This window comes from Musca domestica, unplaced genomic scaffold (genome assembly GCF_030504385.1).
Source record: "Musca domestica strain aabys unplaced genomic scaffold, Musca_domestica.polishedcontigs.V.1.1 43, whole genome shotgun sequence".
NCBI lineage: Eukaryota > Metazoa > Arthropoda > Insecta > Diptera > Muscidae > Musca > Musca domestica.
In genome coordinates this window covers 2,480,227-2,552,315 of record NW_026712332.1, presented here as the reverse complement: position 1 = coordinate 2,552,315, position 72,089 = coordinate 2,480,227, and the positions used below count along the sequence as shown (strand labels likewise).

General features: G+C 35.5%; 7 protein-coding genes and 1 long non-coding RNA gene across 9 annotated transcripts in view; 5 read left to right on the top strand and 3 right to left on the bottom strand.

Moving 5' to 3' along the window:
• LOC101899802 (dual specificity protein kinase splA) overlaps positions 1-15,507 on the bottom strand; it is a 19,595-nt gene extending 4,088 nt beyond the window's left edge. The window contains exon 1 of the mRNA XM_005182755.4: positions 15,158-15,507. The gene's annotated coding sequence lies outside the window, so the exon portion shown is untranslated. The remainder of the gene's footprint in view (positions 1-15,157) is intronic.
• Positions 15,508-36,946: 21,439 nt separating this feature from the next.
• LOC131804363 (uncharacterized) lies at positions 36,947-37,664 on the top strand. The gene is made up of 2 exons (XM_059127195.1): positions 36,947-37,226; positions 37,291-37,664. Exons 1-2 carry the CDS (start codon positions 37,100-37,102, stop codon positions 37,662-37,664), a joined length of 501 nt encoding a protein of 166 aa, XP_058983178.1. The 5' UTR covers positions 36,947-37,099.
• Positions 37,665-41,250: 3,586 nt separating this feature from the next.
• On the top strand, positions 41,251-42,142 carry LOC101895025 (apoptosis regulatory protein Siva). The gene is made up of 3 exons (XM_005180738.4): positions 41,251-41,528; positions 41,593-41,902; positions 41,968-42,142. The coding sequence occupies exons 1-3, from the start codon at positions 41,402-41,404 to the stop codon at positions 42,020-42,022; spliced, it is 492 nt and encodes a 163-aa protein (XP_005180795.1). The 5' UTR covers positions 41,251-41,401; the 3' UTR covers positions 42,023-42,142.
• Positions 42,143-43,068: 926 nt separating this feature from the next.
• Positions 43,069-47,845, bottom strand: LOC131804421 (uncharacterized). The gene is made up of 7 exons (XM_059127272.1): positions 47,697-47,845; positions 45,089-47,641; positions 44,477-45,024; positions 44,069-44,395; positions 43,878-44,015; positions 43,389-43,814; positions 43,069-43,326 (listed from the first exon to the last, which is right to left on the bottom strand). The coding sequence occupies exons 1-7, from the start codon at positions 47,710-47,712 to the stop codon at positions 43,165-43,167; spliced, it is 4,170 nt and encodes a 1,389-aa protein (XP_058983255.1). The 5' UTR covers positions 47,713-47,845; the 3' UTR covers positions 43,069-43,164.
• Positions 47,846-50,466: 2,621 nt separating this feature from the next.
• LOC131800357 (cyclin-dependent kinase 10-like) lies at positions 50,467-53,534 on the top strand. 2 transcript variants are annotated; one of them, XM_059127276.1, is made up of 7 exons: positions 50,467-50,491; positions 51,613-51,722; positions 51,784-51,856; positions 51,915-52,089; positions 52,150-52,352; positions 52,421-52,867; positions 53,287-53,534. In XM_059127276.1, the coding sequence occupies exons 1-7, from the start codon at positions 50,482-50,484 to the stop codon at positions 53,451-53,453; spliced, it is 1,185 nt and encodes a 394-aa protein (XP_058983259.1). In that variant the 5' UTR covers positions 50,467-50,481; the 3' UTR covers positions 53,454-53,534. The 2 variants fall into 2 exon arrangements, with proteins under 2 accessions (XP_058983259.1, XP_058983258.1); XM_059127275.1 differs by lacking the exon at positions 50,467-50,491 and adding an exon at positions 50,837-50,855.
• Positions 53,535-58,372: 4,838 nt separating this feature from the next.
• Positions 58,373-62,095, top strand: LOC131804380 (protein vreteno-like). The gene is made up of 7 exons (XM_059127218.1): positions 58,373-58,797; positions 59,236-59,586; positions 59,660-59,905; positions 60,042-60,762; positions 60,918-61,099; positions 61,156-61,355; positions 61,415-62,095. The coding sequence occupies exons 1-7, from the start codon at positions 58,481-58,483 to the stop codon at positions 61,579-61,581; spliced, it is 2,184 nt and encodes a 727-aa protein (XP_058983201.1). The 5' UTR covers positions 58,373-58,480; the 3' UTR covers positions 61,582-62,095.
• Positions 62,096-62,860: 765 nt separating this feature from the next.
• Positions 62,861-65,451, bottom strand: LOC131804381 (ATP-binding cassette sub-family B member 10, mitochondrial-like). The gene is given in 8 exon segments (XM_059127219.1): positions 62,861-63,143; positions 63,212-63,436; positions 63,490-64,008; positions 64,111-64,211; positions 64,214-64,391; positions 64,449-64,651; positions 64,715-64,924; positions 64,986-65,451. Coding segments are annotated over 8 exon segments (2,010 nt in total). The 5' UTR covers positions 65,290-65,451; the 3' UTR covers positions 62,861-62,873.
• Positions 65,452-68,844: 3,393 nt separating this feature from the next.
• LOC131804397 (uncharacterized) lies at positions 68,845-70,072 on the top strand. Its single transcript, XR_009343114.1, has 4 exons — positions 68,845-69,035; positions 69,111-69,220; positions 69,286-69,913; positions 70,006-70,072. It is a non-coding gene; the product is annotated as an uncharacterized LOC131804397 (long non-coding RNA).
• The last annotated feature ends 2,017 nt before the right edge of the window (positions 70,073-72,089 follow it).

Genomic DNA, 72,089 nt, shown 5'->3' with positions numbered 1-72,089 from the left:
TATTGCTCAAATATTATAATATCAGCCCAACTTGAATAGATTTTTTCATATTTAACCGAATTTTACCATTTGGTGAAACTCGGTCTGGTATATATATTGCTGCAATAAATATTCTTTTATTTTTAGTACTAAATACGTATAGTCGTGATAATGAGGTTTCTGTTGGATTTGTACGAAAAGTACTAAATAGTATTGTTGGTATCTAGGGTTTACATATGGAACCGTTGAAATAGTTTTAGATAGAAAAATTGGATGTGGGTCCATTGTGCTATGGTTTTACCAGTATCCTCCTCGGTTAACTTCAAAATGAATGATTTTAAAGACTGTTTGGAGTAAAAGGTAGCATTTTCCTATTATTCATTCCGAGAAAGATTGAATATAAAACTCTGAAATTTGATTATTTTTTTTAAATTGTGGATAAATCCGCTATACAGTAAAAAGTTAAGTTAAAGCTAGGAGCTGATTAGAAGCTGATTTTTCTGAGTGCTCCCTATTTCTTTCAATTTGGTGTTTGTATTTATTGTTTTAAAAAATGAACACAAAAGCATTTTATTATCAACGACGAGAAGAAATTTACATTGCGGGCCCTGCATTAAGGATATCAACCAGTTTTGTTATTGAATTGAAATATGAAACAATATTGATCATGAGTTTTGCCTTGTTAAGGCGAAGATCATATGTTTTATGATTTATGTGTTTGTTTTCTCTTTCGAGACGAGCTTATTATACACTAGAAACTCTCCAGGTTCGACTCAAGTTCTATTGGCAGATCTTTTTCATGTTTTGAAGAGAAAATTCAGGCATTTCTTTTACCTTTCTCGTTTTTTTAATAAACAACATTAAATAAATGAGAAAAACTTTTTGCATTTATTTTGAATATTTCTGCTTTCTGCGGGCATAGCCTCAGGGCTGTATTTATGTACTTTTTCAAATCAGTATCACCTCCTTATTGGTAAATCAAGTCGGTCCCATCTCAGAATTAACTTTTAGTATTTTACTGAAGCGAAAATGATAGTGTTTATCGTGCTATTAATATATGATCGGGATCCAAATTGGATTGATGGAGCAATCCAATTTCGGTCTCAAATATAATGAGCATTCACTCGTAAGTTATAGTAGGGCTCTATGGAAATTAAATATTTGGGATCACGGTTCATTTTTTCAGCCAATTTGTCTATAATTTGGTACTTTCGGCACATACAATTTATAGCTATCTAAGTTCCCGAATATTAATTGTTTATGTGGTTTAGACCTTTCTAAATCGAAGCCAGACAGGTGCTGGAACGGCTGGGAGGTTTTCTACCCCGAAACCCACAAATATGTCGATAATATAAATATTGACTTTGTATTGCACCCAAACTTTGCATAATTCGGTAGAATGTTGTACCCAAACATCAAACGTCATATTGAATACCTTCTCTATATATTATTACCACTGGCATTACTATTTTAGGTCCCTTAACATCAGTAGAGGTATTCTCTAACTCTACTTTGAAACCCAAAATGATGATACAAAAATAAGTTAAAATTGACAACATTAGTATCAATCGGTAGGTCTTAGCTACTACTTTGATATCGTCGCTAACTTATAGACAAATTTCGTTAAATACCAAAATTGTAAGCCATTTTATTTTACCAATTTTGTAAAAAAATAAGTTAGAGAATTCCACTGCAGTTTTTCAACAAATATTTTCGATTCATAAATAATAATGTCAGTAAAAGTTGTCTGTCCATCTTTTGTTTTTGCAGCCTTATTGTTCAGTCTAAAACTCAACAAGGTAAACTTTTAGAAATTAGAATAACACCACCAAACATGGTTAATTAAAATAAGGTAAACAACAGTCACGGTTATGCGGATGTGTGTAGATCCTCATCACACATATGCAAATTACAATACAATACTTTACACACACAGATGATGGCTGAAACATCACATCGATATATGTGTGGACATAACGTATGGGTTGTCAACGTACGTATCCCTTTCCGTTTGACAGCCTCAAAGTTGAAAAGTTTCGACCAAATAACAAACAATGCGGAATGTTACATTTTTGACAGTTGTCCAAAGTGATAAACAAGTTATGTATGTACGACTTTAACAGCGCGAACGCACACCATATTCACGCTCACACACACACAAATTATCTGCGGGAATATTCTAATAAGCCAGTATCTGAGCGCACAACAAGAACAACAATATAATTATCAGTGGAAGGAGCGGCAACAAAACTCTCTTTGTTTACATCCCAATTTGCTTTTAGTTATCCTTGCCAGTGAGCCGAGGAGTAGGAAAAATAGAACTAAATAGGTCCATGCCACCCACACTTAGTCTGCCATGGCTGGGTGTTGCAAAGCAAACAAAACAATATTGTCGCCAAGCTGCCACTTCCATTGCCACCATCATCTAAACCAAACATGCCGGGGAAAAAAAGAAAAAATGTTTTAATTTGCTGACAATCTGTTGCCACACTTTGGAATTTAGCGCTCTTTTATATTCACATTAAAAAAAGTTGATTTTCATTTGTGAAAACACCCTATGGCAATTTATGTACATCCATCCGATGCTCGATTGTTTTGCAAGTCGAATGACAACACCTCCCAATGTTTAGGTGGGGGACGGAAATTCACTTGTCATTCCGTAACGTTAATGAAATGCACCAAAGTTTTATTTTTATTGCTTTTTCATTTCGTTGGAATAACAAAGTTTTTTAAGGATTTGACAAAAATGTTGGTGCGCACTGATGGATTTCCACGTAAGTGGCATAAGCAAAAGAAAATTAAGAATCTGCCCATCAACATGATGCTTAAATTAGATTATGCTAATTTTGCCCATTCAAAGGCATTTGCGGTTTTACAGCAGTTGACGTCATTTTGAATTTTCAAGTACTTTAAGTTAATTTCAACTCTAGCACTCGTCAAATTTTTGTATTGCAAATACAAGAAATCTGAAAGTAAATGGGCTAAATTTAAAATTCCTGAAAGTTATCACTACCTGTATTTGGGATAGACTCAGCCTCCTAAGCTAACGTTAACGAAATTCCTAATATCGGGAGGTATCGTTTTATGGAGGTTATACGAAGACTTGGACCTGCATTGAAAATTTTCTGTCCTAGATTGAAGTATCCATTACGAGCTTCGAAATTTGAAACATACCGAATATTGGGAGGTATCGTTCTGCGAAAACGTGAGTAGTTATGACCCATTTACGAACTTAACCTGCCTACTGTCAAAATACACGTTTTATGTTAGCTTTCTATCTCAATTCGTTCGAAAGATAGCGTGATTACAAAAGTCGGACGGACATAGCTAAATCGACTTAGAATTTTACGCCGACGCAGAATATATACAGGATGAGATAAAAAAATGCAACAAAGTCAAACGCCATAATTTTTACATTTTTTTTTATTTTTATTGAAAGAAAGCAAAAAATGTCGGAAATAGCATCAACATTTAGAATAAGTTTAGATTTGTTCGAATTGGTCACCTTTGACACGAATTATGGCCTTCAAATGGCCAATAAAACCGTCACACGCTGCCCGAATGTTGGTGATCGACACTTTTGTATTTTTTTGTGTCAACCTTGCTTTCCAAAATACTCGAGACACAATAGTCCAACGGATTGGTATACGGAGGTTTTGATGCCATTGTGCGCTGGAAATGAATCGAGGAACCTAATTTTGTAACCATTCTTGGGTGGCGCGGGAATGTCCAAGGTCTGCGGGCAAAATGTTGGCATGCCCAAGACTGTAATACACCCTCCAGAATATTTTCGCGATAATATTCAGCATTTATTCTGATGCCACGATCGATTAATTCGAGCGGAGAGCGACCATCGGCGGTTATGGCGGTCCACACCAACACCATGGCCGGCGATTGAGTTCTGACCTCTTTCTATTATTATATTGTATTATACTAACGACAAAGTTAATATAACCTTCATAGAATGGTGGAGTGTATAAAAAAGGACTCTTTAAACAGTATTTTGAGTTATGTTACCATTACAGTAAAGGAACGACATAATATTTCCTAAGAATTTCAGATTTAAAACAACGTTGCATCCTACCGATGATGTTTAAATTCCTGTCCGCGAAGTTATGCAATTACATGCAGAAGTGACATTTTTATTTTTGTTCGCTGTTTGTTTGTCTAGCATAACTGTGTTTTTATAGCCGACAAATAATTATTTCTCTCTTGGCACTTGGATAAATATGTCTTAAGTTTTCTTGGACAAATACAAGGAAGAAAAGTTATAGAAAATAAGAAAAAAGTTTTGTTTGTTGCACTGAAAGTTAAGAATTGAATATGCGACTATGCAATAATTTTTATGATAAATGAGCTTCTGTAGATTCAATGGGTTCAATGGCAAAAAAGTAATATTTTTTTTAAATACTGACCTTCTGATTTAAATTATTTTAAAACAAATAATATCTTATATTAGTATAGCCATTTTAAACGTGACAGTTCGATCAAAGTTCTTTACATTCCGTATAACTTGGGAATGTGTCCTGAAAGTGTACGAATAATTTTGTACTGTATTCTCAACAGCAAAGTACTCGTGTTTTGCAATGTCATACTGCAATAACAGTCTACTTTTATTGCGAAAACGTCAAATAAAATCCACTGAATTTTTTTTCTACTACAAGAAAAGTTAAATACCAAATTTGAAACAATTCCGTGGAAAATGTGGCTGGGATTTAATTGTTAAGAATTGTATATGAAATGGTCCTAGAAGATTTGAAAGGAATACCTATTGAAATAGACAAGCCAGAGAATATTTTACACCCTACGACAGGTACATTGTGTGATGTCGTTGTGCATTTGGTTGTAACATAAAAATATCCTTGCTATGGTTATCGTGGTAAAATTTTATACATTCCTGCAGGTTCTAGAACATATCTCTCATTTTCTCCGAGGATTATTAGCACATCCGATTGAGTTTGGAAGGGAGAATCACGCACTAAATTCTTGCTACAAAAATACTGGTGTTTTAACCACCACTCATACAAACAATAACAAAGAAAATGGAATTTAACGTACAGATTTTGTAAGTTTCTAATATGCAACTCAACGGAATGACACATCGAGGCCCTTGTATATATGAAACGGTTTAAACCGTTTCGTTTTGTATTTTCACTAAGTATGAAACCAATACTTAGACAAATAAAAAACATTAAGTAAGGCCGGGCCGAGCTTGGTAAAGAAAACATTTTTATATAAAAGTATCTGAATTCAAGCGTGTTCTATTTTAAACTACATATACCAGTAATACCTTTCTCATAATGCAGTTAAACTTATCAAAAACCCATAAATTGAGTGGGCCGTTATATGAGTACCTATATAGACAACGATTAAATGCAAAATTTGAAAAAATGTCGTGGGTAAATGTGACTAGGATTATCAAAATACCGAATGTCGTTGGGTACCGTTATTTGTGTGTTTTGAGAAAGTATTAACCTAGATATTAAACTTTCTGCCATCGGAGCGAGGACCCATTTGAACTACAAATACCAAAATCAAAAAAAAAAAATGGTACCGTTATATGGCGACTATACCAAAACGTTAACCTATATATAATATGTTCCGTCACTGGAGCTAGAACAAATACCAATTTTTAGACAAATCCGTTAGAAAAAAATGTAGTGATATCATCAAAATACCGAATACCGGGAGGTACCGTTATATACCAAAACGTGGACCGATATATCTCATTTTCAATACCAACCATGCTAGACAAAATACAAATTGTTTTGCCATATTATGAAGCTCTGGGTAAAATAATGTGGTCTGTATCGTGATTTCAACGAACAGACGGACATCGTTAAATCGATTTAGAATTTTATGAATATATATACTTTTTGGGTCTTCGATGAATATTTTGGGATGCTACAAACGGAATGACAAAGTTAATATACCCCTCTTTTCAAGGTGGAGGGTATAATAAGGCTATTTGTTAAATTTTGTTTGGAATTGTGTTTTTTTGTATAGTTATTTTAGGAATCCATAAAAAAATGAAGTTCGGAAGTTAGTATGCTTAAAATACACAGTTATCGTAACATCATCTCAGAATTTTACCCTTTTTAAGCATAAATGTGCAAATAATTATTTGAATGAATCACAAACGAAAATTGAGCGAAGTTACAGTTCATACACAAGAAAACAGTTGGAGGACCTGTTAATTTGATTATTTCTCAGAACCAAATAAGCGATCAAGTCTGTTAAAAACTCTTTTAATCGACATTTCTAAAGCTGAAGGAGTAACTGGGGAACAACATACATTAGTGAGATATCGAAGCACTCCGTGTTGGGCTAGTGCAGCATAATTGCAAACAACTATATGATATATGAAAAACTTCAAAATTATAGCATTTTTTGATGTATTTTAATAAAAACCCAGTTTTTCAAAAAATGGACTTTAAATTTATTTATGTCTTTATTTATTTATTTGTCTTTAGACTTACAAATAAAGTAACGCCATTTATAAATCGGGATATATACATCCTATACATCACTACATGTTAAAGAAATTATAAAAACATTTAAGCATCACAAATCTTTAAATAGAAGTACCTCAACAGGGTTGTTTTCATTCAAAGATGCAATGATTGATTTGTGGCTGATACATCCCACCCTGATCCCATATTAAAAACATTATACCAACACTTAACTTGTAAACAACCCAACGACTTAATTATAACGAAGTAAAAAATTTTGAAAGCACTCCAACCCCTCACGTAGCTTTTACAAAAAGCCCTGACAAACGAGTACGTATTCTAAACTACTTGTCCGTACGCCTCGCACCACCACTTCGAGCATATTCATAGATTATCACACATGTGAAAAGGATGCCGACCATTGTTGAACGTCTATGACAGGATAACAAGGACAAAACATCGTACAACTTGTGGCTTGTTTAGAGCCGGGAGCTAACAAACAAATTTCAACCACAAAAATTTTAAAATTCAATTCCAACATCAGTTTACATGCAATTACTGACTGCCCTTCTAAAAGGTTTGTCGAACTTTAATGTCGATGTGGCCAGAAATGTACGAGTTTGGTCGAAGTTAGAAGTAAGTTCCATCTTGATTTCGTTAGTACTCGTAGCACAGTGATTGAAATAAGCAGATTTAATAGTTGTTGAATTGTATTTGTTGTAGTTCTACAAAGAATCATTTTCAATCAGTAATTTCAAAATGTAATAAATAAAATTTATTGTAAGTGGATCCCTTAAAAATTAGAATAAACCGAATAACTTATTAAGAGGCAATAAAAACAAACTGCCGTTTGTATTAACAGTACGTTAAAAATAATGGGTTATTTCTGGGTTAAAGCAAAAATCGTTTTGTCCTCATTACAAATTTATGATAAATGACGCCAAAAGCAAAGGTTGCGAATTCGACATTCAGTTCCGGTACACAAATAAAATCATAATAAGCCAGTAAAAAACAGTAAAGAAAGTCCTAAAGTCGGGCGGTCCGACTTTATGATACCGAACACCACTTTGCTAATTTAGTAGAGCTCCACATAACAATTAAAAGATTTTTTGGGAGAATTTAATCATACACGCTATGGTTATAATTATTATTTAAAGTTCAAAGGAGTAAATATGCCGAAGCATTTGTATCTCTTAAATTCGGACTTGTATATCCCATTTGGTGCAAAATTAATTTCCAAATCTGAACCGATCTCGATAAATTTTGGCAAAGGTATATCTGAGCTGCATTTGATATATTTCCACAAATATTGTTGTTACAGAGCGCATATTACGGCTGCGGAGGACAAAAATAACAAATCGGATAAACAATATATATGGGAGCTATAGCTATATCTGAACCGATTTCGATCAAATTTGTCATACATATTTGCAGGCCTAATTTGTGCAAAATTCCATACTATTCGGGCTGATATTACAGGTTTGGTGCACAATAAAAGGCAAATCGGACGAAGATATGTATGGGAGCTATATCTAATTTTTTTACCGATTACCTCCAATTTCAATAGGGTTCGTCCTTGGGCTTTGTTTGGAAAATTTCATCTCAATCGGATAATAAATGTGACCTGCATTTTGTTCACAAGAATACATGGACAGACGGACGGACTGACATAACTATGGGTCTATCTCGCTTTCTTCTCCATGTTACAAACAAATGCACAAAGACGTAATACCCTTACCACTATGTGGTGTAGGATATAAAAAGGCCAAGATATATATAAAATATAAATTCAAATCTGAAGCGATCTCAAATTTGGTAGAGGTATTTCTGAGCTCTATGAGATGTCTGGTACCAAATAATGTGAGCGACTTAAACGCTGAATTGGTTGAAACTTATATATATGGAAGGTATAGTTATATCTGAACCGATTTTCACCAAATTTGAAGTTCTTGCTTCTAGGCTGAATTCGGTCGTGCGTGAAAACTAATCCTCTCCATTTGGACTGATATTAACAATTTGGGACACAATAAATCTGAAATTGTAAAAAATATATAAATCTCTGCCGATATTGATAACATTTGAGAGAGGTATTTCTGGGCTGTATCCGATATCTGGTACCAAATATCATTGTTGTGGAGCGCACATTACGAATGTGAGGGACTTAATCGGATGAAATTTATGTATGGCAACTATAGGTAGGTACGAATATGGCGTAAAATTAAATTTAAATTGCATTTTCGTCTGTATGGGAGCTATACCCAAATCAATAATAACAACAAAATTATCAACACTATCAAAAAGATGTGTCTCGGGCTAAACAAATGATTTTCCGAAAATTTCTTCTCAATCGGACAATAGATGCGACTTGTACTTTGTTTACAAAAATACATGGTTAGACGGATAGAGGGGCGAGTGGGGATGTATAAATCATAGAATGTCATTCTATGAACATCATCAAGAGGTACTATTGGTCTATTTCGATTCTTTCTGCATGTTACAAACAAAAGGCATAATACCACAGAGTGGCATAGGGTATAAATACCATGAGTTGTTGATGGAGATGTAAGACTTGGAAGAACTCTCAGAAGATTGTTAGCTCAATTTCAGCAACTGATAAAACATAAAAGTATAGGCAATACAAAATTTTGAGCAACATTTTAAAGCTGCACATTAAATAATGTTGGCACTATCTAGATTTCAACAGACGGGCGGACGTTGGTAAACTGCCTAGAGGTGAGAATAAAGAACATAAAACCCTTTTTTGACCGGCTTCTTTGGAAAAGAACAAAGGAGCGTAGGACCAAAATCGAACTAAGTAAACTTACAATTTTCCAAAAAAAAGTTATTCGTGATGTAATTCAAACGTGATAGTGTGATTTCTGTATATTTGACTGGAAAACCACAAGTGGCTATCGTTAGAGCACTTCAACATTTAAATGTGAGTAAATCTTTTGGCTGGAAAAGTAAAGAAACGACTTGATCGAAACTCGCGTCACAGTGGCCGAAAAATGGCTCGTGAGCTGAACATATTGCAATATTCCATTCGGCAAATATTGAAAAATAAGCATGAAATTCAAAAAAGTGCAAAAACTTACATCGCAACAGAAAGAAAAATAGACTCAAAAGAGCTAAAGAGTTGCTACGCTTGGCCAAAAGTTGTGAACTGCTAAAAATTTCATTGGTATTAGAAAAATTCACGTTTGTAGAACACCTTCCAAATCACAAGCATGAAAATATTTAACGATTTCAGAGGAATTTTTATTTTTGCTGATTGAAAATGAGGTCATTTTTAGTTATTATCTTTTTGGCAACATTGGTTCAGCTCACGTACATTCCATATTTTGTTTCACTGTCAAACATCTTTAGTTTGGTCTACAATTTAGCTAGCAAATCATTTAATTTTATTTATTAAAATTCGTTCTGTGTTAAGAAAGTTCATTACTCAATGGGCACATGAATAAGCAGAATTGTCGACTTTGGAGAATATTTTGAAAGATCAGCTAGAAGCACTGCAAAAGCTACCAATACATCGCGAAAAAGTCACATTGGACGTTAGTTTTTTAACTATGCACAAAATGCAAAAGCTTGACTTGATGGTGTTATTGAGAGGTGACTTCGATGAACATTTTATTTTCCTTTCGGGCAGGGTCATCGAGTCCACTTCAATTGATTCTTTGAAAGATAACATTGAAGAATTTATTCCTGAGATACCTGCCGAAAGAGTATGCAAAAATTAGATAAGCGACCATTTTAGGTTCGTCGCAGTCAAAATTTTCATGAAGTACTCTCCAAACATTAAATTATATGGACCGTACTATCGATACGAAAAAAAATTTCATGCATGTTTCTGAATTTTATGTGTTTTATTTCGTTTTTGAAAAAGTTTTCTATAGCTCTAGATTCAATTAAAAAACTCTTTAAGTAATAAGATATAAACATATTACTGTCACTGTATAAATATTTCTTACTAGCTGGCCCAGTCCGCGTTGCCGGCCCGCAGTTTTAGTTTTTAATTCATAGTTTTTAAAGCATAATAATTCACAAATCGTGCTCACATAAGTGGCACAATTTATATATGATAACTCGATTAAATAGAAATAAATACGTATTTCAAAAAACCTGATCCTATTTTTCAGTAAGAGGTTTTAGTTTGAGAGTTAAAAACCTTAATAATATAGCATATATATTAAAAAGTATACATTAACTGTTTATTTATATAAGATGGTTCTCTACCCCCAAAGTTGCCTAACCACACATTTTAAGTGAAATCGTTCTACTACGAAACATTGACATTGAAAAATTTCCGCGAAGAGGTCTTTTCGGAAGTAAATGAAGCATGGTCCTATACTTATAATTATTTGAAAGAATTTGTTCTTCTTTTAAAAATCTCAAATTACCAACATTTGAGGATTTTGAAAGGGGCTATATCATTTGAGGGGGGCTATATCACAAAGTAGACCAACCTGATACAAATTTTCTATAAATAATTCCTCATGTAACCCCTAGGACTGTATCAAATTTAAAACTTTATCGTAATTTTTGCGGAGTATAGGGCAATTATTTGCGGTCCTTTGTGTATGGTTAAGCTATATAAAATGGACTCTAAAAAAGTTAGATTTTGGGATTTTTATTTACCAACAGAAAATTTTCCTAACCCCAAAATTATCTGCGGCGCAGTGTAACTACTGACGATAGCGCATAGTACCCGTATAACGTTACCTATGATTTAAGGTTACTTTAAAGGGTTCGGATGAATTTTCCGAGTATATGAATCCTTTTCTTACTATATTTTTAATTACAGTGCCTCTTCATATTCGGTATTTCACTGATTAAAGTCCCAATGATTTTTGCATTTTGAGTTCTTATTGGATGAGTTATTTCCATATCTAATCAAAATTGGCAACCTTATAACAGCATGTATAGAAAATGTGCAAACTTTCTCGATTTTTTCAGTTTTTTTCAATAAGAATTTCCAATTCCAAAAGGCATTCTGAAACAATTCTACACAAAATTCCATATTATAATAGAACAATTTTTTCAGTTCCGCGATTTTTCTCAAAAATTTTTTTCATGACAACGTTTCCACTGTATTTACAAATAACCAAAAGAAAATTGGGTCAAATCGGCCCAGTCGTTCTCAACTGATGTGTTACTATACTTTTTCAAAATGTTTACATATAAATTTAAAGAAGTAGGTGTGGCTAGTTCCTCAGCCCCCAAATAAATACTTAGGATTGGAGGGAAAGTCAACAGTATGTCGTGTAATAATTTTAAAACCGATATCTTCATTATTTGACAAATATAAGGATTTTAGATAAATAGAAATAGTGGGCGTAAAAGTAGTCGTGGTCAATATTTTTTTCTTTAAAAACTTAACTCGGGGTATGACGAATGTTTGTACAAAAAATTATTCAAATCGGTCCACCCGTTCTCAACTGATTCCAATACCAACGAACAACAATTGATTTTTATATATATAGATGTAAAATTTGTCAACTGAAAACACTGTACAAGAAATTGTGACATATAGGAATAGTCGAACTTTTGCGTTTACCCTTAAATCAAATTTCATGAAGTCCTTTTATGTGGCAAAACGTGAATGCGTGTTGATGAGAATGCAAGTGTGTGTGTGAGTACGTGTGTATTTCGTAGTTAACTTTCATGTGGGGGATGGCACCATTCACCGCTATTTGAGTATGAACCCTGTTAATCATTTCGTATTTAAGCCTTTGCCCTTTACATGTGTGTGCGAATGTTGTTTGACTACGTGTAAACGCACGCAGTAATTTGAGTACGTTTTCGGGGTAGATGAATGATAAAATGATAAATGAGTTCGACAATCGTTTTGCATTTTTGCTGAATAAGGTTTCATAAACAAATGGAAGTAAGTTCACATAATTAAATGCAATTGTTTATTCTGTGTTATATATTTAATTTTTTTTAAATAAAACAGGTATAAGAATTGAGCTTTAAAGTCGACTAGGGGACGTCTTGTAACACATCGACCTATTCGTTGAAGTCATATCTAAGTAGTATGTATTCTCGTCCAAATTGAAATTAGATGTCGATAACGCCGCGTCAGTCTGTCTGTCCGTTTGTTGAATCGGCCGAAGTTCCAATATTCCTTCTGGTTTGCGGTATTTTTCTTTTGTGCGGTAATGAAAACAGAAATAGCTATAATTTGTCATTTTTACATTGTCCATACACATTCCGTGTGTAATACCTCTAAATACTCGTCGGAGACTTCATTAAGTCTGTATATTCGAAAGCAGCATAAAATTCTAATTCAATTGAAGGATGTTCCGTCTGAATGTTGAAATCAACATACAGACCATAATATTTTACATAGAACTTTTGAAATTTGTCATAATAGTTTTCTTGTAGCTCCCATGTAACGGTATCTTCAAATATTCGGTATTTTGAAGATTTAATAATGATACCAAGCACAATATGATTTTTTGAGGATATCAACTGTATTTTCCTGCCGATTTCACTGGCATTTGCAGTTTAAAATAGAACCCGTTCTAATTGAATGCATGCACATTTATTTATGAATTGTAAAGGATATTTAAAGATCGCCCGGACTATCTTCACGTATTTTTTATTGTTAGTTTGTAATTTAGTAAGGTCCTCATACGATGGTCCTCATGGATTTCATGTATTTTGAATGTTACAGAGTTTCAAACCATTAGTTGTTATTAACGCTTCCTACAGTAATTGTTCAGCGTGGGTGGACAACCCGCTATATATTAAAAGTTTCAGTCCCAACTTTTAGTATACCCTTCACCATAGAGGTGTTACACACAGAATGACAAACTTAATATAACCTATGACAGAAAAATACATAATGATATAGCGCTATACCTATGTTTGGTGTTCTTGTTACTCATTTCTAAAATGACATGACTTGACTCAAATCGATTGCAGATAATTTTTGTACAACATTTCCTCCTAATAACCTAATTCCTTCATTTTCCTTCAGCCATCTTTTCTTGATGGCAAGAAATCAATATTTCCTTTAACAATATTTTTCTAAAATTTTAATTTTTAAACAGCAGGTAAACAGGTATGAGTGATACTATTCTGTAAACTGGTTTTATGTTAGCTTCATTAGAAAGTTAGCGAAATTGTAAATAACTTGAAATCAACAGAGCAAAAATACAGATTTCTTGAGTCTAAATTTGGGTTGGAAACATTCGCCATTAATCACAATTTTCTTTGGTATTGAAAATGGAACAAGCAGTTGCATGTTTCCATATAAGCTTTGTTCCTTTACATGCAGGGATCTACAACTTTTATCATTTTGCAACTTTTTGCTAGAAAATCCTCTTACCCGAAAAAATAGTTTATCTGGTTTGTGAGAACCCTTACAAATATGTCTTTCTCTTTCAATATTTACTACAAGACAATTTCGCCAATTTTGAAAGCTTTTCCAGAAAAAAAGTTATTCGTGATGGAATTCAAGCGTGATATTGTAATTTCTTAATATTTGGCTAGAAAACCACAAGTTGCTATCCTTAGAGCACTCCAGCATTTAAATGTGAATAAATCTTTGGTGTCTCGTGCCATTGTTCTTTACCGTGATAGTGGTAGCATAGCCCGACGTCAAGGAAGTGGACGGAAGAAAACAGCAACATCAGCAGAAATGATTCGAAAAGTAAAGAAGCGACTTGATCGAAACGACGCGGGTTTCGATGGCCGATCGTGAGCTGAACATATCGCAATATTCCATTCGGCAAATATTGAAAAATAAGCTCGGGGTAAAGCCATTGAACTTCGCTCAAATAGCCCAATATTATCGCGAAAATATTCTGGAGGGTGTATTAAAGCCTTGGGCACTCAAACATTTTGGCCGCAGACCTTGGACATTCCAACAGGACTCAGAACCATCGCACTCAGTACGCACCACCCAAGAATGGTTACAAAATGAGGTTCCTTCATTTCCAGCGCACAATGGCCACCAAAATCTCCGTATACCAATCCGTTAGACTATTGTGTCTGGAGTATTTTGGAAAGCAAGGTTGGCACTAAAAAATACCAAAGTGTCGATCACCTCAAGCAAGCGCTTCGTCGGGAATGGGTCAAAATACCGCAGAGAAATATTCGGGCAGCGTGTGACAGTTTCATTGGCCGTTTGAAGGCCATAATTCGTGCCAAAGTTGACCAATTTGAACAAATTTAAACTTATTCTAAAATTTGATGCTATTTCCGAAATTTTTTGCGTTCATTCAAAAAAAAATTTAAAAAAATGTAACATTTATGACGTTTGACTTTGTTGCAGTTATTTTATCTCACCCTGTAATTTGATACCACAGAGGTAAATCGAAAATAATAGATGTAGCTTATTCTGGAACTAAAAAAAAAAACATCAGTTTCGAACATTTACATGAATTTCATTGATCCATCTTAATCCGTGTAAGTGATATTTAACACACAATTATGGACATTTGTAATTTTATAAATATTTTTAAAATCAATAATTCTTTTAGTTTGAAATTTAAACTGCGGCATTTTATTAAATTTCTATTGATTTAAAATAATAAAAAAAAGACTCTTTTAATTACGGCAGTTCCATATTCAATTCGATATGATGTTGAAAACTCAAAAACTTTTGTGCTTTCAACAATGAACACAAAAAACTTGTAGTGCCGTCGGATATAGTTTCACACACGTCTTCATTTAATCCTTTGCGCTATTATCACAACCAAATATCCTGTAGAACTCACATATTATTCACTTGATGCATTCGTTTTGATGTTTTAATTCATTCACTGATGTATTAATTCCTTTGCCAGAGTATTGAGTTTAACGTGATTCAAATAAAATATTCAACGTATAAAATCAATTAATGATGCCTTATCTGATTCGCCGAGTTTTAATCGAGATTACGCGCCACAACGCACCACAATGTACGAGCCGCAAACCGTCCGAACGACAACTGATGCTGATGACAGTTAAAAATCAAATGAATCGTTGGCAAAAGTCTACGGCTATTTAAAATTATTAAAAAATATTTATTCTAACGAGCGGAAGAAGTGCGCGAAGCAAGTACCACCGGTACGAAGGCGCAAACAACAGTCGCACAGCCAAGCCATGCCAACAAGATACATGGAAGCACAGTAAAGTGTTAATCTGAAACTGAACTGATTTGCCAGCCAGCCAGGCAACCAACCACCATTACCAACACCCCAAAACGTTGGTGGGAGTGTGCGGATGCAGCAGCCACAGGCACTACCAACAAAAGAAACCAAAAGCATGGAAATAAGACCAAACAAAACTACCAGAAACCACCCCCACAACAATAAAGATCCTTTGCAGTGGTGTTTCGTTGGCAACATGAAGACCTCGCCGATGAGTATTTTGGCGCGCAACATTTCTATGTGGCAAAAGCTTAGTGCATCACCATTCCGACCACCAATAACAATCAAAGCGAATAACAGACAAAACAAAAAAAACGACCAAGGCAAAGACAAAACAATAACAAACATGTGCTAGAAATCGACAATACTCCGCACACAAAGGACAATCAACAACGTGCATCAAGTGCGAGGGATGATGTTGTGCCGTCGGAAAAATGGTTACACTTTTTATTGTTGACATGTTCGATCTTTTCTTACCTCCCCAGAGGAGTACAGAAAAGTACCTTTTGGACATCCAATGAATCCACATGCAAACTAAAATATGGATATAAAAAGGACCAAATTTGGTTGTGTCGATATTTAGGTAGTTTTTATACCCTCAGACTTAGACAGCATTTCCCTTTGGACAAAAGTGGCTTCATTTGAAGTCGATCAAATGCGTCAACAAGTTTAAAGCAAACGGAGTTCAAATTTGTATAAAACGTAAGTCAAGCACGAATATGAAAATTATCGATCCACACTTTGTGGGGGAGTAACAGCCCCCACTCTCAAAACTTGAATAAAATGAAAAAGTAATTTCCAATTTTTCCCAAATCCCAATATTTATATGGAAATAAGGCGATTTTCAATAATCTTATATACAGGGTGAGATGAAGAAACTGCAACCAAATTCAGACTGCTGTCATTTCTAACCCACTCGTCCGACAGCTGTTAAAATTATTCAAGAGACAGCTCATTACATTGTTTACAAGCGTAAAAAAGCATTTTGACCAGAATTTTCCAGAAAAAAAGCTATTCGTGATGAAATTCAAGCGTGATAGTGTAATTTCTTTACATTTTATATTTATATCCTTTAGAGCACTGCAGCATTTAAATGTGAATAAATCTTTTGTGTCTCATACCATAGCTCGTTACCGTGATACTGGTAGTGTAGCCCGACGTCAAGGAAGTGGATGGAAGAAAACAGTAACATCAGCAGAAATGGTTCGAAAAGTAAAGAAGCGACTTGATCGAAATCCGACTCGCAGTGCCCGAAAAACGGCTCATGAGCTGAACATATCGCAATATTCCATTGGCAAATATTGAAATATCAGCTCGGGGTAAAGCCATTGAAGTTCCAAAAAGTGCAAGAACTTACACCGCAACAGAAAGAAAATAGACTCAAAAGAGCTAAAGAGTTGTTTCGCTTGGCCGAAAGTGGTGAACTGCGGAATTTGGTTTTCTATGATGAGAAAACACTCGTTGTCCAACAGTTTGTAAACAAACAAAATGATCGTGTTAACTTAACTCAAGCGCCGGCCATGGTGATGGTGTGGTCGCTTTTCGCGTGTTTTAATCAACCGGGGCATCAGAATACATGCCGAATATTATCGCGAAAATATTCTGGAGGGTGTATAAAGTCTTGGCACGCAAACATTTTGGCATTCCAACAGGACTCAGTACACGCCACCCAGTAATGGTTACAAAATGAGGTTCCTCGCTTCATTTCAAACGCGCAAAGACCACCAAAATCTCCGGATACCCGTTGGACTGTGTCTGCAGTATTTTGGAAAGCAAAGTGTCGATCACCTCAAGCAAGCGCTTCACCGGGAATGGGCCAAAATACCGCAAATTTGTAAACATCTACGAGAAAAAAAAAACAAAGTAAAGCATACGAAACAAAGCACACAAGCATAGTATTAAAATTAAACAGAAGGCAAGACGTTTCAATGAACATATTTTGGCAATTTGTGATCTTTTTGATCATGCGTCTTCGTATTTTGGAATGGAGAAAAAATCGCATTTGCAGTCAAGCAGCCAGAATAGAATTAGGTGTGTCTGGTTACCCTAAAATTGTTAACTACTGTTACTTTTAACACAAAATTTCTGCAAAAGAGAGTTACTCGAGAGAGGAATTCTTTCACTGAGTGTTTGCAAATTCTTCCTGGACAAATTTCTTCTTGCAATCATTTGCTATTCTTCTCCTTCCGATGCACAATTAAAACATATTTATTTTAGTAATCAAAAGCCTAATTGTATAGTCTTACGGCTTATTTTTAAATTTGTGTGTACTTCATTTCTTTATATTCCTTCGTTTTTCATAAATCAGCTGAGAATAAAAGAGAATAAAACTCTCAGAAAGAATCTACTAGACAATTACTTCAGGAAAATAACCACACAGGCCTATTGTATAATGATAGCTTGTCATTTTTTTTCGCGAATTCCAAATATAAACAAATTTATTTTGACAGAATGGGTGAAATCAGCTGGGCTAATCGGACGACCTATTTAATGGGCCTTGAGCTTGTGCAATATGCTGTGCTGGTAATCTGCTCTCTGCTGTTGGATTGGGCCCATTACGAATTGAGACGGCTGCAAAATCCCAATTCAATTTTTCCTTATTAGATTCCCTGCGACATTGGAACCTTCTCCCTACGTCATATTGCAGAGAGCATGGGGCTATTGGTGCTATCGCGTCCGGAAATTTTGTATAAGACGTAATACTCCTCTCTTCGCCTTTTCTTCTTCTTCAGATCTTTCATCTTTACACCAACCATCCTTCTTTTCAGAATTTGAGAGCACCTCAACAGTTTTTCACCAACTACCTATTTACTTCCATTTGGGACCGCACGGCGAGGTTAAACACACTTATTTTATTATTCCCGCCAGCTCTTGCTGAAAAATGTGGTCTTATTTCCGGTATTCAAATAGCCGGTTCCTAACGAGAAGTCAGGTGGTCTATTGGCGGTGGCTATAATGGGGAGGGGATCTGAGCCTAAAGGAAAATGGTAAATTTTTAGATGATTTCAAAACATTTTACTCGGAATATCTCATTTTTGAGTCTGCAGCATCGTCTCCTGGAACAGAGTGACATTGATGTTCTTCCAAATTATAAAATTCACTATTACATTGAATATGGAGAAATAATTTGCATGACATTAAGAATGACATTTTTATTGTATGGGTGAACACGCAGACATCCCATGCGAGTTTATTCGTTGAGACTTGTCTTAAAAAGTAATTCAGACAGAAAGCGAGCATAACCTCAAAATTGTGTTTCAGTAGCTAACTTTTCAGTGATCCGCGTGACAACATATTCTTAAAATTCAAGGTGAATTTTTCAGTTTTGATTAAATAATACAATACTTCTCGCAATCAGAAAGAGGCTTATTTAAAATGTGTAGATGAAAAAATAGTACTATATTGGCATGTTTTCTGTTAGTGTCATTTCACGTATTCATGTTTTCTTCGTACAATGGTTGTATATAACTCATGTTGTGCACACAATATGTAATGAAGGAACGTCAACATTTCGTTGATTATTTTAGTCGCAAAAACTGTTTCCATTCATTCCCGTCAATCAAAACATATCACACTCATTGGCACATCAACGTCGCCGAGAATGTGTGACATAGAAGTTCCGAGTGCTGTGAAACATCTCTAGACACAACTTTAAACCAGCCAATGATGACAGTAGGTACCTTGTCAACATGTTGCAAACTATGATATGCTGCAAGCAGATATACTTTATTATTTTGTTGCGTTGTTGAAATTAAGATGTCGCAATATTTAAGGTAAATAAATAAAATTTGGTATAATATAAAACTTAACACACTCCAAATTAAGGTTTAGTACCCATATAGGAGTGGTGTCCGTTGGAATAAACTAGCAAGTGTCCGCAACCTTGTCAACGAAAATTGCAGATTCGTTCCAATAGTTCGTGATCGACCGGTCAGGGTATTATGTATTTGTGCTTTTGTACTTTGCTTGTAACAGACAGACAGACATTTCTGTTCATGTGTTTTTATAAACAAAGTACAGTCGCATTTATTTTGCCGAATCCATATGAAATTTTGTACAGGTCGTTTGCTTGACCCAAGGACGAACCCGTATTAAAATTTGTATATACGACCGAATTAAGCCTGGATATGAAAATGCTAAATTTGATCGAAATCGATTCAGATATAGCTACAACTCCCATATATATTGTTCATCCGATTTGATATTTTTGTCCTCCGCAACTGTAATATGCACTCTGTAACAACGATATTTGGGGAAATATATCAAATACAGCACAGAAGTACCTTTCTCAAATTTTAAAGAGATCGGTTCAGATCTGGATCTAGCTCCCATATATATATCTTCGTCCGATTTTCCTCTTATTGTGCACCAAACGTGTAATATTAGCACAAATAGGATGGAATTTGGCACTTACCACAAAATTGATCATAGAAACCTGTATGTCAACTTTGTTGTTCATTCGATTTGTTAAAGTTTTATTTGTTATATCAAGCTCTATTAAAGGGATGTAGGGTATCATAAAGACACTTATTCTGCACTTCATCGGTCACTTTCATTTCAAATTTCAGAATTCTAGCTCATTCCATATGTCCAATACAAATTATTCAACTTATAGTACATTTCAAAAACCCAGCCTTTTCACACGCCTACGTACCAAGACTGACCCTTATGAAAAATGTAAAGATTCTAGCTTCAGCCGTTTCGCCTGGGCGTTGATTCTCAGTCAGTCATTTATTTCACTATACATAAAAAAACTTCAAATATTATAAAGAGAACGGAGGGCGGTGTTGTTACAATTATATTGAAAAATGTGGCAAAAATCATAAAAATTTCCGATATCGGTGAGAACATATATATGTGGGGTGGACCTATACAGCCTATATTATGTTAGCACACGTGGATTCCATTCTAGAAAATACATATATATTAAACAAACACGTTAGAAAATATGGTTAAAATCATAACAACACCGAATATAGTGAGGCACCGTTATATGGGGACTTTAAGAAATCGTGGTCCTATGTAGACAATAGTTTGCTATAGTGGTTGGTATCTAAAAAGTCCATTAGAAAATGTGTCTTTAATTGAAAAACATCGAATATCATTGTAAGAGGGCTATACGAAAACGTGGACCTATCTTTCCTGTAGTTGGTCCTCGACACTATAAGCCAATTATATTTACTTGTAACAAAAATTATCCACTTTTGCCAACTCCTTCTATTTTTGGCCACTGTTAAACGAATTCGCGACATAGTTCCGCGAAAAGTTTAATTTGTCTGATGGGTCCTGGGCTCTTCCCACTCGTAATGGTCTGAAAGGGTTTTCTGCCTGTGTCGTTGTTATGCTATAAGAATAAATATATATTGAAGGTGACGTTTTTCAATCTGAAGGAAACCGCTTTTAGCAATTTGTATTATGAAAATATCACATAAAAGAAACCCCGTTTACCCCAAATTTTGAATCTTATTTCAGAAATAAAGCTGTGTTCCCAAAAAATAAACGTCACACTTGGAAATAGTTTCGAAACCAATCCAAATTTTTAATTTATACAGGGTAAAATGAAAAAACTGCAACCAAATTCAGACTGCTGTCATTTCCAAGCCACTCGTCCGACAGCTATTAAAATTATTCCAGTGACAGCTCATTAAATTGTTAACAAGAGTACAATAGCATTTTGGTGAGAATTTTCCAGAAAAAAAGTTATTCGTGATGGAATTCAAGAGTGATGGTGTGATTTATTTATAGAAACAGAAAGAAAATAGACTCAAAGAGCTAAAGAGTTGCTTCGCTTGGCCGAAAGTGGTGAACTGTCGAAATTGGTTTTCCCCGATGAGAAAACATTCGTTGTCCAGCAGTTTGTAAACATACAAAATGATCGTATTTACTTGCTAAAGAGATCAGCTGAAGATGTGCACCTTCGATTGGCCACCAGAACTCAAGCGCCGGCCATGGTGATAGTGTGGGCCGCCATTACAGCCGATGGTCGCTCTCCGCTCGTATTAATCGAATAAATGCCGAATATTATCCCCAAAATATTCTGGAGGGTGCATTAAAGCCTTGGGCACGCAAACATTTTGGTCACAGACCTTGAACATTTCAACAGGACTCAGCACCACCCAAGTATGGTTACAAAATGAGGATCCTCGCTTCATTTCCAGCGCACAATGGCCACCAAAATCTCCTGATATCAATCCGTTGGACAATGTGTCTGGAGTATTTTGGAAAGCAAGGTTGGTACTAAAAAATACCAAAGTGTCGATCACCTCAAACAAGCGGTTCGCCTGGAATGAGCCAAATACCGCACAAAGTACATATATTCTTGATCACCATAAAATTCTGTGTCGATTAGCAGTGTCCGTCCGACTGACCGTCTATCCTTCTGTCAGTCTGTGGAAATCACTCTAGCTTCCGAACGAAATGAAGTTAGTTGATAAAAATTTGCTCAAATGTGTATTATGTCTGCAGGACATAATAATATTGAAAATGGGCCATGTAGGTCCACGTCTTCGTATAGCCCTCATATAACGGTACATCCCGTTATTCGGTATTTTGATGATTTTAGCGATATTATTTACCGGAATTATTTCAAATTTGGTATTTGAAGTTCGTAATAAATACTACAGCATAAGACAGAAAATGAGCCATGTAGATCTTCGTATAGCCCCCATATAACGGTACCTCCCGATATTGGGTATATTGGTGATTTTAACGACATTATTTACCGGAATTATTTCAAATTTGGCATTTGAAATTTGTAATGGATACTACAGCCTAAGACAGAAAATTAGTCATGTAGGTCCCCATGATTTTAGATACATTATTTACCGAAACTATTTAAAATTTGGTATTTGAAGTTCGTAATCAATACTACAGCTTATGCCAGAAAATTGTTTGTGCAGGTCCACTTTTTATAACCCCCATGGTACCTCCCTATATTCGTTATTTTAATGATATTAGCTACATTATAAACAGATTTTTTCAAGTTTCGTATTGAAAGTTGTAATAGCTTATGACAAAAGTTGCCTATGCAGGTTCACGTCGTCGTATAGACCTTCATATATGGCTACATTCAGTATTTTTCAGATTTTAACAGAATTTTTTAACGGATTTTATTTATTTATTTTTTTTTTTTTGTATTCAAAGGTATTCAAAGTTCGGCCCGGCCGAACATAAAGTTTTTTACTTGTTTGCTTTCATTCAATAAAATTAAAAAAAAGTAAAAACTATGGCGTTTGTCTTTATTGCAGTTTTTTTATCTCACCCTGTAAATTTACAAATGAGTTATTTAATGTTATAAAAAATTAGGAAAGTATATTATCTAATAATAACTATAATTATAATGAAGAATTAAAAATGTGCACTTCGACCATGAAGAAATTTTCACATACTGGACTATTTGTTGCATATTATTGGGTGGAAGTGCGTTTCTATAAATTTATAATGAACTCATTTCTAAACGGAAGCAGGTATTAGGAAGAAATATATTTCTTGATATATGTTTAGCATATGTATTATCCTAAGTCAATTTCTTTGAAAGACATTTTTAATAAATCTCACAATCTTATAATTTTGTCAAACCATTCATAGCTCCCACAAATATTTCTATGATTTTCATATTTCATTCCATTTTACGCGATTATTAAATAAAATTAAATAAAAAATAAAATAAACTGTCCATAGATAAAATGAAATAAATGCATTCCTCGGCTTTTTGAATCTCATTTTTTTAAATTTAAATACAGCTACGTTTTAATATAAAATATGATATTCTCCATTCGTATGCTAGATACAGAAAAGAAATGAGAAGAGGAGGCGATTTGATGGTGATGCGGTAGGATTTGTTGCATATTGTTTACACTTAGGATTTGTGGTGTTGTTATGGAAATTCGCCAGTCGCAGTACGACATTGTGATGTGTTGTTGGTTAGAGAAAGTTTTTGTTGTTTCTTTTAACCATTGTTAAAACACTTTTTCAAAAAAAAAAATGTTCCCTTATGTGCTTTTCGGTCTGCGTTCTGCAAATTTGTAAGCAAAACTCCCATTCCACATTGCCTAATGGTGTTTGGTGATGGTGTTAACGATGAGACGAATGTACTCACGCAACAAACAATCATGATAATATGTGTTTGAAGATAGCAAACGGAAGGATACATTACAAGTTTGATTGAAAGCTGTGAGACGTGCAACGTTCGTGAGGCAACAGTTACAGGGATATGGACATACACACATATGCCACCACATGGTAACAACTTATGCCTGGGAAAAAGCAATGTGTTTTTATTACAATGTTTGTATGTAAGTCGGTTTGTTTTGGTATGAGTGAATATAGAAACATTCATAATATAACAATGCATTGCATTTCCTTTCTTCTTTTTCCTCTTTTTGGTTTTTTGTCATAAAAAGGAAAAAAGTCCTTGGAAACACTTTTTTAAAATTGCTGCATAGATACGTCAATTACACAGGAAAAAATGTACCGTTGTGTGCAATGAGATTCATCCTAACAAAGTTTGGTAAACTTTATATATTCTTACCGTTTAAATATTAAATGTTGCTATTACAAGAAGGACCAATTTGTCCTACTTTCTGTTAAACAGCCAACCAATCAACGTTTATGTATTATTCATTTACTTCTTTAAGAAGCTTTAATACCAATTATAGGCAACATTCGTATTCAAATACCAAATTTAAAACAATTCGGGTAAATAATGTCGCTAAAATCATAAAAATACCGAATACCGTGATGGAGTACAGGTCCAAATCTTCTTATATTTGGACCTGTACAGACAATTTTCTGTCATAGGCTGTAGTACCCATTAAGAACTTCAAATACCAAATTTGAAACATTTCCGGTGAATAATGTCGCTTAAATCACCAAAAACACGAATAAAGGGAGGCACACTGATCAAGAATATATATACTTTGTGGGGTCTCAAATGTATATTTCGATGTGTTACAATACTATGGTGGAGGGTATAAAAATTCTAGATTAATTAGGCCGAACTAAGCAGCCTGAACGCTAGCATCTGATTTGTTAAGGTGAGAGTACATAAACAGCTTGGCATGGCATATTTTGTGACATATCGTAAAAGGATGTCAAAGCCGCACTCGAATTCTGCCGTCGTTTCCCTTTACAATTTGACATCAATATGCCTAGCCATGATGCCAAGCTGTTTATGTACCCTCACCTTAAATCTGTTCATTTTGAAGGCTTGTCAGCATAGCTTTGATATCATTAATTATTTTCTATTTATTCCTGTCTTGCACGTTGACAGTTGTCCCTTTTATTATTCGCAGTCTTTTTTTGTCCACTGTTCTCTGTGTATTTTCATTTGAAATATTCTTTTGAAATACTATATTCGTTAAAGGCTAGAACGAATGTTTTGTGAAATTCGTATGAACATCATCTACTGGAATCAATGTCAGTCACATTTTAATTCTATTTATACTTACAGGCACACCTTCATAAAAATATATAATAAGACTAAAATTAAGCATGATTTATTTAAATCTTTAAAATTCAACATTTATAGAATAAACCAATAAAATAGTAGGGCAGTGCCGAACATTTGATACGCTGAACAACTTAAGTTTAAAACAAGTTTAAAAGCTGTAAGTTCGGCCGGGCCGAACTTTTAATACCCTCCACCATTTTGTACAAATTTTGACTTAGGATGTAGTATCCATTACGAACTTCAAATACCAAATTTGAAACGGTTCCGGTAAATAATGTCGCTAAAATAATCAAAATACCGAATATCGGGTGGTACAGTTATATGGGGGCTATACGAAGACTTGGACCTGCACAGAAAATTTTCTGTCTTAGGCTGTAATATCCATTACGAACTTCAAATACCAAATTTGAAACAATTCCGGTGAATAATGTCGCTAAAATCATCAAAATGCCGAATATCGTGAGGTACCGTTGTATGGGGGCTATATGATAACTTGGACCTACATGGCCCATTTACGAACTTAACCTGTCTACTGGCAAAATATACATGTGTGCAAAATATTAGCCTTCTATCTCAATTTGTTCGGAAGATAGCGTGATTACAACAGACAGACAGACAGGCACACAGACAGACACACGGACATGGCTAAATCGTCTTAGAATTTTACGCTGATCAAGAATATATATACTTTGTTGGGTCTGACATGAGTATTTCGAGGAGTTACAAACGGAATGACAAAATTAATATACCCTCCATAGTATGGTGGAGGGTATAAAAACACATTAAATTCAAAAATGCATGAGATCTTTATTTACATTGGTAATTAATTCATAATTATAATAATTCAATGTTTGAAGATTATTTTGAGGAAATCTTTACCATGACTGGGCCTCAAATGCTCCATCCGCTTAGTCGTATTTTGTTATAACCTTTCCTACATTTCGGCCTGTATCTCACGAATAAATGCTTCAACGTTGTCTTGTTTGTCTGAGCTTTAACATAGCCCCACAAAAAATAGTTCAAATGCGTTAAATCGAATGATATAGGTGGCATATTGACTGGTCTCGAAAGTGAAATAAAAGGTTTACCGAACTCGCCATTCAATAAGACCATTGTTAAGCGTGCTGTGTGGCATGTCTTTTTGAAACCATATCATCTCACAGCAACGCTCACCATTCACAGTTACGTTACGATTCCCAATATCTCTGAAGAAGTACAATGCAATAATGCCGATATCTCACAAACCGCGCCAGCTTTTGCTATGCTTTCTATTGGGCCATAAATTGGAGCACGCAAATTGATAGTAAAATTCAATGATTTTTAAGAGAGCTTTCGAAGCGAATTTCTGAAAAGCAGCGAATTTCTTATTTGTCAATTTTGGTAATAATACTAAAAATATCAAGAAACTACTCGAATTTAAGGTAATATCGCGGATATTTTTTCACACTCCATTTTACCAGGAAGTGGATCTATTTTCCGTTGGAAAATTGAGATAATATCATTAAATGTTCCAACTTGGCTTAACTTGTTGTTGCAAAATAGGCTTAATCTTCCAGTCCAGCCATAGTTCAGCTCTTCTTCAAAAAATTATGAAACAGACCTTCCCTGCCCACCGTATAAGAACACTTTCTAGATAGGTGTGCAAACCGCAGTTCAATGTACAAATAACCAATTTCCACACGAAACAAGATTTGGTAAAAAAACAGCTCTTATTCACAAAAAATAATAAGTGGAAATAGTAAATATAATACTTACAGGTTTTTATCGGGCTTTTTTGGTCAGATTATTTTTAAATGGAAATATGTTTTTATCTCATTTTTGCTCGACGTTTCGTTGAATTTTTCCAACATTTTCAGAGCTTATTAATTTGAAATTTCTAATTATTTTGCATAATAATTTATTATTATGTATTAACAAGTAAGCAAAGGCTACAGTCGAGCGGGGCCGACCGTTGAATACCCTACAACACTATAATAAATGATACAGTTTATATAGGCGAGATACTCGAAAGAATTCCACTACATATTGTGACAAATAATAAAAGAAAACCATCAGGTTTCGTTCTCTAATTTTCGAATAATAGCAACTTAAACTAATTTGCTCATTTCCAATTTATTGGTAGATGTTGCACGTAAATGGTCTTCCTAGATCTGGAACCAATATTTCCCAAAGACCTATAATCTCTCAGAAGTGGCAAAAGATTAACATTTATTATTAGTTTTTGACTAAAACGCATCTATATGAGATACAGACATTTAACTATATTCTTTAACGAAATCAGCGTTAACGAAATAGTCAGAAGTGCGTCTTTCCTGTATTTGTGAATTCTCCAAAAAGTCACTGGAATGGACATTTTCGTATTTTGTCTACAAAAGTTGGCAAACTATTCACACATTTTTGGATGGCCATCCAAAACTGCTTGGCTTTTGCAATGTCCGGTAACCCCCATTCAAATGTGCGTGAGGATCGGGCGATAATTACGACCTGCTGACAATTTTGCAGTTTTTTGGTCCATTTCAACCCCTAAATATATGGCGATCATCTCCAAAAAGAGTAGGCTTCTATTCTGACCCTCATCTTATCCCCATGCAGAATTTCGTAAGGATCGGGCCATAAATGCGATCTGTATATGATATCCTGATATCCTAACTACTTAGTTTTGTTAGATGTAGAAATATTACCAAATGTTTAATTCAAAATGAAAATATGCCAAAAATATGACAAAATTGAAAAAATATGAGAAAATGTTACAAAATCAATATTTTCATCTTTAGACAGATATTTTATGCGATTTTTTTAGACGTTTTATCTTTCCTGCCAAGAGGCCATTCTGAATTAATGAGAACAGTCGAAATCAGTTCAGCCGTTCTCAACATATAAGAGATCTTATATCCGTTATATCCGTTGTTGGATGTTAACATCAATGTAAAGGTCAGAAGTAACCTTGTCATGGCTTCGTGATTTCGCCGGGATTTGAAATATTCGCGGTTTAATGAAAAATGTTGAATTTTTTCAACACAAAAGATATGGTCTATTTTACCCGCTAAATATTATCCGATGACCACCCAAATTGGTAGGCTTCTTCCCCGCCCTAAACTCTAAATACATGCGAAATTCCGCGTCGATTGGTCTATAATTGCGACCTGTATAGCTACTGCAAAATCCGACATTTGTTCAGTATTTGGTCCATTTCAACCCCTAAACATTTGGCGATCATCTCCAAAAGAAATAGGCTTCTATTCTGACCCTAACCCCACCTTCGTGCAAGTTTCGTTAGGATCGGGCCATAATTGCGACCTGTAGCGTGATTACAAATTAACATGGACAGACGGACGGGCGGACATACATAGCTAGATCGACTCATCTCGGCGAGCTAGGAAGATCCATATATACTTTCCTATATGGGAAACCAATATTTCGAGGTGTTACATAAATTCTGGCCCAATCAAACTTATAATACCCCCAACACATAGTGTTGTAGGGTATAAAAGGACATATAATTAATAATTATATAAAAAATTATAAAAATTATATAAAGGACATATAATTAATACAATAAATAATAAATTAAATAAATAAATCACAGTTATACTTAAGCTAATTTTACCGCTGAACTGTTTCTGATCGCAATTGAATAATAACTGAGTATTGAGCAAAAAAAATGTATATATATACTCACTCACTGTACCCTCACCACGTACAGATATAGGGAAATTGTCGCTTCTCTAACAAACAGAAAATACTAACCATTTCAATATGCATGTAACTTAAAACCCACCGTCATTTTGTACATCTTTCAGATGAGTGAACACGAGAAAAAAAGCATTTTTATGTTCTAATGTATAATGTTCTAAGATGTTGCAATCGAAGAAGTTTACATATTTATGCATTCAAATCAAAATTTCACGTACTTCTTATATTGACTACAATAATCGTTTATATTGCGTATTTTATTTATTTCCATACATATTCAATTTTTAATTAAAATATTTTTGTATCAATTCCCATTTTATAAATAAAATCAAAATCTGTGGCACAAATGTCAATTTAATCACTTACCTCAAAATCTCTACGGCAAATATTAAATTTGTATTCCTCAACTGTCAATATGATGCTGTCTACACAAAAGATTCCGAATCTGCAACACATATTCCCAAGCCAGATGTTGCAAAGTGCTTTTAGTAACACAGCACAGCGAGATTTGACACTGTCAGTTAACACAGAAGTATTCAAATCTTTTGCTCAAGTACCTTTACTTGTTACAGACATATCAACCCATACAGAGTCATTCCCATGTTATCTCACACCTAAACATTTTGGAGCGCCACTACAATTTGAACAGGAAAGCAATTGTAAAACCTAAAACACATCGATGATACTTCTCACACGAACGACACACATATGTATGTTGTTATGCCCTCCACCTTGGAAAGGAGGGTATATTAACTTTGTCATTCCGTTTGTAACATCCTTAAATATTCGTCTTAGACCCCACAAAGAATATATATTCATAATCAGCATAAAATTCTAAGTCGATTTAACGATGTCCGTCTGTCTGTCCGTCTGTCTGTCTGTCTGTCCGTCTGTCTGTCTGTCTGTTGAAATCACGATACAGCCCACATTATTTGACGTAGAGCTCCAAAATTTAGCAGAGTTATTTGCATTGTGTCTAGGATGGTTGGTATTGAAAATCAGATATATCGGTCCACGTTCTGGTATAGTCCCCATATAAAGGTACCTCCCGATATTCGGTATTTTGATGATTTATGCCACGTTTTTTCACGGATTTGTCTTAAAATTGGTATTTGTAGGTCATAGCAGGTCCCTGAGCGTGTGGCAAAACATTGCATGTATGGGTCCAAAATTTGGTATAGCCCCCATATAACGGGACCTCCCGATATTCGGTAATTTAATGATTTTTGCCACATTTTTTTCACGGATTTGTCTGAAATTTGGTATTTGTTGGTCATAATTGGTTCCAGCTTCGGTGGCGAAACATTGCATGCACGGGTCCATTATTTGATATAGCCCCCATATAAAGATACCTCCCGATATTCGGTATTTTGATGGTTTTTGCCACATTTTTTCACTGATTTGTCTAAAAATTGGTATTTGTGGGCCATAATGGGTCCCAGTTCGTGTGGCGAAACATTGTAATTATAGGTCCACGTTTTGGTGTAGACCCCATATTACGGTACCTCCCCATAATCGGCATTTTAATGGTTTTTGCCACATTTCTTCTAATGTTTATTTTACCCTAAGGTGGAGGGTATTAAAAGTTTGGCCCGGCCGAACTTAATGTTTTTTTACTTGTTATGTATTCGTATGCCGAGGGTGTTATCCTGACAATTCAATTTGCATTTTTCTTTTTTCCATTTTGGTGGAATTGTGCAAATAAACCACGTCATTTAGATAAAATGTTCCTGTGCAAATATTTGGCGAAATTTGTTACACATGTAACGAAATTCATCAATTGTTTGCATTAGATTAAATTGATACAAATAGATTTTGATTATATTTTGGAAAAGAGATTTTAGGATTTGGGAAATCCGATTTATCCAGTCATATACATAGTTTTATCAATTCTTAAATATAGGGATTTCAACACGCACCACGATTAAAAAACAATACTAGGCCTTGAAGTACAATTATTCAAATTCAGGTTTTCGACCGGAAGAAGTAACCCAGTTGTTATACATTCTCAGACGCCGAGCCGTGGCTATACTACCAAATTTACTAGTACAGGTTCTTCATAATTGCATTCAAGGCTGATAAGTTAAAATATTTTGTCGGTAGTGCTTTTTTTATACCTTCCACTATACATAGTAAGCAGGGTATGCGAAGTTTGTCATTCGTTTTGTAATTCGTCGAAATATTCTTTTTAGATCCAACAAAGTATATATTACCGATAAGCGTAAAATTCATAGACGAATTAGTCCTTTCCGTCCGTTTATTGTTCTTGTTGTAACGGCTACACATATTTTGTTTAATTTCTGCTAATCTGGTTCTAACTCCAGGTACAACAAGTAAAGTAGTATCAGTCGGTTTTGCCGGCAGACGTATACCCCCAGCCTTGAGAAAAGATTATTCAAACTGTTGGCCCTTTATGGGGGAGGTTCTGAAGCAGTTGGTCAAAATTGACCAATTCGTATCTGACCTAAGACTGATATAAATATTACAACGTGCCTATACTTTATATTAGATATGTGCAAATTTTTGGAAAATATGCAAAAAGTATAAACCTCATCCATTCCATTTTTAAACACTACACTACAAAGTGGTAAGAGTTATGTCTTTGTGCATCTGTTTGTAACATAGATAAGAAAGCGAGATAGACACATAGTTACTTTAATTATCTACATAGAATCACTTTCTGTACATGGTGAGATGAAAAAACTGCAACCAACTTCAGACTGCTGTGATTTCTAAGCCACTCGTCCGACAGCTGTTAAAATTATTCCAATGACAGCTCATTATATTATTTACAAGCGTACAAAAGCATTTTGGTGAGAATTTTCCAGAAAAAAGTGATGGAATTTTAGCGTGATGGTGTGATTTTTTTTATATTTGGCTGGAAAACCACAAGTGGCTATCGTTAAAGCACTCCAGCATTTAAATGTGAATAAATCTTTTGTGTCTCGTACCATCGCTCTTTACCGTGATACTGGTAGCGTAGCCCGACGTTAAGGAAGAAGAAAACAGCAACATCAGCAGAAATGGTTCAAAAAGTAAAGAAGTGACTTTATCGAAACCCACGTCGCAGTGGCCGAAAAATGGGTCATGAGCTGAACAATCGCAAAATTCCATTCGGCAAATATTGAAAAATGAGCTCGGGGTAAAGCCATTGAAATTCCAAAAAGTGCAAGAACTTACACCGAAACAGAAAGAAAAATGGACTCAAAAGAGCTAAAGAGTTGCTTCGCTTGGCTGAAAGTGGTTAACTGCTGAATTTGGTTTTCTCCGATGAGAAAACATTCTTTGTCCAGCAGTTTGTAAACAAACCAAATGATCATGTTTCCTTGCCAAAGAGGTCAGCTGAAAATGTGCAACAACCGAAGGCCACCAGAACTCAAGCGCCGGCCATGGTGATAGTGTGGGCCGCCATACCAGCCGATGGTCGCTCTTCGCTCGTATTAATCGAACGTGGCCTAGGGTAAGAAACATTTTGTCCGCAGACCTTGTACATTCCAACTCAGCACCATCGCACTCAGCACGCGCCACCCAAGAATGGTTACAAAATGAGGTTTCTCGCTTCATTTCCAGCGCACAATGGCCACCAAAATCTTCGGATACCAATTCGTTGGACTATTGTGTCTGGAGTATTTTGAAAAGCAATGTTGGCACAAAAAAATACCAAAGTGTCGATCACCTCAAGCAAGCGCTTCGCCCAGAATGGGCCAAAATACCGCAGGGCATCATTCAAGCAGCGTGTGACGATTCAATTGGCCGTTTGAAGGCCATAATTCGTGCCAAAGGTTACCAGTTCGAACAATCTAAACTTATCCTAAAATATGATGCTATTTCCGACATTTTTTGCATTCATTCAATAAAAATTTAGAAAAATTAAAAAATGATGGCGTTTGACTTTGTTGCAGTTGTTTTATCTCACCATGTATGCTTCATCGGATTTGGTGTTTAAGTCCATCATTATATACATTCGACAACAATGATATTTGGTACCAGATGTCAGCTACAACCCAGAAATACACCTGCCAAATTTTATCAAGATCGATTCAGACTTGCATATGCCTTCCATATATATCTTCAACCGATTTCGGGTTAATTGAGCACCAAATAACCAATATCAGTCCTGAGTTTTGGTACTTCAGTCTTGAAGCAAGTACATTAAATTTAGTGAAAATCGGAGAAGCAAGTACATCAAATTTGGAGACTATCGATTGAGATATAGCTATAGCTCCAATGTATATTAAATGTGCCAAGTCAGAATGGAATTGGATGTTAATTTCGTGTTTTTAGAGCTTCATGAATATTCAAAATATTGACCCTTTTGTGAGAAGGTACCAGAGGGAGTGGACCGATATATTCCATGTTCACACCAGACCTTTGGTTAATAAAAATATAGTGATATGTGTAATTTGAAGAAAATCAGACACTTACATCACATTTTATAAGAGTTGTAATTATTCAAAATGCTGACCCTTTGTGGGGGTGGTACTGGATGGAGTGCACCGATATTTTACATTTTCGACACCGTTATTTCGATGAGGCTCGTTTTGGCCGCATCAAATGATATATACCCTTTCTAGCCATATGGCTGAGGGTATAAAAATAAACTAGACAGGTTCATCGTGGCAGCCGACGTTCTTTAGCCGAAGTTGACCTCTAGATCATGTCCTTCCTGACACGCTTTTGGTGGGGAAGTTTTATCCACCATATGAACAATGTCGCAGTTCTCATGGCATTCTGGTAGTTCTGGATGTTCTTCCAATGTATTTAAAGACAACGCAGAGGCCACAAAGCTGACTACAGACCGACCTATAAGAGGTCAACAAGGTCTCCTTGTCGGCACTCAAGTGCTGCCGGCCAAAGCCTCGAGAAGCCTGTCCCTACATTTCTTTTTGTCGCAGAAAGCTGTGGCTTGCGCGGACGACTTGAATATACTATCGAATGTAACCCCTAGAATGCAGCTGTGTGCTCATCTCCGTAGACCAGGTGGTAGGGTTGATTAAACAGTTTCGGAAATATCACCATACCTTGAGGAACTCCCTGCTCTAATTTGGACTTCTTGTTTCGGAATTGCACATACGAATGGTATCCACACATAAAATTATTCTCCAACGTTTCAAACTTGCCGTTCTATAACACGGCTTGTTCTGGTTTAATCTTCGACTGATATGTGTGGATATAGCTTACAAAGCTGTTGTGGTATAGTACTGTGTTGTTGACGGAATCCGTGTTAAAGGAGTAAAGCCTCAAGAGTCTTTGCTACTGGCGACAAAAGCAAATTGGCCTATAGGATTTGGCTTTGTTGGCTCAGTAGCGGGACCACCCGCCCATTTTCCAGGCTTCGGGAACAATGTGGGTGGCTAGCCTCATGTTGAGAACTGTTTGTTTCGGATGGCATTTGCAACATCACACAGTGTAAATGCTGCTCGACAATTTTTCGCACCTCTTCGGATCAGTCACCATTACATCGTTAAAATTGAGAGAGAGAGAGTTATTTAAACGTTGCCCACAGCTTTCTCACATATTGCACCACTTCAGATGGTCTAGCCACTTTCCTCCTGCACCAACCGGTTGACTTCCACTGAATCTTTGGTATTGATACGTCAATTCTTGTTACTATTTGAGGATTTAAATCCTACAATTGTAGACAGTCGGTATTTTTGTGCCTTTTTCTAAAATCTAAAATTTTAAATTGTATTATGATCAAATATTTAAAATTTTAATTCGGTCGCTACGTAAGTAATTAGTAAGCTTTCTTGCGATGAAATAAGCCTGGCTCCACCTTTATTTCCGTGAAAATATGGATAATATAGTGTTTACAGTTACCCAAACATGTGGTACTAAGTTCATAACTTAACTGTGAAGCAAATTTTAAAATGAATGGATTGGGGAAAATTTTTATAAAAGTGTATATCGATATTATTTTTGTTTGAGAAAAATGAGTGCTTCAATTGTTAAAAGTTTCCAGCTGCTGAGTTTTGCTGACGAACATGGTATTTACCATTTCTACCTATTGAGGACAAAATGGTAATACGAATTACCGATAAAGCAAAAACAAAACTTCTAAGAATTTACATAAGATTGTTTAAAAATGGTAAAAAAAAACAGAGAAAAGAAGATACAGTGTTAAAAGATTGACTCGATGCGGTGCATTTGATTAGGATTTTGCAAGTTTGAAGGTTTTACCTATTCTTCAAAGTGTTAAGAAAACTATTTTTATTATCTAGAATCCGATAACTCTACATTAAGTGGTCGCTCAAGCATATTGCATGTATGGAAAATTCAGCCAGAACTAAACGCCGATGAATTACTGAAATTTTATTATCGATGTTGGCGGAAGTCATAACAACATTTTATTTGTATATTGTCTAAAATGTAAACAATTAACAACACGTTAAGTTCAGTCGAGCAGAACTTTTAATACCCCTCTCAACAGATAAAGAAGACTTTTAAAAATAAAAGTATTATGATGAGAACACATAAAAAGCATTTTTGACTGGTGTTATGTGCCACCTACAACGGCTATAGGGTTATTGCTTGACATAGGATTGTATGGAGGGGCAGAATTGCTGGTGGTGAGGGTTGAGAATCCCTCTGAACGAAATGCCACGACTTAGAGTGCCGGAACCCTACCAGACCTATGGACCTATGCCCCTCTGTTCTTGTCCAAAGAAACTGGCCGACGACTTAAGCCAGTCAGAAAAGCGTTTTATGTATTCTCACCTTTAGGATTTAGTAATCATATGAGCTTTATTTTAAACTGCAAATACATGCAAACTCGGTTGGAAAGCCTGTAAAAACAAATACATTGAAAATGTGGCAATAGTCATAAACAATCCCGATATCAGGAAGTACCATTATATGGGCGATATAGAAAAAAGTGGACCTACATAGACAATGTTCCGTCACGACAGGTGGATCCAATTACAGAATATCAATTTAGAATTTCAAGCAAATCCGTTAGAAATACTGAATATTTCAAATACTGAATATAGGGAGGTACCGTTATATGAGGGCTATTTGAATTTTTTGGGGCTGAATTTTTGTTCGCGGAATATGAGTGACATTATGACATCCTCCACTAAATTTCAACATTTTTCTCCCACAAATAATACCGTCGACGAAGGTATTTTTATTACAACAGACAAAACCAACATACATGTTTATGCTCATTTCTTTCAGGTAAATGAATGCATAACCATTGCAGATAGATGAAAATGTTTATACGTGCGGGTGTAAGACTGAAGGCGAAAGTACATAAAAGGCATTTTTAACTGGCTTAAGTAATCGGCTGATTTCTTCGTAGAGGAACGAAGGAGTTTAAGGTTGACTTAGATCGATTTTCGCCCTTCACCCAAAAAAAGCCAGCGTTTTACGTATTCTCACCGAATACTTATAAGAAATACCAAAAGAATTTTTGTTCAATTCAATTCTTTGGTTCCTCTGTTATTCAGCATACGATGTCGTCACTTGGGTAAATAATAAACATTTTAACAATAAGATGTTATTATATGTATACTTTTGAATAAATTGCAAACATATGACAGCGAGTGACCTTCTTAATTTTAGCATGCTATATTCCAAAACTGTAACGATTCCAAGGATTCTTAATCGAAAAATGTGGAAAACTGGGAAACTTTTCCACTCTATTTGCGTTGCTTTGCAATAGACATGTTTCCAATATTAGCTCGACTGTCATAGTCTGCTGAATTTTTCCTATATTTATCGTAAAATTTAAATTTGTCGCACAGTGTTATACTATGTAAAAACTAGTATAGTAACATTTCGTTCATAGATACTCACAAATTGCATAAAAATGTTTGAAATAGCAAATGGTCAGGGTAATGTGAAGTTAAAGAGTTCACAAAATTTCAAACCAATTGTTTTAGTGACTTTGACTTCTAGCTGTGCTTTTTGCCACGCTACTTTAATGTTATATGTGTTGGAATTGTTCGCATCACCGCAACAGTTTTACAATGCTGGAGCATAGTAAATATCGAACACATTGACTTTCAAAATTTCTCTCTGGAATCGTTCTTCTCCAAATTCCAGTGGCAAATTGCAACAATTGTCGCAACTGCGTGGGTTGCCTGACAGACCTATTGCTCTTTGTTCAAAAATCGACCTAGTTTCCCCAAACCATCTTTTAGGCTAAGAAAGAGAAAAAAGATGATTACGAATGAGGAAAGAAAAACAAAGAGACGGTGGTAATATTTATAAAAAGCGTCCCAAACGAATAAAAAGACTTAAGAAAATAAAGAAGAGTGGTCCTTAAAATGTACGCTTTAGTTGATTGAGTTGTCAATTCACAGTGCAAAGTATAGGACATTTTTAAAATTGTTGAATATTTGGTAAACTGCTAATAGAATCCTTTGAAATAAATTAACAAAATGCAGAGAGTGAGTTTGAAGCGTATGCGCTCTGAGGAATCCTCACCATATATTCTACAAACTAAGATGCACGTTAATGAAAAGATTGTTGATTCCCATGACAGCAACAAAATGAAACAGATCTATGGTAAGATGAAACAACTTCATATTATGTTCTATTGTACTTTGCAATAAACGATATTACCATATAGCAAAAACAACTAAGATGCTATTCCAAGCTGCCCGCTCTGTCAGCAACAATAACATCCAGCCTGACCGCAACAAGAAGACTCCACTCCACCGTTTAGTAGTTATTTCAGGCAATGGTCAAATCGAACCAGCTAAGCAGGCCGATGAACAAGACGACGAATTCTTGTGGGTTCGACGCAAGGCCAAGTGCTGCAATAGAGATACCTATGTTCAGGATAAATGTGTGAACTGCCAAAATGATTTGTGTGAAGAATGTGGCTATTCGTGCGTCGAGTGTGGAAAGTTTGTATGCAGTCCTTGTATTTCTTTGTTGTATGTATTTTCAAGTATATTCTTACATTCATCGTGGCAGCCGACGTTCTTTAGCCGAAGTTGACCTCTAGATCATGTCCTTCCTGACACGCTTTTGGTGGGGAAGTTTTATCCACCATATGAACAATGTCGCAGTTCTCATGGCATTCTGGTAGTTCTGGATGTTCTTCCAATGTATTTAAAGACAACGCAGAGGCCACAAAGCTGACTACAGACCGACCTATAAGAGGTCAACAAGGTCTCCTTGTCGGCACTCAAGTGCTGCCGGCCAAAGCCTCGAGAAGCCTGTCCCTACATTTCTTTTTGTCGCAGAAAGCTGTGGCTTGCGCGGACGACTTGAATATACTATCGAATGTAACCCCTAGAATGCAGCTGTGTGCTCATCTCCGTAGACCAGGTGGTAGGGTTGATTAAACAGTTTCGGAAATATCACCATACCTTGAGGAACTCCCTGCTCTAATTTGGACTTCTTGTTTCGGAATTGCACATACGAATGGTATCCACACATAAAATTATTCTCCAACGTTTCAAACTTGCCGTTCTATAACACGGCTTGTTCTGGTTTAATCTTCGACTGATATGTGTGGATATAGCTTACAAAGCTGTTGTGGTATAGTACTGTGTTGTTGACGGAATCCGTGTTAAAGGAGTAAAGCCTCAAGAGTCTTTGCTACTGGCGACAAAAGCAAATTGGCCTATAGGATTTGGCTTTGTTGGCTCAGTAGCGGGACCACCCGCCCATTTTCCAGGCTTCGGGAACAATGTGGGTGGCTAGCCTCATGTTGAGAACTGTTTGTTTCGGATGGCATTTGCAACATCACACAGTGTAAATGCTGCTCGACAATTTTTCGCACCTCTTCGGATCAGTCACCATTACATCGTTAAAATTGAGAGAGAGAGAGTTATTTAAACGTTGCCCACAGCTTTCTCACATATTGCACCACTTCAGATGGTCTAGCCACTTTCCTCCTGCACCAACCGGTTGACTTCCACTGAATCTTTGGTATTGATACGTCAATTCTTGTTACTATTTGAGGATTTAAATCCTACAATTGTAGACAGTCGGTATTTTTGTGCCTTTTTCTAAAATCTAAAATTTTAAATTGTATTATGATCAAATATTTAAAATTTTAATTCGGTCGCTACGTAAGTAATTAGTAAGCTTTCTTGCGATGAAATAAGCCTGGCTCCACCTTTATTTCCGTGAAAATATGGATAATATAGTGTTTACAGTTACCCAAACATGTGGTACTAAGTTCATAACTTAACTGTGAAGCAAATTTTAAAATGAATGGATTGGGGAAAATTTTTATAAAAGTGTATATCGATATTATTTTTGTTTGAGAAAAATGAGTGCTTCAATTGTTAAAAGTTTCCAGCTGCTGAGTTTTGCTGACGAACATGGTATTTACCATTTCTACCTATTGAGGACAAAATGGTAATACGAATTACCGATAAAGCAAAAACAAAACTTCTAAGAATTTACATAAGATTGTTTAAAAATGGTAAAAAAAAACAGAGAAAAGAAGATACAGTGTTAAAAGATTGACTCGATGCGGTGCATTTGATTAGGATTTTGCAAGTTTGAAGGTTTTACCTATTCTTCAAAGTGTTAAGAAAACTATTTTTATTATCTAGAATCCGATAACTCTACATTAAGTGGTCGCTCAAGCATATTGCATGTATGGAAAATTCAGCCAGAACTAAACGCCGATGAATTACTGAAATTTTATTATCGATGTTGGCGGAAGTCATAACAACATTTTATTTGTATATTGTCTAAAATGTAAACAATTAACAACACGTTAAGTTCAGTCGAGCAGAACTTTTAATACCCCTCTCAACAGATAAAGAAGACTTTTAAAAATAAAAGTATTATGATGAGAACACATAAAAAGCATTTTTGACTGGTGTTATGTGCCACCTACAACGGCTATAGGGTTATTGCTTGACATAGGATTGTATGGAGGGGCAGAATTGCTGGTGGTGAGGGTTGAGAATCCCTCTGAACGAAATGCCACGACTTAGAGTGCCGGAACCCTACCAGACCTATGGACCTATGCCCCTCTGTTCTTGTCCAAAGAAACTGGCCGACGACTTAAGCCAGTCAGAAAAGCGTTTTATGTATTCTCACCTTTAGGATTTAGTAATCATATGAGCTTTATTTTAAACTGCAAATACATGCAAACTCGGTTGGAAAGCCTGTAAAAACAAATACATTGAAAATGTGGCAATAGTCATAAACAATCCCGATATCAGGAAGTACCATTATATGGGCGATATAGAAAAAAGTGGACCTACATAGACAATGTTCCGTCACGACAGGTGGATCCAATTACAGAATATCAATTTAGAATTTCAAGCAAATCCGTTAGAAATACTGAATATTTCAAATACTGAATATAGGGAGGTACCGTTATATGAGGGCTATTTGAATTTTTTGGGGCTGAATTTTTGTTCGCGGAATATGAGTGACATTATGACATCCTCCACTAAATTTCAACATTTTTCTCCCACAAATAATACCGTCGACGAAGGTATTTTTATTACAACAGACAAAACCAACATACATGTTTATGCTCATTTCTTTCAGGTAAATGAATGCATAACCATTGCAGATAGATGAAAATGTTTATACGTGCGGGTGTAAGACTGAAGGCGAAAGTACATAAAAGGCATTTTTAACTGGCTTAAGTAATCGGCTGATTTCTTCGTAGAGGAACGAAGGAGTTTAAGGTTGACTTAGATCGATTTTCGCCCTTCACCCAAAAAAAGCCAGCGTTTTACGTATTCTCACCGAATACTTATAAGAAATACCAAAAGAATTTTTGTTCAATTCAATTCTTTGGTTCCTCTGTTATTCAGCATACGATGTCGTCACTTGGGTAAATAATAAACATTTTAACAATAAGATGTTATTATATGTATACTTTTGAATAAATTGCAAACATATGACAGCGAGTGACCTTCTTAATTTTAGCATGCTATATTCCAAAACTGTAACGATTCCAAGGATTCTTAATCGAAAAATGTGGAAAACTGGGAAACTTTTCCACTCTATTTGCGTTGCTTTGCAATAGACATGTTTCCAATATTAGCTCGACTGTCATAGTCTGCTGAATTTTTCCTATATTTATCGTAAAATTTAAATTTGTCGCACAGTGTTATACTATGTAAAAACTAGTATAGTAACATTTCGTTCATAGATACTCACAAATTGCATAAAAATGTTTGAAATAGCAAATGGTCAGGGTAATGTGAAGTTAAAGAGTTCACAAAATTTCAAACCAATTGTTTTAGTGACTTTGACTTCTAGCTGTGCTTTTTGCCACGCTACTTTAATGTTATATGTGTTGGAATTGTTCGCATCACCGCAACAGTTTTACAATGCTGGAGCATAGTAAATATCGAACACATTGACTTTCAAAATTTCTCTCTGGAATCGTTCTTCTCCAAATTCCAGTGGCAAATTGCAACAATTGTCGCAACTGCGTGGGTTGCCTGACAGACCTATTGCTCTTTGTTCAAAAATCGACCTAGTTTCCCCAAACCATCTTTTAGGCTAAGAAAGAGAAAAAAGATGATTACGAATGAGGAAAGAAAAACAAAGAGACGGTGGTAATATTTATAAAAAGCGTCCCAAACGAATAAAAAGACTTAAGAAAATAAAGAAGAGTGGTCCTTAAAATGTACGCTTTAGTTGATTGAGTTGTCAATTCACAGTGCAAAGTATAGGACATTTTTAAAATTGTTGAATATTTGGTAAACTGCTAATAGAATCCTTTGAAATAAATTAACAAAATGCAGAGAGTGAGTTTGAAGCGTATGCGCTCTGAGGAATCCTCACCATATATTCTACAAACTAAGATGCACGTTAATGAAAAGATTGTTGATTCCCATGACAGCAACAAAATGAAACAGATCTATGGTAAGATGAAACAACTTCATATTATGTTCTATTGTACTTTGCAATAAACGATATTACCATATAGCAAAAACAACTAAGATGCTATTCCAAGCTGCCCGCTCTGTCAGCAACAATAACATCCAGCCTGACCGCAACAAGAAGACTCCACTCCACCGTTTAGTAGTTATTTCAGGCAATGGTCAAATCGAACCAGCTAAGCAGGCCGATGAACAAGACGACGAATTCTTGTGGGTTCGACGCAAGGCCAAGTGCTGCAATAGAGATACCTATGTTCAGGATAAATGTGTGAACTGCCAAAATGATTTGTGTGAAGAATGTGGCTATTCGTGCGTCGAGTGTGGAAAGTTTGTATGCAGTCCTTGTATTTCTTTGTTGTATGTATTTTCAAGTATATTCTTACATTATATTTCTAATTTGGAAATCTTATTTATAATTACAGTGGTAGTGGAAATGTCGAACAACCATTATGCGAAAAATGTTCCCTGTTTGCTTAGGTCTGACATATGACCATTAGCGATGAGATATTTCTTATTTATAATAGTTGTAGTAAACATTTTGTTTTTTTTTCGAATAAAAATACCTTTATGAATTGCTGGTCAATATATAACAACAAATATTACCGTTCCTTGTTGACGTTTCTTTCTGCGCTGAACATAGGATTTCAACGAGAGAGTTTATTGGCGGACGCTGGTCCCACCTTGTAACTTTAAACAGCTTTCAGAATTATTTTATTCTGATTGATATAATAGAAATACGGGGGCGAAAAAAAAAACAAATAAAGCATTTGGTGTCACCTCACGGATCGATTGAAGATTTTACTACGTTACTAACACTGGGAATAACCAGGCACAAAAGGAACTTTTCGGGAATTGAATACGTTTTAAAATTATTGAGTACATGATATTATTTTATTTGGCGACGTCGAAACACGTCAAAGCTCTGCTCTCAAATTATCACTTGATTTTTTACGTTTACACCCATTAATGTTCTTGCGTAGAATTAAACTGTTAAAAAGCTTGTGTATTTGGGTTCTCTTAAAGTATTTATTTTTATATACAGAACTCTCGGATATTATGGCCAAAGATTTTCTCAGAAAATAGTTATGTTGATTCTCGGATTCTGTCGCTAAATTTAGAATAACCAGCATGGCTAAGCTCTTTTAAACAGAACAATAATGTCTGATTAGATTCTTAAATAAATGTAAAAGCTACAAATATTGACCCTACCGATATAACATATTAACATCTTAAAAAATAGTATTGTTGCGGCATTTTTACTTTTCTCAATAGACTTTTGATAAATTAAATACTTTGTATTCTAAAAGTTTCCTATTAAAAATGAAATAATTTGGATTTCTATTAGAAATGTTTCAAAATTGTATAAGTCTCATCCCATATTGTAATATAATTCAACCAAACTATCAATCTGTTTATTAAAATCGAGGTTTCCAGTTGCATGCCCAATGTCATTTAAAATATTAATTTGATGATGCGTTGTATTAAATATAAAATAACAAATTTGACAGGAATACGAACAATAATAAAATTCAAAAATGTTTTATTACAAAAAAACGATAGAAAACATTGTGAAATCTACATGTATAAATGTAGCATATTGAATATGCGTGACGAATAGTTTACACTTTACCCTTGAATTTATGGTATTTTTGATAATCTTTAACCAGAACTTCGTATAGCTGACGACCGGCCTCATTAGAGCAACGTAAAATGAAGTGCTTAGCACGATGATCGCAAATGCCAACCAAATCATAGCATATACTTTCAACGTGAGTTTTTACCTAGAATTCGAGAAAATTAATATAGTTTATATGGTTGAGAAAAAGGTGCTACAGAAACCTACCTTGTTGTATAGCGTGGTGGGTCTTTGATTTTTGACCATTAAATTAATTATAAATGTCAAAATAAATGGAGAGACTCGCTTAAAAGCGACACTGTGCTGCGCAATTAAATGCATTAAAGCCTCTAACTTCATCGCCAATTCGGCAAGGTTATCCAATTCATCGCTGGGCAATGCTGTGTCCTTTTGACGATCACTTTTATACCAAACCACAGATTGTATTAGATCTTTGAAGACATGCATATATTGCGGTGCGCGGTCCATTAAAAGTAAGTGACGATGTTTAATAATCGATGAACAAACTCCACTAATGGATATATGCAAGGAATTGAAGATATGTATGTTCGTATCACATAATGGAAACTTTTTAATATTAATCTCCATTAAGAACGAAAGGATGCTGTCCATGGTATCTGTGGATATGGAAATCTGAAAAATATGATTAGTTTAGGTTATGTAAAGACATTTTTAAACTGCTTTAACAACAAATACCATTTTATTTTCAAGAACAGCTTTATGGCACAGCAAAATTTCAATTACTTTGTCGTAATCGGTAAACTGTTGTCGTTCATCTCTTTCCAGATGCAGCGTTATATTGAAGGTAATCTTCTTGTACATTTCATTGAAAATCTATAAGAAAAAAATAGTTTACAATATTCCGTAATAATGGTAGCTTAACTTACAGCTCCTTTTATTGTACTGAATGGACATTTTGCAATCAGTCTTAACAATTTCAATACATTTGAAACATTTGTATTTTCCGCATTATTGGCTAGATACTTGAGTGTAAGCAGCAGGTCTTCGTTAGTTTTATTGCTTATAATTAGTTTAATAGCAGTTTCAATGGTTTTGCTGTTACTATGACCTTCCAGACTTTGTAAATCTGCATTGATTTGTGTCCAATAATTTGTGAGAACAAATTCAATTTCATCTTGATCTAAGTGCAGAAGTTCACGATGACTTAAAGCCAAATTCATGAGACGTAAAGCATGGGGATTTCGGTAATCCATCTGTATCAAAAACAAAGATTAACAAAATTATTGTCCTGATCAATTTTAATTGTTACGATTTTTGAATATACTAGAACTTACCGAATGACCAATGTAAATTTTATTGATGCGCCTAAAGTTTTCATCGATTTCTTGCTCCAACATTGTATCATTAGAATGTTCATTTTGATTTTCTTTTTCATCTTTCACTTTTGTCGCCTTAGCCAATAATACCGAGGCATATGAGGCGAAACCAGCCAAGGTTTTTTGAACAAACTTTTTATCTTTCTTGGAAGTACCATCGTTCGATTCATCAAAATGTTCATCTAAATATTTAGAGAATATTTTCAAAAAAGACATCAAATGCTTTCGCATTCGTTTAGCACTGGGACCAGTTATCGATGCAAGTGAATCAATAGCAATTAACAGTAGCTTGCGATGCTCATTATCCATTGTATGCAGCGATAGTGCTTCATTGATAATTGCAACCAAATCATCAAGAAATTTGTCAGTGCCTTTTTCCTCATTTTTTAAAGTTGAAAACAAGAATTCATAGAGCTGCCAACAAGTTTCCGTGGGCAATAGATTCAGCAATCGTTTTGCGTCAAAATATTTGAAAATCAAAACTTGCTGACCGAAGTGGAGGATATCTGTAAAGAGAATTATTAATAGTTCTTAATTTCCTGGAAATGTCTATGAAAAACAAAACACAACCTTTCATTATGTCCAATGCTTGTGCAGCCAATTCATCTTCGTTCCCGCATTTAAGATCACGATAAAGGCACAGATGCAAGGCAAATATAATTGTTTTCCGCTGGCGCCTCAAATGTCCAATTGGAAGTTGCGAAAGTAAATTTAAATTTGTCCGTATTTGATCGGTATCAATTCTTTTTATTTTGTACTCTTTGTCAGTGCGTTCATTAATAACAGAAATTAAACGTTTTATTAAAGTTTCCGTGGCTGAAACTTCTACGCATTGACGAATTTCGTCAAATTCACACGACAGAGACTTTAAACGGAAGACACTCTTGGAAGAAAATGATGAACATATGTTCTCGTAAATAGCCAAGCAAGAAAACTCTAATAGATCCAGATCATGGCAGGCAATGGTCAATAAATCTTTACTTTGAATAACATATTCAGCAACTGGGATCTTTCTACTCCTAGGCAGTTGTGAAATTAACCATTTGGCATTGTTGGATTTTAAGAAACTATGCAATTGCTCCTTGTCACCAGTTTCAAATGTTCGTTCCAGCTGCATTTTTTCTTGTTGGGGGGAATTAACCATCAGTAATAAAGACGATTGAGATTTTTGCATACTTAGACGTTGAAGCAAATATTTACAACTCGACTGACCAAAATTTAGTACACGTTGCTGTATTAGCAACCACTCTTCCGGAGACAGAAAACAGTGTAGTTTTTCCAATAACTTTTGTGGTTGCAATGTTTCGTCGGCGCTGCCATCCGGCCGATAGAAAACTATCATTAGCTCCAAAGATGTAGCAAAATAAGACAATTCTAAAAATGCAGCCATAGTTCGGGGTTGATGTTCTCGATCCAATATGAATTTTCCAAACACCTGTAGTACCTCTACGGTTAATTTTCGCTGATTATTTATATCGCTGAGATAGTGCCCAGATTGTTCGGCTAACTTCGACCCTGCAAAATATTGAGCCAGCAAAGCAACATGGAAATCCAATTGAAGAAGTTCTTTTTCATTTAAAGTTCTCTTATCTTGATATGATTCGATTAATTCCTTAAGCGAAAACAAGAGGGTTTTCCAAATCACCAACGAGGGCTTTGTAACTAAACCAGTTACTATTTTTGAAAAGGCAACTCCCACTGGATTGCTGGGCCAAAAATTTGTCAATGTTGGAAATGACAATGACATGGACAGTGCCGAATTTTCTTCCAATTTCTTTTGTGTCATGACAGGCTTAAAGAAATCTTGAAATAGTATGTCCAGATATTTTTTTGCGATGCCTTGGTTAGGGTTCTCACTTTCAATTGGTTTTTCCATTTTCTTTTTCTTTGAAGATGTGCAATTAATTTCATTTTGGCCCTTTCTTTTGTTAGTTGCAGCAATGTCAACTTTCTCCAAGCGAGTATTGAGCGCTTTTATTAGGTTACTAACAAATTTCTCTGCCCGACTCAATCGGCGAAACATATCCATCAATAGAACCAAATATTCTTCAAACAATTGCTTCTCTTTAATATCACCAGATTTCGTTGCTAAAATTACATTAGCCGTAATTTTGAATACATTGTCCTCCAAAATTAATGGATTTAAACGTAAAGCTGCACACAGCACCATTAAAACTTCTTTCAGGTGGGTATCTTGGACCTCTTTAATAACATCATATATTCGCTTGCCCAGGAACTGCAATGCAGTTTCGCTTTTACTCCATTCCATGTTTATGTTAACATCATGACGCGAAAACATTTCCAATACGTAAGCAGCAATAGTCAATTTGAGCGACGTATCTTCCGTAGATTCATCGAAAATATTGGTTAATATAACATTGGTGTAGTCATCAACATTTCTGCGATTAACAATAGACGATTCTAGTACCAACAATCGAACGTGCAAAGACATCTTGTTAATGCGCTCACTTAAATCCATATCACTCATTTCCATGATTAGCAGGCGCTCAATTTCAGTGAACTCTTGGAAGAAATCCACTTTCAAAGTTCTCATGATAAGTACTACATTTGTCATGGCATCCAATGTATTGGAGGTGTAGTTGGTTTGAAACTTCGTCACATCCCCACATCTCTGAATTGTTTCCTTTAATGTTCTCAAAATGGAAGCTATAAACTCGGTTTCGTTGGTACTTAGAAAATTATTGACAATCTTTGACAGGTACAACTCATAGCTGGTAAAAATTTCTTCATACACTTTTGCTTGTATTTCGTAGTCCATCCTAAGAAGGTCCTGAAGCAGTTCAAATTCGATAAGCAATGCTAAGATTTCGCACCATTTTCTTGTACTATGGTCATAGAGTCCGCTCATTTGCAAGCACCACTTAATAAATGTGTACTTTACATCTTTGCTAATCAGTCCAGGCTGTGCTCTCAACTTGAGAAGTTCTTTTAGATCGTCCTTATTTAGATGGTCATCCGGCACATCAGTGTGTTCTGATATCCACTGCAGTATTATTTCATATTTTGTTGGCAATATAAATTCCACAGATTGCCATGCTTTAATTGCAAATTTTAAGTTTTCCTCGAAGGTTTTATCTTTGCGACGTAGCCATTTCGAGAATTCTACAAAGAAAAACATAAAATAAAATCCTTCTGCGGCTAGAATTCGCTTTCTTACCCTCTTCTGTAGACATTTTACTCACAAAATATTAGAAATTTAAGAAATTTAACAAGAAAATATACTTTTTAAGATCCTCCTGAAACTTGGGAGAATTTAAATTTGTAAACAAAATGCACGTGGATATGAATGTGTTGGTAACTAGAGTTTTGTAGTTTCGAAACGAACCAGTTCGAATGAATTATTCCGCGAAAGGAACGATCGGAACTGGATCCAGCTCTTTAGACAATCTCTTTTACACATGGTTGAAGATGCATCAACGCTTGGAAACATTGATGTGTCAAAATTTTTAAAATGTTTTGTTAACAGTGAGTAGATATTTTATGTTTTCTTATACGACGCAAATCGAGTGTTGTTATAATAAACATTTCTAAACAATTTTTACAAATTTCAATAATTTTCATTTTCAATTTCAAAATTTGTTTGACTACCTGTATTCTACCATGGTACAATGAAGAGAAGGTAGGTCAACTTTGAAAAAATTGCAAGTATAGAGGTCTACCTGTTTGGCTTGTAATGTCAGAATTAGTATCAAAACAATAAAAAATCAAACAACTTGTTGCATTTATTTTGAATAAATAATTGAAAACCGCGATAACTGAATGAAAGGTCAACACTTCTTTTCAAAACCAGGTTCTATATATCTCTAAAGGATTATTTCGCTACAAAAACTCTAGATTTTGTCGATGCATACGATGAAATAAACATTTTGAAAACATCCGAATTTGAATGTTTTCTGAACAATTTTTTTTGTTATTGAAAAGAAAACACATACATAAACAAATAAAGATGACATATTAAGCCAAGAAAATAAAAAAATTGAAATCATATGGTATCATTGCCCTACCTTGATATCATTGTACCATGTATTCTACCATGTTTTTACATCTACCGGACAACAATGCAAACGATGTGCACATTTAGGTATATTTAAAATAGATTGGTTAATTTATAAAATGTGAATAAAAAGAAAAGTTTTCAAATCGCGATTGAAATGTAAATAAAACATTTATGAATTATGTTGGAATGGGATTTACATATGTGCAATCATTTTTTAGCCATGTTTATTTCCGTATGTATGTGGAAATTTTTATTTTACATATGACTAGTAAGTTCTGCTATCACAATTTTGGACATCTCTTTTTCCTTTCATTACATTGTGATTATATTCATGACATAATTACAGAAGTGAGGACATGGTAGAAGAATACAACAAGTTTAAAAGCAGTAAGTTCGACCAGACCGAACTTTAAATATCCTCCACCATTTGGAACAAATTTGGAAATTTTCAAAAAAATAATCTTGAAAATACCGAATTTAGCCGTTATATTGGGGTCTATACGACGTGGACCTACATAGGCATTGTTTGTCATACGCCATTACCATATTCAAATTCAAAACTTGAAATAAACGGTGAATAATATAGTTAAAATCATCAAAATACCGTATAGACGGAGGTACTGTTTCAACGGAGCTATACGAAGACCTGGACCTTCATAGACAATTTTCTGTCACAGGCTATGGCATCTATTACGAACTTCAAATACGACAAATCAAACAATTTCGTTGAGTATTGCACCTAAAATAGTCAAAATACCGAATATAGGAAGGTACTGATATATGGGGCCAAACGAAGACCTGGACCTGCATAGACAATTTTCTATCACAAACTGTAGTTCCATTACGAACTTTAAATGCGTAATTTGAAACTACTCCGTTGAATAATTACGCTAAAATCATTAAAATGCCGAATATGGGAGGTACCATTATATGGGGTCTATACGAAGACGTGGACCTGCACAGACAATTTTCTCTCATATATATGAAAACATGGACCTAAATGGCCCATTTATTAACTTAACCTGCCTACTGGCAAAATAAACATGTGTGCAAAATTTTAGCCTTATATCTCAATTCGTTCGAAAGATAGCGTGATTACAACAGACAGACGGACATCGCTAAATCGACTTAGAATCTTACGCTGATCAATACTATATAAACTTTGTTGGTTCTGACATGAGTATTTCGTGGAGTTACAAACGGAATGACAAAGTTAATATACCCTCCATTGAATGGTTATATAAGAAAACTTTTAAAAACCTACTTATTTTTGATAAAACATTTTAAAAATTTTGACATATCAATGTTCTTAAGCATTGATGCATCTACCCATGGTACAATGAAGAAAAGGTAGGCTAACTTTGAACAAATTTTTAGTATACAGGTCTACCTGTTTGGCTTGGAAAGCGGGCATAGCCTCAGGGCTGTATTTCTGTAGTTTTACGAAGCTGTTCTACCTCCTTGTTGTACCATGAGTTAAGCCCTTTTTCATCGCAACATATAAATAAATGAAATGAAAAGAATTAAAAGATAGAAATGTTTTAGTTGTTTTAGTGTGTACTCAGTTTAATATTCTTAACGGCGTCAAAATGACGACCTAAAGCCGGCCGATTTCTTCCTTGAGTTGAAGGAACATACTCCCGCGGTTCATTTAATGAATGTGTCCATCGGTTCGATTTCCTTATGTCTCATTCGTAAACAACAGAGGTCCCTCGGGGATTTTGTTTCTTTCTTTTTTATCGGGCATTCCTTTTTGATTTCTAATTTGTTTCGTTGGGGACGTCTTTCATTGTTGTTTCCCACGCGATCTGTAACAAAACAAAAACAACTCATCTCACATTAAAGGGCTGCTCCAGAACCTGCAAGAATCATAAGGGGAAAAGTGGTTATCATAGCAAAAATTTGCTGTATTAAGTGAAACCAATAGAATATCTTTCCATCTATAATGAGCAAATGTATGTTCGTTTATTCATTTCGTTATTGTAAAGAAGTAGAAACTACGCTAAGTACGGCCGGGCCGAAGTTGTTATACCCAATTTACTTTTACTTATGGGAGTTACGGGCTTAGCAGGAAATTGACTGAAACCTCCCAAATGCCGAAAATCAGGAGTTAGCCTTATATGTGAGACCGACAAACGTAGACAGATATAGTTGTATTCAATTTTCAATACCAGACATCCTAGAAATAATATCAATGCTTTACAAGCGAAGTATTTTGTGATTTCAACAGACGGACGGACACTAAACATTAACAATTTTCAATATAAATTTGATGGGGTCCCCGACGAATGTGTCTTGGTGTAGTGAAAAGAAAGACAAGTTCCCAACATACCAAAAATACAATACAGCTTGAGAATAATATTATGAAAATAGTTTATCATAAGAATTTTTCAACAATGCTTGAGAAACACTTTTTTGCACAAACTTTTCTCAAATCTGTCCTTTGTTGACAAATTTGTTTTGATTTTTTTTTGTGAAAATTGTCAACAAAAAATTATTTTCTTTGGTTAAAATCAAAATCACGCGAATTTAGGACCCATTTCCGGACGAAACTCTAAGGTAATGATGAATAATAAATCTGGGAATCTGTAGTATAAATTATTTCAATCTCATTTCAGAATGGAGGCGTCAAAAAATTGCAGGAATTCAACAGAAGTGAAGAATAAGTGGAGGAGATACAGAAGCTCAAATAAGGGGAAAGAAAGCATCTAGGTATCAAGGCAACAGGATGCAGTGACAGCTGGGATGGCAATCAATGAATGAAATGTGTAAAATAATTAAAAAATGAATAAATAAATATTTTTTTACCATTGAAAAAATAAGCTTTATAAAATATTACTTTCGTAAGCTTATTCTGCAATTTCAAGAATAAGCTTATGAATAAGGGTTCCTTTTCGATTATTCTATAATTGTTAAACAAACATTTCTCAATACATTCTCAAGATTTTCTCAAGCTTTAGGCTTATGTTTGTAAGCTTATTAAAATATTATTCTCAAGTCAATTTGGTATGTTGGGTTTATTATACATTTCACTTTATGGTGACGAGTTTAATTAAAATATTTTTTATCCATTTAGTGGAAGTAGGCGAAGCGAAAGCTGCAGATCCACAGGAACCGGTAACCCGGAAAGGATATTTAATTTCATTAAAAACTGGAGAACGGACAGAAATCCGTGAGCGAGATGTTGTAAGTTTATATTTTATGACTTTTATGACTATCCTCTACAAATAAGTACTGCCTTTTACAGCACGGACGTTGCAGGGCTGTAACAGAATTCGAGAAGCTTAATCGAATTGGCGAGGGTACCTACGGCATTGTTTGTAAGTAACAGCAATATTTATGTATTCCACAAGTCTTGCAAACTATCTCTCATTTCAGATCGTGCTAGAGATAAACGGACCAATCAAATTGTTGCTCTGAAAAAAGTGCGAATGGATCAGGAAAAAGATGGACTTCCTGTTAGTGGATTACGGGAAATTACAATTCTAAAGAAATGTAAACATGATAATATTGTCAATTTAATTGATGTAGTAGTTGGTAAGAGCTTGGAAAGGTAGAAAAACTGAGTAATTTTAATTATTTCGTATAAAATTACATTTTATTTTTTTTCTAGTATTTTCCTCGTTATGGAATATTGCGAACAAGATTTGGCATCTCTTTTAGACAATATGTCTCAGCCTTTCTCTGAATCAGAAGTCAAATGTATAGTACTGCAAGTTCTTCAAGGACTTAAATATATACATTCGCGCTTTATAATACATAGAGATTTAAAAGTATCAAACTTGTTAATGACTGATAAAGGCTGCGTCAAAATAGGTAGGTAGTCACTGGAATGTTGAATTGTTACATCGGAAGTATGAAATTAACTGTTTAATTCTTTTTAGCTGATTTTGGACTAGCCCGTCTATTTGGTTTGCCATCGGGACCAATGACTCCTCAGGTTGTTACATTGTGGTACCGATCTCCAGAATTACTTTTAGGATCTCCCACACAAACAACAGCTGTTGATATGTGGGCAGTTGGTTGTATTTTTGGAGAACTTTTATCTCACAAACCACTTCTGCCGGGTAACACAGAAATCGCACAGCTAGAGCTAATAATTGACTTATTAGGCACACCATCAGAAACAATATGGCCAGATTATACGAAAATGCCTGCCATTCAAAATTTCACGCTCAAAAAGCAGCCATACAACAATTTGAAGCCTAAATTCCCTTATTTATCCGCTGCAGGCTTGCGATTGCTGAATTTCTTATTTATGTATGATCCCAAGAAAAGGGCCACAGCAGAGGAAAGCCTTCACAGTAGTTATTTTAAGGAACCACCATTACGTATGTACATAACTTAATGTAGAACAAGGCCTACATAAGATGGGCCAGAAAGTCCATTTGACAAAGAAGTGTGCTATCAAAAACATAATTGTGATTTGAAATTCTGAGAGAGTCAATTCACAATTGTGCAAAAACTACTAAGTTTATTGGCTAATCGTTGTATTCCTGTCCGACCTTATGTAGGCCTTGTTTTATGGCAATATAAAAGGATAGCAGAAATAATTTAAGTTAGTCTCGATTTACACTAGGCAGTTATTATAGCAGAAATTGTCAGTTTGTTAGTAAGAGCGTGTTGAAAGTATTGGGGTCTCAATTTTCCTCACCCCTTTCAACAACAATCTGCCAGTTGCCTAATGTAAATCACGACTTATGATTTTTTCGACCATTGATATCAATTATATTTTGTACTTTGTTTTCAGCTTGCGATCCAAAATTGATGCCGACCTTTCCACAACATCGCAACCTACAACACAACTCTACAAAGCCTACTGTAAGCACCACCCATCAGCTTGGGCTATCAGTTCCTGAATTACCGGCGGTTTCAGATTTGCTCGGAAGTCTTTTAAAAAAAAGCCGCATGGAATAAACTACTTATGATTTTTTTTATACAATAAAATAAATATGTGCAGTAGTGTGCCACAAGATACTAATATATTTAAATTACAAACGTTTACATTTTTTATTGGATTTTACAGATATATAAATGCTACTGAAACAAAACTACTGGTAGTTAAAAATTCTGTTTTTTTTTGTTTGCTTGAAAAATTAATAACCAAACAATAATTTTTTGGGATGAAGTAAACTTTCACTAAATGTATCCTGCTCAATTTCTTTCAGTTTAAGAATGTAAATAGGTACAATAAGGAGGTGACGTGGACTAACACACTGTTTTTTTAAACTTGATGCAATGCTTAATATATGGGAAGTTGACAAAAGAAAAGACGGGCCAATTTTAACGAAAATAATTTAAATTTAAACGTACGCTTCTTTCTTTTTCCATGAAATATATGATTTTAAACGTGGTCATAAATGAAAAAAGGCAGATTTTGACTGCCAAAAGAAAAAATACTCTTGCATATGTCCCTGTTCACTCTTTTTGGCACAAGACATAAGCTGGCTATTCATGATAGAAGAAAGAACCTTTGTTTTGTTTACTTATCTTTAATTTCGACCCATAATTTTGTCACCCTATGTAAGATGGCGATATTTTCATAACCATTGTATATACTCAAATCAGAGATGGGAACCTGTTTCAATAAATTTTATTTGACAAGGTAAATTGGGGAAAATACAAAGCTGGATATTATTATTTAAAAAGAAATATTGACAGCATGGGAGCCACCACCTTCAGTGGATCCGACACGCGTGCTGACAATATTGGGTAAATAAAATCCCAACCTCAGTACGGAGAGCTGGCGTTTAGTCGGCTCAAGCACGGAGGGGGGAGGCCTGGTCCTCAAAGTATCCATTAATACAGATGGCCAGGAATACTTTCAGGCTCGTGGGAGGAAACTGCACTTTGGCACAGGATGGATTCGACTCCGTCTAACGCCATCGTCGCAGTAGGAGGGAGGACCACTGTAACCAGCCGCAGCTTCTTCTCTCGTCCCTCACCAAGTTTGAAGAGACATAGCCCGGGTCCAGTGAGCGGTACATCACATATGGAATGGAGAAAAGGTTTGAACGTGTATCGTCGCTAAAAAGAACTTAATCTTCCTTAATAATTTAATCGGAGGAGACGCCACGACGGTTAGATTGGAGTCACGAGCATGAAGGGTACTCTTTTTTGTCTCCATCTACCTACGCTTTGAGTACCCCGACCCGCCAGGCGAAGTAGTAAAGAAGCTGTTCACTGAGTTGGGAAGCAGAGGCAATCTCGTCGTTGGATGTGATGCTAACGCTCACCATTTTCAATGGAGGCAGTAAGGATACGAACGCAAGAGGTGAGTCCATCTTTGTTTTTATTTTAACACATAATCCCAAAATATGTAACAGGGGAAATGAGACAACTTTTCAAAATAGGAATAGGGAGGAGGTTATTGATCTCACCCTTACAACATGGATGAGTCACTCATACTGAGTTGGAAAGTTTCCACCGATTGTTCCTTCTCGGACCATATAATAACATTCCAGGTATCGGTAGAGGGATTGCATCAAAAACTGCATAGGAACCCGAGAAAGACTCGATGGGATAAATTTGCGGAGCACACTGCATGGAAGTTGATATCTACTGGTAATCTCCCAGTAGACTCCGCCTCCGATGTGGACGAGTCCGTTAATTTGATAACTAAAGTCCTGATTGGGAAATTTGATAACTAAAGTCCTGATTGAAAGAGCTTGTCCGCTTACCTTCCCGGGAAAAAAGTGCCAACCTGCTTGGTGGTCGAAAGACCTAGCCCAGCTCATGAAGACAAGCAGACGCCTTTATAATAGGACCAATAAGACCAAACTGGGCTCGGACTGGGAGGCTTATAAATCAGCCTTCAACAAGTACAACAGTGTGATCAAAAAGGCCAAACGAAGATCTTGGGTTTTCTTTACTGAGTCCATAGGAGATGTAAACAATGTTAAAGGACCCCACACCCATAGGATGTATAAAGCGGAATGACTTTGGTCTAGAGGCACTCAACCTGTAAGCCAGTACTCACTTTCCGAACTGCTCCGATGTGGTAAATGACCAATTGTTAGATCGGTCTAGTCAGCATCGTGGGGCGGAGGATGTAAGTCTGACTGAGAGGATTTTAAGCGCTCCCAAGATTTTGTTGGCTATAAACTCATACAAACCTTTCAAGTCACCGGGACCAGATGACATTATTCCCGCCATGCTACGGTAATAATACATTTCTGGAGGCGATTTTTAAGGCTTGCCTGCGTCTCTCTCACATTCCATCACTGTGGAGGAAAGTTACAGTCACTTATATTCCCAAGGCTGGGAAACCAAGTCATGTACTTCCAAACGACTACAGGCATATTAGTCTCTCATCCTTTCTACTGAAAACGCTGGAGAGACTATTAGACATTGAGATTAGATCTATGATACCCCTGACCTTGTTGAGCACAGCTCAACATGCCTATATGAAAGACAGATCTGTTGAATCAAGGCAACACGATGTCGTGGGTTGTGTAGAGAGAAACCTGAACAACTCGTTTTTCACTTTGGCAGCCTTTCTCGATATTGAGGGAACCTTCAATAATGTCACAATTCACAGTCCCCTAGTAAAACTTAGTATACCACCATTCCTGGTTGACTGGATTGATGTTGCTCAGCAGCAGAATCATCAACTCAAGCATCGGGGAGTGTTCTGTCAGGAAAACGGTCACTAGGGGCACCCCGCAAGGTTGGGTTCTGTCACCACTACCCCTTCTTTTGGTGATATATAAAATTCTTATCGAACTGGAACAAGGTGGGACAAAGGTCGTGGCTTCCGCCGATGATGTTGTCTTGCTGATTGCTGGGAAATTCCCTCAAACTTTTTCATATCTTACGCAGGGAGTTCTAGTTAAAATCTCCAGATTGGCACGCTGCAATGGAATGGCGTGAACCCATCAAAAACTGATGCCTATCCTTGATGGTGTTATGCTAAGCTAAGCAAAACCAGAAGCTAAGGTGGAAGAGGAACATCGAGGAGCGAGCGAAGAAGGGCCTGATTGCACTTTATTCCTGCAAAAACTCCATAGGAAAAAGCTGGGGTCTCAGACCTCACATAATCAAATGGTTATATGTGTCTGTCGTCCGACCAATTCTAACCTATGGGGGGCTTGTTTGGTGGCATTCCTTAGGGAAAACCACCTTCAGTAAAAGCATTGATAAAGTCCAAAGAGTTGCATCGCTACTAATTACAGGCGCGTTCAGGAGCATACCTCAATCCGCACTAGACACCCTACTCAATTTAAAATCGTTTGGTTTATTTGTAGAGGAACAAGCCGCTAGGTGTGCCCTGCGACTCAATAAACTGGGACAATGGCGGAGTCAGCCCTTCGGATACTCCGCCATTATCAAGTATGTGGGAAGCATAGTAAATCAGGCTATAGCTAGCGATTTTATATCACCTAGACACAGATTTGAACTACTTGATATCCATACACCTAACAGAGACATTTGGACTCGTGACACTCCACCTTTTAACGGTATACCTGTCTATACTGATGGATCAAAGATGGAAAGTGGAACGGGAGCCGGGTCTACGGTGACAGTCTAAATATCCAACGATCCTTCAAACTAAACAATGACTGTAGCGTTTTTTAAGCAGAAATCTTTGTCCACTGCCCAAATCCACTGCCCAACTCTTTTCCTGCCTCTCCGACACCAAGGCAGCAGTCATTCTCCAGTTAGCCAGAAGACTTAAATGGCTAAAGACGACACGTTAACACACAGTGAATAGAAACCTACTAATTTCTCTACTCTCTATACAAATCTTACTTCTTCACTCTTCGCTATCCATTTCCTTTTCTCCTCCCTATTCTATTCTCGTATTTTTTAATTAGGATGAAAGAAATTTTTTGCAGAGGTAGGTATTTTTACCCTGATCCCGGGAAACTATTTTTTTCTTGGGGGACGGACCTGGGACCCCAGACCCGAAAGTCCGGGTTCAAGACCCCGACTAGACCCGGATCAGCTTACCTTATTGAAAGCCTATGGAAATACCTATCCAACAAGTGGTCACATGAAGGGGTAAGTTGTCATGGTTCGGAAGTTATAGTCAAATTATCGATTTTTTGGACCCGGATTTTTTATGAAACCCCCAAAAAGTAAAAAAGGGCCCATTATGGGGGTCAACAAAATTGTTTCCAAATTATGGGTGACACTCTTACCTATCCAAAATGCTACAATTAGTGCTAATAACTTTTTCGGGTCCAGAGATATGGGTCTTTCCATCCTCATAACCCGATTCTAACCAGTTCATTAAAATGATGTTTTCAATTAAAAAAGGGTTTGTTTCGCGTAAGCATTAAATTCAGAAATCTTTGGTTCGCGTTAGCCGGTGTATTTTCATAAGCTTTCCAACGATATCTATATTGTCTATATCGGGTATTTGGATCCGGGTCTAGTCGGGGTCTTGAACCCGGACTTTCGGGTAAAAAATCTGGGGTCCCAGGTCTGTCCCCCAAGAAAAAAATAGTTTCCCGGAATCAGGGTAAAAATACCTACCACTGGAAAAAATTAAAAAAAAAATTGAAGAGTTTTTACTAGAGTTAAGCCAAGTTCAGAGGTTTTTAATTTTTAACAAATTTCAATAATTTTAATAAATTTTCATTTAAAACTCTGAAGTCCAAAAAGGGTTTGGGAAGGTTATTGTATATTGTTATAATTTTATCATACATTTTTACAAGTTTTTATTCTCTTTTCTTTATGGGTAAAACAGTTCTCCCACACGTTTCAATAGTTGCTCTTTTTTGCTGACATTACTGTAAATTTTACAGTGTAAAATACGAAATTTGATGTGTTGCCGATGAGCGTCAACCATGTCATGCATGCCCGGCTTCTTAATCGGAAAACTCGATTTGTTGTTCCCTAATTTGTTGGGGTAGCGGCGTTTAAGCTTTAAAGGATTTCGAAAATTTATTTTATTGTTTATATCATAATTACGTAAAATACATACAATTTTACTTGTTATGAGTGACGACAACTTGAACGAGGGTTTCCATAAATGGAATCCAATGGAAAAAGACTACAAAAGCGTGGAATTCAATCAATATTGTACAGGACCTGGAGCCAACCTTGATTCGTCTTTGCAATTGGCAAACAATTACAACAATGGAAAGGCAACTCCAACGAAGGATGCTCCAACACCATACTTGGTATTTAAAAATATGCCACCCAAAATGAGCAAGACTGCTTTGAGAAATATATGTTCAAAGCATGGCAGCGTAAAATCCGTAAGGGATAGTCAAAAGTGTGATTACTTCTTTGTTGATTTCGCGACAGTGGCGTAAGTATGAGTGTAACATAAACTCAATAAGCGAAAGATATTTGCATTTGTAAACTTGAAACCAATTACCGGGAAAAGATAACTTTTACTGGAGGTAGTTTTTCCATCAAAAACGATGGGCATGTCTGCATGATTTAACACCTCCTTTGATATTGGCCACTAAAGTTTATATCGCCACACGAATGATTATGTTGAATGTTGAACAGAAGTTGCATAAAAAAAGTAAAAAATATTTTGCGTTATTTAGTTATTGCAATATGGTATGGAGTACTCTATTAGTATACATCATCTGCAACAGGTTACAGCATAAATCTAAGTTTTAAGTATAATGTTTATGAGAAACAACGTCCCTTTGATGTATTGTGTTTAAGTCGATAACATATTTATAAATTGTATTACGATTCATGTTCAATATCATATTATCTCTATTTTATATAGTGATATGGAAGCCACATTTCGTGCACTGGAGAACAATAATTACGGATTCCAAGTGTTTGTAGGAAGACACAAGAAAAATCTAACGCCAATGGATTATAACAAAGAAAATAATATAATAGCCGTACAGCCACGCACAACTGGCATTGATTATCAAAATCGTACAATCAGAGTTTCAAGCAAACAACTACCTAGACCAATAGTTGAACAAAATCGACAGATTGAAGAGGACAAATGTAACGGCTATCCAGCAGAAATATTTAACAATGATGCCCACTACTTAGAACGTGAGGACGTAAACGATCCCATAAAGCACAGCAAATTCAAATATCAAACAGGTCGTTCCTATATACAGTAAGTTTTTGCAATGTTTTAACATAGATGTGGCAGACCTCTGCAATTTGATTTTATTGCAAACAAATTTCAGAATGTCGGACAACATAAGGGAGTTCGTAGCAAAGAAATGCGAGGAATCCACCGGTAGGTTCTCACCATCCACCGAAAAATATGTTAATAAACTAAATGGGTTTGAAAAACCCTCTCAAATTGGAAAATGCAATACTTGCGAACGTGAATGCGACACAATTTGTAGCCGTTGTTCGACCCACTACTGCAGTGTGGAATGCCAAAGAAATGATTGGCAGGAACATCGTTACGTATGTGGAAAACCAAAGTATGTAAACAAATTTTTACAAGATTTTGTATTTATCGTTCATACATTTACGTTAACAAAAATAGAATCTTCATTCAAACAGGCGCAGAATTATTGAAAATACTTCACTATATATGACTTATTAATGCACTTTTAGGAACTTGCAGAAAATCTCATTAGAACACAAAAAATCTCAAGCAACAATTACACAATCAAAGCCAAGTGCTGTAGAATGCTCGAAAACATTAAATTCCCCAAACAAGAACACAACAGAAAGTTATTGCAATCCTCAAATTCCTAGGAGTGGTAATATTGTTACAATAACTTCTATAAGTAAAACAAACATTGTATTTATTCGAGCCAAGACGTATGAAGATAATATGAGTTATTTTAAAACAATTGATGGTATACAAGCTTTAGGGAAAAAATTAAAACCCCTAAAAGATAAACCAAAGTGTGGCAATGTTGTTATTGCTAAATTTGGTGATCAATACAATCGAGCACTTGTACTGAATTCCGATAATTCTGAAAAAATATTTGTTAATTATATGGACTATGGCAATTTGGATAACTTAAGACTGGAGGATTTGTATGAAGCCCCAATCGAATTTTCCGAAAAACCAAGGCATGCGTTGCCAGTAATACTTAAGGATGTTCCAGATTGCTACATGACCGAACAGATACGGAATTTTATGTATTCTTATCTAAATGGCATTAATGTTTGTATAAAATACAAACCAGAGGATTATCAGCAGGAAAAGGGTGTTTATCAGGTGGAACTTATCGATGAGACGACACAACAGAATTTAAACAAAATGATTGTGAAATTGTCTAAGCCTACAGAACCACAGTCAACCAATGAAATTTGCTATATAGAGGTAAGTAATTTTAAAAAATCACGTTAATTTGAATTCTTTTAAATTTCAGTATTTTTGCAATAACTAAAACTGTGTGCTGATGCTGACCAATTTGTAGCCAAGTTTATTTATAAACGAAATAAAGCTAATAACATGTTTTCTTTCAAAACCCGCAGTACCTCCAACAGAAACATTTACCCAGTGGTGAAAATATCGAATTAATTGTAATGGACAATTCATCAATGAGTACCGGATGTATATCTTGTACCACAAAGCCCTATGCAGTGGAGATCCAGAAGTTCCAGAAGGAATTGCAAAAATATGTGGAAATGATACCAAAAGAAGGATATGCGCCGAGGTAATTTTGTTTTGTGTATGGCGTAACCATAATATAACAATTTGTTTCCCACGTAGGCAAGATGAACTTTGTATTGTAAAATACAACGAAGATGGTCTTTGGTATCGAGGACGTTGCTTGGAAGTGGTGGGAGATGGATATCCCACAATTCTATTCATTGATTACGGTAATGTGTCAATAGTTCACATCGATGACATTCGACGCTACCCAACACAGTTTACTTATCCAATCTATACAGCAGACTGTGAAATTGAAGGTTAGTGTAAAGTTTTGAGTTGTTTTTTTTTATTAGAATTGTAATTTATTTTTTTAAAGGATTGCCGGAATCCTGCAATGAAGAAATTGTGGCTAAACTTGAAGAACTTATACCTCATGGCAGCATTGTGAAGTGCAATCGCGTCAAAGCATTTTCTGATGATCATTTTTATTCCATTTCATTGCCAGATGTTATTCAAAGATTATCCAAATGTGGTTTGCTGTAATTGAACAATATTTGAATAAGTAATCCTAATGTTTAATATTTTAACGATCGTGCACGTTTCCAATATTCGTTTGTATAATAATTTTTAGTACTGAGAGCATTAAATGTGCGACTCGTAAATCTGGGTTTTAAATTTTATACAATATGCCAATTTATCAATTGTATGAAGGCTTGTTTTAAACAAATGACAACATTATTAAGAATAAGATAAATTAGTTATTTTACAAAAGAATTATGAATCTTCAATTAAATTGCTAAGGAATCCTTATGACTCATCCTAGATCATTGAAGAAAGTTAATTAATTAATATTTTATTAAATGCGATTCATTGCGCTGTTTTGCAATATTTTCCCTCTATCCTACGATGAGAAAATCTTCGGTCGGAATTGTGGCGGAAACTTTAGAATAGTGGACCTGTAATATATATATAGGGTGAGTCTTAGTCTCATACGGCTGGATAACTGCCATCTAATGTACAATTATGCCGAAATGTGTCGTGCGCACCAAATTTTAAATTTGAAAAAAAAAAAAAAACATTAATGGAACTATGTTGAAAATAAAAAAAAAAAAACAATACAATAATTTCAATCTGTAAAATGCTTTAGTAATCCTCATTTATTTTTGTAACTATCATTGTTTTGTCTTGGTTGGACCTTCCCTATTTGGATAATACAGCAGTGAAGAACATGTAAGCCTAGTATGAAAGGTAAGTATTTTTATACGGTTCGTCGTATTTAAACCTTAAACCCTAACATAATCCAAACAAATTGTTGCACTTTCTCCCACTGCGATGCGATTTCGAACCATTTCTGCTGATGTTGCTGTCTTCTTCCGTCCACTTCCTTGACGAGCAATGGTACGAGACACAAAAGGTTTATTCACATTTAAATGCTGGAGTGCTCTAACGATAGCCAATTGTGGTTTTCCAGCCAAATATAAAGAAATAACACTATAACGCTTGAATTCCATCACGAATAATTTTTTTCTGCAAAATTCTCACCAAAATGCTTTTGTACGCTTGTAAACAATATAATGAGCTGTAACTGGAATAATTTTAACAGCTGTGGGAGTGGCTCAGAAATTACAGCAGTCTGAAGTTGGTTGTAGTTTTTTCATCTCACCCTGTATGTTTATATTTCAGCAATATGCTGATTGCAAATACTTTACGCTGGCCGAATATAAATTTGTACAAAACATTGTATTTATTAACAACAAATGTTTAACAATTTGTCTAAAACTTTTAAACCAAACATAGGTCGCTTGTGTGTATATACAATAAATTTAGTTGTGCTATCATGTATTCATTAGGAAAGCTTGCTTTTTTACTAATTCCTTAAATGTCCCACTATCTCGTGTAATAAGTTCGTCATAGGTGCCTTGTTCGGCAACTTGTCCATTATCTAATACAGCTATTGTATTAGCATTACGTATGGTACTTAGTCGATGGGCTATTGTCAAACAAGTTCTTCCCTTCGCCAATTCCTCCAAAGCATTTTGAACTAATTCTTCCGAGACGGAGTCCAACGCACTTGTTGCTTCATCTAATATTAAAATGGTAGGATTCTAAAACAAAGATGTATATATTTTTAAGCATGTAGTTATTACTTATACTGTTCACAGATACAACTCACTTTGATTAATGCTCTTGCGATTGCGACCCTTTGTTTCTGTCCCCCACTCAACATCATGCCTCTCTGGCCCACTAAAGTATCCAGACCATTGGGTAATTGTTCCGCGAATTCGTCAACATGAGCTTTTCGTACAATATCTTCGAAGTCAGATTCTTTTATTGTATCTCCTGGATTGAGTCCATATAGTATATTTTCGCGTATTGTCCCAGAGAAGAGGACAGGTTCCTTGAAGAACAAATTTTTGTTATTTTTAATAAATTTCAAATACACGTACTTACCTGACTTACAGCTCCAATGTGTTTTCTTAACCATACCGGACTTACATCTCTTAAATCGAGATTATCTAATAAAATGCGACCCTTTAATGGATCGTACAATCTTAGTAACAATGATGCTATTGTACTTTTTCCTGAACCGCTACGTCCAACAAGAGCAGTTGTTTGCCCATGTCTTAAAACTAAACTAAAATCATTTAAAACTACGGAATCCGGTCTGGCGGGAAAATTGAAATTAACACCTTCGAAAATAACTTCTCCACGCGGCTTTATCTCTGGTATCATACCAGCATTTGTTGGTATCAGACATTTGCGGTCTAAAATTTCCCATATTCTTTGTGCTGAACCCACTCCTTTGTTAAGCTCGGTGTAAAAATTGGAAAGTCCGTTTAGTGATATTGCCGAATATCCAGCGTATAAAATAAACGACGTCAGAGCACCAATAGATAGAGCGTCTTGAATTACCAAATTGCCACCATAATACAAAACTGATATTATAATGATGTTGCCTGACATGCCAGTCTAAAAAGTAAAGGAATTGAAAGAAAAGAATAAATAATTAAAATATGTTATTTCCCATAAAATAGGCTCTGTTCTCAATTTTTTGAATAAAAACATAATTACCGTTCCAAAAAACATTGCTCGAGCAAGAGTTTCTTTATAACCCAGTTGTAAAGCTTCTCCCAGCAAATTATCGTATGTTTTACACTCTTCATTTCTCTTGAGAAGGTTTTTACAGTTTTCACATTTCCCAAACGTTCTTCTGCAGACTTGGAAATATCGGCCAACTTGTCTAAAAGACTACGTGTTATTTTGCGGACATAACGGCCATAGACAATAGCTATCCCTGCAACGCATGGCACCACACATGTACTGATGAGGGCCAACTGAGGTGATGTGTATATCTGAAAACGATTGTAAAATTGCATATCCATGTCATTTTATAATCTAGGATTACATACCATCATTCCTGTACCTGCTAACACCATGACCGTCGATCGTAAACCATCTGATAAGTTTTGGCTCAGTGAATTTCCGACTAAATAAGTATCTGTTGCCAAACGATTTACTAGTTCGCCAGTGCCTTTTTGATCAAACCAACCGACTTCTTGATTTAACATCCGTCTATATAGTTTTGATCGTAGGTCGCGAACAATCCGCAAAGCTAGAGGTAACAACTGAAGAAATGCATTTGCGTCAAACAATTTAAAGAATGAATTAAACTTACATGCACTATTGAAAAAGTAAATGCGACCAAAATTTGCCAAACCTCCAATTAAAAAAACGCCGCATAGTATCAAAGAAAAATGTTTTAATCGGTCCAGTGCTTGGCCAGCTTTTTCGCTATCTTTGTCAAATATGATATCCAGAATTTTCCCAAGAACAAACGGAACACTCATTGTTATGGAGGAGGAAATAACCAAACAGCCAATGGCAGCTACAATAGTACACGTAAGTAGCCAATTAAGAAAAAAAAAACGACTGTGAACTGTCCTTACCAGCCAATACCAGTTTTTCAGACTTAGCCAAGCCCATTAGTCTTGCAACATCGCTTTTCTTAATTTTGACCTTTGGCGCTTTACCCTTTCCGGCAGCTTCAACATTTTTCAGCCGCCGTGATATCCATGAATTAGCTTGACGATTCCTGGATTGCAACAACTGTCCTTGAGACTTTGGCATACCATTCTGCAACAATCGGTGAGATAAATTCTGTCGACCGGTAGTAAAGTTTCTAAAAGTCCAAAAGACGTTGGGTGATGGTGATTTCGTAAGACGTGCACATTTCAGACACTGTAACAACATTGTTAGTTGGAGTGATTTATGTGAACCGGCAGCTATGATGTTTTCATTAATATTTTCATTTATTATCAAGGGGTTTGTAAAATTTTTTACTTAAAAAATATGTTTTTTTTATTATATTCTTAAACTTAAGTATAGTATAGTATATTTTATTTGAGTCTTCTTCTTTTCAGTACAATGATAACATACAAAGCGAATGGTTATCATAATACTTAGAACTATATTCGTCTTGTTCTAACTATAGTGATTGAAGCATTTGCTACATGCGAACGATAACAAAGAGTAAAAAGATAAAAACAATGGTTGTGAGAGAGAGGCTTGCTCATTGCCTCAGCTGTGACGAACAGAGCGATTGTGTCTGCAAACTAATAAATATAAAAGTTGTGTTCCAGTACTTTTTTAGTAGTAAAACTAGCAGAAGAGAGAACAGTTCGAAATGTCATTCTCAATTAGGTGTGCTCAAAAAATAAGGGAACGGAAAATTAGCAGAAATGCGATAAAATGTCAAAATTCAAAATTCCAAGAGTAAACAGTCCAAATCGGACTGGTGAAACCTTACTGAAACGGACGCCAAAATTTAAAAAAAAAATAGTATTGAAGACGATATGTTGAAATTAATAATCTATAATAATAATTAATAATCTGATTCATCATTCAGCCAGTCCTTTTCACTACTGGAATCATCCAAAAGTGTTCCATATTTTCCCTTTTTTTTGCACTACAAATATTAGTTTTTCCTTTAGTTTTTAAGTAGATCATTTCTTTATTTTTGTTATGACGCGGGAACATTGAAATGTATCAATACATTTTTCAACCTTGTTAGCCCTGCCAATTAAATGTCAAATTCACAATTTGCACATTTCTGCTCGGCCAAATTCATGTAGCTAAAACAAGCAGAAATGTGCACCACTCAGCGCCATTTTTTTCTCGAGAGAGCTGCAAGTTTTGCTAGTTTTTGTAGTACGGGAACGCGTTGTAGCAGAATTAGTACTAATTAGTACTAATTTGTAGGTTCTGGAACACAACTAAAATCAAAACAAAACTTAAAAAACTAAATAACAAATAGATCTGTTTTAGACAGCGACTAACAGATTTGTATGTGTAAATATCACAGATTTGTTTTAAATAACATGAATTGTTATAAAATCGAATGCCCAGGTAGAGCTCACAATAATTGGTGAGTAAATTGTTGTAACTAAGTTTTTTTTTTATACCCTCCACCAAAAAAGGTATGGAGGGTATATTAACTTTGTCATTCCGTTTGTAACTCATCGAAATAATCATTTTAGACCCAACAAAGTATATATATTCTTGATCAGCGTAAAATTCTAAGACGATTTAGCCCTGTCCGTCCGTCTGTCCGTCTGTTGTAATCACGCTACAGTCTAAACGAATTAAGATAGGAAGCTAAAATTTTGCACAGATCTCTCTTTTGTATGCAGGCAGGTCAAGTTCGAAGATGGGCTATATCGGTCCACGATATCGTATAGCCCCCATATAACGGTACCCCCCGATATTCGGTATTTTGATGATTTTACCCACATTTTTCAACGGAATTGTCTGAAAATCCACACAAGGAGTTCCTTGTGGGTAATTTATACCTCGGCAGAGAATTATCTATATAGGTCCACGATATCGTATAGCCCCCATGTAACGGTATCCCCCGATATTCGGTATTTTGATGATTTTACCCACATTTTCAACGGAATTGTCTGAAAATCCACACAAGGAGTTCCTTGTGGGTACTTTATACCTCGGCAGAGAATTATCTATATAGGTTCACAATATCGTATAGCCCCCATATAACGGTACCCCCCGATATTCGGTATTTTGATGATTTTAGCCACATTTTTCAAGGAATTGTCTGAAAATCCACACAAGGAGTTCCTTGTGGGTACTTTATACCTCGGCAGAGAATTGTCCATATAGGTCCACGATATCGTATAGGCCCCATGTAACGGTACCCCGCTGATATTCGGTATTTTGATGATTTTACCCACATTTTTCAACGGAATTGTCTGAAAATCCACACAAGGAGTTCCTTGTGGGTACTTTATACCTCGGCAGAGAATTATTTATATAGGTCCACAATATCGTATAGCCCCCATATAACGGTACCCCCCGATATTCGGTATTTTGAAGATTTTACCCACATTTTTGAACGGAATTTTCTGAAAATCCACACAAGGAGTTCCTTGTGGGTACTTTATACCTCAGCAGAGAATTATCTATATAGGTCCACAATATCGTATAGCCCCCATATAACGGTACCCCCCGATATTCGGTATTTTGATGATTTTACCCACATTTTTCAACGGAATTGTCTGAAAATCCACACAAGGAGTTCCTTGTGGGTACTTTATACCTCAGCAGAGAATTATCTATATAGGTCCACAATATCGTATAGCCCCCATATAACGGTACCCCCCGATATTCGGTATTTTGATGATTTTACCCACATTTTTCAACGGAATTGTCTGAAAATCCACACAAGGAGTTCCTTGTGGGTACTTTATACCTCAGCAGAGAATTATCTATATAGGTCCACAATATCGTATAGCCCCCATATAACGGTACCCCCCGATATTCGGTATTTTGATGATTTTACCCACATTTTTCAACGGAATTGTCTGAAAATCCACACAAGGAGTTCCTTGTGGGCATTTTACCTCCTCAAAATGAAGTGTCTATGTAGGTCCACGATATCGTATATCCCCCATATAACTGTAACCTCCGATATTCGGTATTTTGATGATGTTAGCCACGCTTTTCGATGGAATTGTCTTAAAATCAACACAAGTAGTTCCTTGTGAGTACTTCACCCCCTGAGAGAGAATTGTCTACACAGGTCCACGATATCGTATATCCCCCATATAACGGTACCTCCCGATATTCGGTATTTTATGATTTGACCCACATTTTTCATCGGAATTGTCTGAAAATCCACACAAGGAGTGCCTTGTGGGTACTTTATACCTCGGCAGAGAATTATCTATATAGATCCACGATATTGTATAGCCCTCATATAACGGTACCCCCCGATATTCGGTATTTGATGTTTTTAGCCATATGTTTCAACGGAATGGTCACAAGGGGTTCTTTGTACACAAGGGGTTCTTTGTGAGCACTTTACCCACCGACAGAGAATTCTCTATATAGGTTAACGATAACGTATAGCTCTCATATAACGGTACCCCGCGATATTCGGTATTTTGATGATTTTAGCCACATTTTCCAATCGTATTGTCTGAAAATCCACACACGAAGTTCCTTGTGAGTACTTTACACGCAGGACATAGATTTGTCTTTATAGGTCCACAATATCGTATATCCCCCCATATATCGGCACCTTCCTATATTGGATATTTTAAGGATTTTAAAAGAATTTTTATTGGATTTTAATTTTTTTGAAAATTTTCTAATTCGTTCCAAATGGTGGAGGGTATTCAAAGTTCCGCCCGGCCGAACTTACTGCTTTTTACTTGTTTAAATTAATTCTTATCCTCTGTGACAACCCTGTATATTTTTTTCGTAGAACTGTGGCAGTGTGTATACAGCGGAATCTTCATCGGGTTCATTATAATTCCTATTGGAGACAAATATGGTGATTCCGACCAGTTCGTGTATTTTTCCAGTTCGTGGATTTCATTTAGGAGGAAGTTCTCATGCGTGGCCAGTTTTTCAACAAATCTCTTCTGTTGGTTTTGTGCATACTTACAGAGAGGAACAATACTTGATGTATTGTAAATGTAAGTATTTGAGTATCTTTTTTGTTGACTTGAGTAAGATTTGTTGATACATTTTCTTAATATTGTCCGCTCAAGGATTTCCAGTTCTTTGGCTACTATTGGTGAAATGGTAAACCAGACCGGGAACCCATACAATAAAATAGGCCTTATCGCTACTTTATAGAGAAGTAGTTTTGTGTTCTGGGGTAAGTATTTGTTGTTTAAAATGTGTGAGAACTTTCCTAATATTCCTTTTGCCTTTTTATGATAGATCGTGCGTGCTGGTTGAATTTGAAAAGGTTGGTGAAATGAACCCCCAGATATTTTATTGACGTTTTCAATGGGATTTCAATGTCTTCCAATGTCAACCGTAACAGCTTACTTTCTGGGACTACATATTTTGCACATTTTCCAGAGGCGTTTCGGAAGCAAATTGCGGCTGATTTTGAAGCGTTGATTTGCATACCCCACGTTTTGTAGTAGCTGTTGATAATATTTAAATGGGCTTTTACGCTATTCAGAGCGGTTGTCGGTGAAGCGTAGTGCGAGTAAATCAAGCAATCGTCCGCGTAAAGAATCGATTGCGAATTTTGGCCAATGTGGGGAAAATCGTACAGAAAAAAGTTAAACATATGTGGCGCCAACACACTTCCTTGAGGTACACCACTCCTTACTAACCTATTGAGGAAGATATACCATTGATGTGCACCATGAATTTGCGGCAATTGAAGAAACTAAGCATCATTTTTATGAGGTATAGATCTATGCCAATTTCAATGAGCTTATATAGAATTCCAACATGACATACGGAGTCGAAAGCTTTTGAATATCCAAAGATACAGCAACGGTGCACTTTTGATTTCTTAAATTTGATGTTATGTCGTTGTGGAACTTGAGGAGTGAGTATAGTGGTTGAATGGGCAGGTTTGAATCCAAACTGATAGTTCGGGATTGGATTAATAATTAATTGATTTTCAATTTTTTCTTTCAGGACCGATTCAAGTATTTTTCCAACGTTTGAAAGAAGTGAAATTGGCCTGAAGTCGTCCACCGTGGTGCTATTTGTTTTCTTTTGATTGGAATAATTTTCGCCAGTTTCCATTGTAAAGGGAAATAGCCGTGTTTTTGCAGTGATCTAAATACGCACGTAAAAAAATTTATATAGAATCAGGAAATTTCTTGATTAAAAAATTTGAAATGCCATCCGGACCACTTGATTCTTTGTATTTATATTCATAATAATGTTCCTTATCGTTTCAGAAGAGGTGAAGTGGAATCTATCTGGATGTTCATAGCACAAAATCTATCGTCAAAAGAATAAATGTGCGTTGTGGTGATAATCCAAACAGGAATCAACTCGAGAAGTGAGATCGTCGACTGGATTTAAAGGTAACTTTTCTTCAAATAAGTAGAATTATAAGATTCAAACTTGTTTGCTATTCAGGCTGTTTGTAATAAAGTCATTTCCATGTTGCAGTTTTTGACAATATGCTGATTTGTTTTTCCTGTTATTTGGGAAATTGCTTGAATGCAGATGGACTGGGTTTAATATTTTTAACTTTCATTGAATTTCCTGGCAGACTCTATATTACTAATTCTTTAATAATAGTTTTTAAAAGTTGGACTTGTTTAGAGAGTATAGAATACTCAAGACTGATTCTGTTTCCCGTCCTATGAAAAATTTTCTTTAATTCTTTCTGCCATTGATGCTTTACTTTAAGGAACTTCTTTATTTTATTTGGTCCGTCAAAGGAATTGCATAATTGAAGAAGCTATTCAAGTCAGAGTCAAGCAAGTTCACAGGATAGCTACATTGTACATACAGTGACCCAACAAGTACCTTTTTGAGCAGTTATTCACAATGGTTTCAATTTCTATAAAGTTGAATTTATACCAACATAATTGGGTTTATACGCTTAAAAAACAATATTGTTTTTCACTATGACTGCAACTCCAGAGAAGAATTGTCGTATAAAAATTTGTATCCATAAATCTTTACATATCTTTGTCTTTGGAGATGACATTCCTGTATGAAGGCACATCAATATTTTCACTATGTAGAATTTTTGTAGTTCAATTCTTCGACTAGTAGCAACTAGTGAACGTACGTTGAATGTTAAACATTTAAAGATTTTATGGACCATAACGTTTTACTTTAGCTAGAAGCTGTAAAAACTCCTTTTTGGCTTCGTTCTTTGGCATATTCTTGAACTCATTTAAAAAATTTGAATTTCCTGTTCCAGGGTATGTTCTTCAGGTTGTAGGAAGAAATTGGCCAGTTTCAAGAATACTTGAATAACGGCGGTTTTTGAAAGCTTTCCGTGCGATCTGTTGGCATTTTACTGAGTAAACTAGAAAAGGTTTTTACAGGTGAAATTGTCGACATATTAAAAATTTGTTAACATTTCTTTGTGCGATGTTTTATTTTCGGTGGCTTTTGCTATTTTCTGTTTTCTGACGATGACATATTGTTTATAAATTGGACATCCTTTCCAATTCGCTGGGTGACCATGTTTTTACAATTAATGCAGAAAGGATCTGTTGCGTCAGAGATGGTACGTTGGCACTCACCAGGGAGGTGTTTTTGGTCGCATTTAACGCAGTTGTATGGACTGTTGCAGTTCCGAGCTATATGCCTAAACCTTGACATCTGCGGCACTGAATTTCACTATCTTCTTTCTTGGTTTTTCCCATGTTATAGCTTGGTTCTGGAGCGTTCTAATATGCGATATTTCTGTAGTATGGAAAAAGTGTTACCATGAAAAGTCCAGTATCGACGTTATTTTTAATTGACAATGGCGTTGTGAATTTGGTGACTCTGGCAACAGTATCTGGAACCAGTATGTCTAGTTCCCTTTTATTTCTTCTGTGTCATATAGTGAGTACAGATTTAGGTGTAAATGAGTATGATCGTATATTTTTTCCTTTATATTGTCATCATGGATGAGTGGGCCTTGAGATCTGAAAAATATAATTTACTTTTAGATCTATTGACATTCTTGATCTTGAAAGGTGATTCTGGCAAACTTGTTTTTAGCTTTTCAACCAGAGCTTTGATATTGACATCAAAAATAA

Excerpts from the sequence above, each read along its gene's own strand:
- LOC131804363 (XM_059127195.1), top strand. The coding sequence starts at position 37,100 with ATGCAGAGAGTGAGTTTGAAGCGTATGCGCTCTGAGGAATCCTCACCA. Across the intron at positions 37,227-37,290 it reads CAAAATGAAACAGATCTATG|CAAAAACAACTAAGATGCTA; the intron begins GTAAGATGAAAC and ends ATTACCATATAG.
- LOC101895025 (XM_005180738.4), top strand. The coding sequence starts at position 41,402 with ATGCAGAGAGTGAGTTTGAAGCGTATGCGCTCTGAGGAATCCTCACCA. Across the intron at positions 41,529-41,592 it reads CAAAATGAAACAGATCTATG|CAAAAACAACTAAGATGCTA; the intron begins GTAAGATGAAAC and ends ATTACCATATAG. Across the intron at positions 41,903-41,967 it reads AGTCCTTGTATTTCTTTGTT|TGGTAGTGGAAATGTCGAAC; the intron begins GTATGTATTTTC and ends TTATAATTACAG.
- LOC131804421 (XM_059127272.1), bottom strand. Across the intron at positions 44,396-44,476 it reads AAATTTACATTGGTCATTCG|ATGGATTACCGAAATCCCCA; the intron begins GTAAGTTCTAGT and ends TTTTTGATACAG. Across the intron at positions 43,815-43,877 it reads CTGTTCTTGAAAATAAAATG|ATTTCCATATCCACAGATAC; the intron begins GTATTTGTTGTT and ends CATATTTTTCAG.
- LOC131800357 (XM_059127276.1), top strand. Across the intron at positions 51,857-51,914 it reads GGGTACCTACGGCATTGTTT|ATCGTGCTAGAGATAAACGG; the intron begins GTAAGTAACAGC and ends CTCTCATTTCAG. Across the intron at positions 52,353-52,420 it reads TAAAGGCTGCGTCAAAATAG|CTGATTTTGGACTAGCCCGT; the intron begins GTAGGTAGTCAC and ends AATTCTTTTTAG.
- LOC131804380 (XM_059127218.1), top strand. The coding sequence starts at position 58,481 with ATGAGTGACGACAACTTGAACGAGGGTTTCCATAAATGGAATCCAATG. Across the intron at positions 60,763-60,917 it reads ATGAAATTTGCTATATAGAG|TACCTCCAACAGAAACATTT; the intron begins GTAAGTAATTTT and ends CAAAACCCGCAG. Across the intron at positions 61,356-61,414 it reads AGCAGACTGTGAAATTGAAG|GATTGCCGGAATCCTGCAAT; the intron begins GTTAGTGTAAAG and ends ATTTTTTTAAAG.